Here is a 72,089-nt window from a genome sequence, read left to right on the forward strand (position 1 = left end):
AACGGAGGTGGTTCTTCCCCATGCATGCTGAATCCTTTCTTGCTACACAGCTGGTAGGATACTGCCAAGAAAAGTCAGCAAGTACCGGTAGCTACAAGACACAAGAAGTCGTGTTGCCTTTATGACATCTGAACAAGTTCGATATTCTTAGCTCTGTGGATCAGGTTGCCAGTTGCAGATAAGTAAACCTGAGACAGCCGCTGGGCAGGGAGAGAAGTTCTTTCTTTGGAGGACAAAGTAAGGCTTTCTACCGGAGCTGAGATGAAAAGTAACATGAAGAAGGTTGGCTGGTCTGCCCAGGTTAGTTAAAGAAGGGGGAAACCCAAGGAGGAAGAAATCAACTGCCAAGCTGCCTGGGAAAGAACCTAGAAGCTTTTTAACACTAGAGTCCAAAGCGCAGACTAATACAACACAACTAATACAATTGAGCCTTTGATAAACCCATGGCCTTGCACTGATTAAAGACCTGCAAAATGCGGAAGAGCAATTCTGCAGTGGGAAGAAGCAGGACTAGGCAGAAATCTGACCTGAAGCTCTGAAGTAAGGGACAAAAACAGAAGCAAAACCTTTTAGTGTTCTTCCTGTTCTTTAATACGCACTCAGTCCAAGTATTCATTTGGAGTCTTTATATCCCGCCATTCTGCTAATGAGAGCCAGCGTGGTGTAGTGGTTAAGAGTGGTGGACTCTAATCTGGAGAAGTGGGTTTGTTTCCCCACTCCTCCACATGAAGCCTGCTGGGTGACCTTGGGCTAGTCACAGTTCTTCAGAACTCTCTCAGCCCTACCTACCTCACAAGGTGCCTGTTGTGGGGGAAGGGAAGGTGATTGTAACTTTGAGACTCACACAAACACATGAAGCTGCCTTATACTGAATCAGACCCTTGGTCAATCAAAGTCAGTATTGTCTATTCAGACTGGCAGCAGCTCTCCAAGGTCTCAGGTAGAGGTCCTTCACATCATGTAATTGCCTAGTCTCTTTCACTGGAGATGCCAGCTTTTGGTAGAGAAAAGTGGGGTATAAAAGCCTCTCTCACACACAAAGAACAAAACATCACAACCTCAGAGGCAGCATAGCAGGCGACAAGTTGCAAAGTATAGTGTTCATGTTCAATTCATGTTCGTGTACAAAGTATAACAAATTATTTGGCAACAATCCAGGATTTCAAAGTAGATGTTGTAGCTGGTTTATGAACCACAGTTGTGGTCTACTGTGATAGCCTGCTGAGTAGAACCCACCCAGCTACCTGACCACAGAGATGGCAGTCCAGGGAGGATACCCTCCATTCCGGGAGGCAGAGGAGAGTCAATTATCAAGAATTATGCACAAACTGGGATTTGTTACTTACATCTGGTAGACTAACCAGAGTTTATCGCACAAACCACATAGCCAACCATGGTTTATCCTGATGTTGGAGGGCCAAACTAGATGTAATGTCATCTTCGAGGCCACTATGAAGATGTCACCACCATTTTACGCTGGGCTGTATTGGTCTCCCATACAGAATGTGTATGCAAGTATCAACCTGGTAAAACCTGGTAGAACAACTTGCAGACACTCCAACTAGAGGGCTTTATAATTTGAAATTTATTTAATAGTCTACATGCAAACCTGGGCTGGTATATGTTGAGATATTTGTAAATATCTTGTGTATGCATTATATGGGTTTTATTTGACCATTGATGAAGGCCTGCTGGCTGAAACGCGCCTGGCATGTGGCTTAGGTCTGTCAACCTTATAAGATGCCATTGTGCCATGTTTTATCATTTTTAATGTTTCTAATTCTTATATAGTGCCTTAAAATAAAATATATTTCTCTATTATTATTTCATCTTTTCTACCCAACCTTGGGTACCCAGACTTTTGGTTTTTTTAGGTTGGGTTTCTCCCCCCCCTCCTCCCCTGTTTTAAGAAGTCACCATTTCTGCACAACTTTAAGGCAAGTCTGAGCCATTAATTTTAGAGAGCAAGGACAGACTGTGCTAAATTCTTCACCCCCAAAGCCCATCATTCAATGAATACAGAATTGAGATCACAGAGCATAGAATAAGCCCCTCTGGGGACCTCCATGCTAGCTACTGGTGTGAAAAGCTGTTCGATTCCCCAACTGCCTCACTTCCAGCCATCTCAAAATTCTCTTCCTGAGCTTAGAAAACTACTACAGCTCTCAAGGACCTTTGTCCATATCTGCTATTGGACTCCTCAGGGGCTTACTTCACTCCAGGCTCTGGTCCAAGAGAGGCTTCGGGTCATCTCTTTTCATCTTTAGCCCAGATCAGATCCCTGGCACTGCCTTGTTTGAGCGGAAAATGTTTCAGTCACAGTGCAAAATGCAGGAACAAATAGAATCCTTACCCAGGATGCAAAAACGCAGAGAGTTCAGATGTTTACCAGAGGTGCTTTCCTGCAGACCCAAGGCAGGAAACCTTTCAAGATTCCACTTGCAGTGGCATAAGGTTGGATTGCCTTATCTGATCCTCAAAGCTAAACAGAGATTAAGCAGATAATGTAATGGGAAGACTGTCTGGCTACAGTGCAAGTTGCTGCCTCATACAGAAAAAGATTACAAGGCCCATACAGGATCTCTCTACATCGATGTGTGTACACATCCAACCTATTAACGAAATGGATCTGACCACTATTTCTGCAGCAATTCTTTGAAGAGTTCTGTCCTATCTGATATCCAGATGGTTTCTGTGATGGTACAGAGTCCACTGCTCTGTTTCTGTGATGGTGGTCATAACCAGACACTATGGACACAATCCAGTAACACTTAGTCACAAGTAGAACCCTTGAAAATCAGTAGGCTTCAGCACATCTACTCTTGCATGGCGTTGGGGGGTTGGTTCAGTCATAGCGATTTGTCCGCTGTATGAGATGCAGGGCATTTGGGGAAAGATATCTTACAGTTTAATTGTTTAGTTTCTGGTCATAAGACACCCAGGATAAGAAAGCACATGATTCTCTTGCTTCCTTCATTAGGAATATATCCATCTCCTTTTAGAGAACCAAATTGTTTTATAGGAACGTATTCATCTCCTTTTAGAGAACCAAATTGTAATGTTTGATTATCAATCCAAAAGAAAAAAGGGACCACACCCAAACAAAACAGAGACGTATACACAACACTGGTAATTTGCTTGCATTGCTGGGCTCATCTGGAAGTAAATAAACAGAAGCTCATTGATCTACTTTTGGAGAGGAAAAGAGTGACCTAGAGCAGTAGCATTAAGGAGCACTAGCTGCTCCGGTTCATCACTTAACATCCCCCTTTTAACTTATTTTCATTTTAAAAGCACTCCTGGGGAGGGATGTTTGGTTATGTAATAGCTTTGCTTGAATGGTTTTTTAAAACTATTCTCATGCCAATACTTTTTTTTTTTTACTTGATGAGAGCCAGCATGGTGTAGTGGTTAAGAGCAGTGGTTTGGAGTGGTGATCTGGAGAACCGGGTTTTATTCCCCACTCCTCCACATGAGTGGCAGAGGCTAATCAGGTGAACTGGGTTGGTTTCCCCACTCCTACACATAAAGCCAGCTGGGTGACCTTGGGCTAGTCATACTCTCTCAGCCCCACCTACCTCACAGGGTATCTGTTGTGGGGAAGGGAAGGTGATTGTAAGTCGGTTTGATTCTTCCTTAAGAGATAGATAAAGTTGGCATATAAAAACCAACTCTTCTTCTTCTTCTTCGTCTTCTTCCATCACTTGGGAGTGCTCTGTGTTAGCTAACAGAAGATGAAGTCGTTTTTAAAAAAATGGTGCAAATACATTCCAGAGGATCATTGTCTTTTTTAAAACCATCATCCTAAAAACCCTTGTTCATGAGGACAGTGCCTCTTCCATTTTGTATGTGAAGAGTACCTTATGAGAACATTTCACCAGAAGACACTCTAGCAGCCTCAGCAGGAAACTATACTCTGTGGAGAAGCTGAGCTATCCTCAAGTATCACAGTACAGAGAGATGGAAGACAGTATACCTGTCATTGCTGGCTCTACCATGGCTCATGTCCCTATGTCATCAGCATGATTTTAGGGATAGCACTGAATTTTACAACCTCGCCATTTCAGTTCAATATTCCCTGTTTCAGTCTTATTTGCTTCTCCTTTTTGTGAACTGTTTTACTGTTCCCCCACATCAGTTTTTTCCTGTTAAATGCATGCATTTTCGTGTTATTTTTTTCTTTGCTTGCGTCTAAATAGGCATAAAAATAGCCTAGAACAAGCAAAGGAATGAGGAACACTAGCAACCAAAATGGGCAAAATAGGAAAGCTGACAATCTGCTGATGAAAATAAAAAACTCTGAAAGAGGCATATTTGCATCTTAAACTATAAGACTGTAAGACTGGCAGCCCTACTCTTTGCCATTGGCGGGAGGTTTTGGGGGCAGAGCCTGAGGAGGGTGGGGTTTGTGAAGGGGAGGGACTTCAACGCCATAGAGTCCAATGGCCAAAGTGGCCATTTTCTCCAGGTGAACTGATTTCTATCGGCTGGAGATCAGTTGTAATAGCAGGACTTCTCCAGCTAGTACCTTGAGGTTGGCAACACTACTCACAATATATTGGGTGAATGCTTTAGCTCCATCCTTCCAGGATGACGGGGCTGTAATGTCCTGAGAGCCAAGCAAGGAGAAGCCAAATCCTTCTCTGCTACTTCTAAACCTTCTTTTAAAGCCATATGCTGACATGCTATCTGTTCTCCTGGAACAGGGTTGCCAACCTTGAGGCGGGGCCTGGGATTCTCATGGAATTGCAAGTGACCTCCAAAACACAGAGATCAGTTCCTCTGGAGAAAATAGAAGCTTTGGATGGTGGTCTCTATGGCATCACATCTCTGCTGAGCTCCCCCCCCTCCCCCCCAACACTGCCCTCCCCTCCCCCCCAACACTGCCCTCCCCAGGCTCCCTCCCCCCAAATCTCCACGGATTACAAAACTGTTGGCAACCCTACTTCGGTTACTGTGGCCAGGCTTATCAAGAAGAAAGAAAGGACAAAGATCACCCCAAGGACTGTGTATCCTGGGAATTAATGCAATTGGCTTTCATATGATGTTTGGAGCCTGAGGAGGGCGGAGTTTGGGGAGGGGCTTCATTGCCATACAGTCCAATTGCCAAAGGGGCCATTTTCTCCAGGGGAACTGATCCTTATCAGCTGGAGATCAGTTGTAATAGCAGGAGATCTCCAGCTGGAGGTTGGCAACTAGGGTTGCCAGGTCCCCCCTCTCCTCCGGGGGGAGGCTTTTGGGGCAGAGCTGTGGAAAACATGTGTGCAACCGCACCGACACGTGTGCGCGTCACTTCTGGTTTACACCCGGAAGTGCTGCATTGCAAGGGCCTTTTACCACTCAAACTCCTGGTTTTAAACCAGGTTTAAACCGGAAGTGCCATGCCACGGTGTGTACGTGTGCCCGCCGACCCTCAGCTGGTCGGCAGGCAGGGGGAGGGTGGATTGGCGGGGGTTTGCCCGCCACCACCGGGCACCTGGCAGCCCTATTGGCAACCCTAGTCTGGATGGTGTGAAAGGGAAGGGTATTCATGTCTCAGCTCAGACGATGAGCTTCTGAAAACTTACACAGAGATCAACCAGCCACCACTGTGAGTACAAAACGGCAGAGTCTTCTGGGCTCATTTCTGTTTGGTAGGCCTTGTCCTTGACTAAAGCCTCTGTGGTTCTTGTGTATCAAGAAAGTTGCTCCTTTTGTTACTTAGAGAAAGAAAACTGAATTCCTTTAAGGGATAAATCAGCTTTCCTTGGAGAAACAAACCAGTTTGCTTTGGCATTAAGATGCCGTGCTTGCCTTAGCTTCCTAAAAACCACAGAAAAGACGTATGTGTTGACAAGGAACTGATTTTGTGCTCAGCCTGGGATAGAACAAGCCAATAGGTTTGGTTTCCACCACAGCCACCACAATGTTTTTTCTTAAAAAACAAAACAAAAATCTTTCCTTTGAGAATGTCAATAGCAGGGAGGCGTTAGCTATTAGACAGGGGAACTTGAAATCACTTCCTTAAAGGAAGAAAAAACACCACCGTGGTTACTGTATTGGTTCAGCCACGGGAACAACAAGTCTTCCTGGACAGGAGTAAGCATCAGCTACTAATCAAAGATATTTCAAGGCAGTTTTTTTTTAAGACCCCCAAACAAGTAAACTATTTGAAATGGCTGCAGTAACAACAGTACAACACGGTAACCCATGCTGGACTGAGATGACACAAGACATTTCGGTGCTTGAGGCAAAAAAAAAAAAAAATCTAAATGGTGCAAAAACAGCAGCAACAACATGCTCAATAACTGCCAGATTGTTGTCAATTCATTACGTTTGCCAACCTCCAGGTGCTGCCTGGAGATCTCCTGCTGTTACAACTGATCCCCAGGCAGAAGAGATCCCTAGGCTGCTTTGGTGGACTCTATGGCATTATATAAACATACGAACATAAGAAAGGCCCTGCTGGATCAGACCAAGGCCCATCAAGTCCAGCAGTTTGTTCACACAGTGGCCAACCAGGTGCCTCTAGGAAGCCCCCAAACAAGACGACTGCAGCAGCATTATCCAGCCTGTGTTCCACCGCACCTGAGGTAACAGGCCTGCTCCTCTCATCCTGGAGAGAATAGGTCTGCATCATGACTAGTATCCATTTTTACTAGTAGCCATGAATACCCCTCTCCTCCATATACCAGTGAGATCCCTGCCTTCCCCAAACCCCACCTTCCCCAGGCTCCACCCCCAACATCTCCGGGTATTTCCTAGCCCCCAACCATTCATGTCACCTCTCAGACTACCTTGTGAGGCACATCATCTTATTCCACTTTAAAAATCTGGGTCTTGTTTCTGCCTCCCTCCCTAACATTATCTCTACTTTTCCTTTTTACCTGTTTTTCAGGTGCATGTCAGGCAGCACGCCTGCTTCATCACTCTGTATTTGCAGATACCTTTGCCCCTCTTGAAACAGTTTTCCATGAGGTAATATACGGTAAGCAGGCTAGCCTGATCTCATCAGATCTCAGAAGCTAAGCAGGGTCAGCCCTGGTTAGTATTTGGATGGGAGACCACCGAGGAAGTCCAGGGTTACTATACAGAGGAAGGCACTGGCAAACCACCTCTGTTAGCCTCTTGCCTTGAAAACCCCATAAGGCGTCACCATAAGTTGGCTGCGACTTGACGGCACTTTACACACACAATATAAGCACAGATGACATCTTTTTTTCTTCTTCCAGTTATTGTGCAAATAGCCAGGACCATGGAGGGCCACTCCCATAGGCTGGCTACACCACTGGAATCTACAGTAGAAAACATGCAGTGCAGACATGATCTCGGAGCCTTACAACAGTGGGAAATTTAGATATAACTATTTGACCAAAGTGGGCACTTCGCATCTATAGTGGGGAGGGGAGGGGGGAGCCGGGTGGCAACGTTTGACTGACTAATCAGTTCAGAGCCAGTGAGGTGTAGTGGTTACAATGCTAGCCAAGTTTGGGAAGAATCCGGTTCAACTCCCTACCATGCTAAGAAGTGCAGTCGGAAAGCTTTGGGCCAGTCACTTTCAGCCAAATCTACCTCACAGGGTTGTTGTAGTGATAACATGGGGGAGGAAAACCATGTAAACCTAGAGCTTCCTTGGAGGAAGGACAGGAAACAAATGAAATAATTGATTCAGCCATGAAGTGACCCTTCACCAAACCATGATTTTTCAACCTCAGCTTTCCATCTACAACATTGGCTTATACTGCAAGTCCGTTATAAGGGTTACTGAGGGTAATGTGAGACACTATGTTGTTATATAAATGGCAAGCGTGTTAAGTCCGCGTGGGGAGGACACACGAGGTCGAGACGGAGTTCCAACAAAACGTAGCTTTATTGATTTCAGCAATGAACAGTAAGGAACTGGGGAACTGTACAACCTGGCCCTGCTTATATGCACCCCTGGCCCCCGGTGGCCGCTCCCCCCCTGATCTGTGATAGGGGGAAAACAACCCCCAGGTCACCAATGGCATGACCTGGCTTAGGGCCAATGGGATGAGTTGGCTGTAGCCAATCACGCGAGCAGGGCTTAGGAGCCTTTGCCCAGGACTCAAGCTCCTGGGCGTTCTTCGCTATGGTCTTAACTGATGCACATACATTACAATTATGTCATTGGTTATGGGAACTCACTTCCTCTACAGATTTGACAAACCTCACACATTTTCGAAAACTGAAGCAAAGATGCCTTATTTGGTGAAGATTTAGTGTTCAGGAACAAGCAGGAGCTCTTTTAATGGCAGATTCAGCAGTTTTTCAAATGTAGGGGTCAGGGTGAATTGTTGAAGTAGGGCATGACAGAACTTTTCAAAATAAAAAAAAATAGTAATTGGTTTAAAACAGTGGCTTAGTTCAGGCATAAAGTAAACACACCATGCTTATGTTTTAACTATAGATTCATCTCACAGACAATCACTCACATCCTGGTCTACCTCAGCAAATGCTGGTATCAGCGCTTTCATTATGCCTGGACATTTCTGTAGCCAAGGAGTTTAGACATTACATGAAACCATGGTTTAAATAAATCATAGTTAGCATGGTTACCTGAGGCAGATCACTCCAATAACTATAGTCTGTCAAACCAAAATCTGAAACCAGTTTATTCATGATAGTTAGTTTTAGCTTTTGTTTCACATGTTGTATGATCACAGACGTCTTAGCTGTCTACACAAAAATGTAGACCCCAGCAATGCCCTAAAAGGGTCTACAAAAATGTAGGTCTACAAAAATGTAGACCCCAGCAATGCCCTAAAAGGTAGAGAGAAAAAGCAGCAAAACAAACATTTGTCAAGGCAAACCAGATTTTATGCAGTTGTCTCTGAGATGAATCCTGGTTTCACTAAATAACTAGTTAAAATAAACCATGGTTTTTTGTGATGTCTGAACAAAGTCAGTATGGGGAGGACAAGCCGTTATTAAGCTACATTCATATGTCAGGGAACACCAAAGTGCAGTTAATAAGCCAACATTAAAGCATCGTGGTTTAAGATCCTGGCTTGGTGGTCCCTAATTAACCAAAGTTAGAGAAATGGTCAGTGCTCAGACTAACCGTAGTTAGTTACATTAAACCATGATTTTGCACTAAATCTGAACTGAGCCCATATTATCCTACAAGCTTTTTGGCAATAGGTGTTCTGTTTTCTTTTAAATTCACCTGTAATCTACTAAAGTCTCATGACAAAGTAGCATCTCCTTATTACTGGAGAGTATGAGGCATTACAAAAGCCTTTTAAGGCCCTTAATCATTGATGAATGTAGCAGAAATGCAAATAATTTACAAGTTTGCAGAATTTGCAGCAGCTATGGCCAAAGTTCATCTTCATTTTTGTGTAGAGAAAAACAGTCTGTTCTTTGCAAGGGTATGTATATATGTGTGGAGAAGATAATTCTTCAGTGATGCCAGCTATTATTTTCTGATTAAAAATCCACACTGTGGTTATTATTTGCTTTGGTACTTTAGTGTTGAAGTATAAACTTGTTCAAGGCCAGAAATACACCAGTAATCATCTTTCCACCTACCCCAATATCTTTTCTTTAAAAAATATTTTGGATCTAGCTGCACTGTGATAGCTAAAGGAAAGAATAACAGGATATACTTTGTGAGCAGATAGCTGTATTAATTAATAGGAGAAGAAATCCAGTACAGTTGCTAATACTGTATTGGGACCAACTAAAACCTCACAAAGTAATTCACAAGCTTTTGCATTCACCAGAAATCTTTTTCAGGGCTAGGGTTGCCAACCTCCAGGTACTAGCTGGAGATCTCCTGCTATTACAACTGATCTCCAGCTGATAGAGATCAGTTCACCTGGAGAAAATGGCCGCTATATCAATTGGACTCTATGGCATTGACGTCCCTCCCCTCCCCAAACCTCACCCTCCTCAGGCTCCACCCCAAAAACCTCCCGCTGGTGGTGGAGAGGGACCTGGCAATCCTATTTGGGGCAGATGCAGGGGAAGAAGCGAAAGGAACGAGGTGTCCACTTTGAGACCTACATGAATTTCTTCTGGTCCTATTTGAGACTGTGTTTTTTCCTTGCACTTTATTGATACATATAGCTGATGAAGCCATGAGCGAAACGTGATTTGGATCTAGACAACACGTCCTGACATCTTCCCTCCGTGGCTCTTGCCTGGGACATCGCTTTCCAGCAGTCTACAAACATCGAGAAGTCTATATTTGATTATTAAGACTGACTTACCTGTCACACAGGATATTCAGGAATAGACACTCACTTACCTGATTTTCAGGATGTTTATATATTGAATCTGTTCTTCTGCTGGACTGTTATTTATATATTCATATGTGTATCTTATTGTTATCTTGTTGTATATATTGTTCACTTTTGCACCTACTTTCACTTTTTATAAATTAGCACTTTAATATATTGTGTGAGTGCTGTCTGGATTCCTTCCAACCTCCAGGTGGTGGCTGGAGATCTCCTGCTATTACAGCTGATCTCCAGCTGATAAGGATCAATTCACCTGGAGAAAATGGCCGCTTTGGCAATTGGAGTTTATGGCACTGAAGTCCCTCCCCTCCCCAAACCCCCTCCCTCCTCAGGCTCCACCCCATAAACCTTCAACCGGTGGCGAAGAGGGACCAAACATTTTTTGGCTCAGGAATTCTGCAACACACACCCCTAGAAACCAGTTCTCCTAGAGAAAATGGCTGCTTTGGAGAGTGAACTCTATAGTATTATCCTCCCCTAACACCTAATCCAGGCACCACCCCCAGTCTCCAGGAATTTTCCAGTCCAGAGCTGGCAACCCCACATGCAAGTCTTGCAAGAAGTGAAAGTCTCCCAAGGCTGGGGAGAAGAAGGAAAAGTTTGTCCCAGGGCCCAGACTCGACTACAAATGGTCACCCTTCATATGAGGAAATAGGATTGCCAAACTCCAGGTAGGGCCTGGAGATCTTCTGGAATTACAACTGATCTTCAGGCTATGGAGGTTAATTCCCCTGGATAAAATGGTAACTTTGGAGAGAGGGCTGTATGGCATTATACCCTGCTGAGCTCCCTCCCCAGGCTCTATCCCCAAATCTCCATGAATTTCCCAATCCAGAGCTGGCAACCCTATGAAAGGAGCTGTCTTTTAAAATAAATAAAATAAGAGAAGTCACATTGTATGAAAATGCTGCTTTATTTCAAAAAACACTTACAGTTAATTTAATTTTCTTATATTTTACAAAAGTAAGACACAGGCATTTATACAGTTGGTTATGTACAACTTAATTCTGCCAGGCAGCCCTTGCATTGGTTAAGAGACGCTCAGACACGCAAAGTTTCTCAGTTGCAATTGGAACCTTTTCGCATGGGGTCAGAAGTACACATAGTCAAAAGTCTGCTAACAGCAGCTACTTAAAACCACAACGGCCCCTATGCAAGAGGCTTTGCACCCCGGGTGTATCAGTTCCAAGGGGAGTCTTGAGATAGCAAGATGTGAGTTTGACTCTAACCAGAGGCAAACAGCTCTTTTTGCCAAGTAAAAAAGTCTGTAGGGCAGGGGTGTCAAACGTAAAGAAGGCCGATCCGGTCCCCTTCAAAGCTCTTATCCGGCCCATGAGCCAGCGGAGGCAGCCACCCCACCCCCAACTCTCAATCTGGGCTGGCGAGGCATGGCTGGGCCCGAGACATTTATGTCATATCTGGCCCTTGTAAGAATTGAGTTTGACTCCCCTGCTGTAGGGTTTTTCTTCTGTACAGAAAATGCAGCACTGTTGGATCACTATTTTATGGTATCCCGTGCCAATGGTATGAAATTCAGACCTCCCTGGTGATTTTCCAGGGAGAATTTGGTTTTGTTCCCCAGTTCCCTCATAACTGAGCTGGGTGATCTTCTTAGTACTTCTTAGTATCGTCTTAGCAATACATCCAACTCCCCACTTCCTGCCCCAGATCTTCCTAAAACTTTTGAAATTTCCCTTTGCCCTTCAAAAGGAACAGGTTCTATTACCCGAGTAAAAGGAATGTATGTGCTTTCTCACCAAGTTAACCATCTGTAGAAAAAGCCATGAAAACATGATGTAAACGAGAAGTTTTTTTTTATATGGGGGGGTGTCTTTTGTTCCCTCGGCACAGACCCTTCCCAACCAGACGTTCACTTACAAGTTCAACTTAGCCTCTCAGTCACCCCCACCTACCCTTATACGTTTGTTTGTTTTTATTTTTTTAAAAAGGAAGATAAGTACAGTATAGGCGACTAGGGGAAAGGTGCCCTTGAAATTTATTCAAGTAAGGCTGCGATTTTTAAAAGATCTCAGCATTAGTCACATTCTCATTTCAGTAGGATTTCGGTTCTTCCAGAATAATGTCGGCGCCATACCTGTCCCTGTGAAACTAAATATAACTTATTGGGAGGATGACAGTTTTCACCAGGAAACCAGCATAGGAAGAAAGGGTTAAACATGCCTTGCTCTTCATATCACCATTCCCCAATTAAATAACAACCACACTGCAGATGCCAATAATGAACCTTGAACTCTAAGTCTCATTTGGCCTGAACTATGGAGCAGAAGGAACTGTAAAGATAGTCTACGCAGCTCTGCACTGTGGCTGCATTATCCAATACCTGCAACCGCTATTCCTTCCCAAATGCTGATTGTCTCACTTGCTATGGCTCTATCTGTGCTGTGCTGTTCTATCACGCAACCGCCGAGTGTCTGCAACACACATTTCCCAATGCTAACATGACCCCAGTGACTTCTGCAGCCATAAGAAGAACCACTTAAGGAAGAATCACCTTCCCTTCCCCACAACAGACACCCTGTGAGGTAGGTGGGGCTGAGAGAGCTATGACTAGCCCAAGGCCACCCAGCTGGCTTCACGTAGAGGAGTGGGGGAAACAAATCCAGTTCGCCAGATTAGCCTCCGCCACTCGTGTGGAGGAGAGGGGAATCGAACCTGGTTCTCCAGATCAGAGTCCACCGCTCTTAACCACTACACTACGCTGGCTGTTGGTATGCACCAAGCAATACAACCACAGAAAAACCACAGAGCAATACAACCGTAGAAAAATGGTGCCCTGAGTGCACTGTCATCAGTCCTATGGCTGCTAAATTTGGCCAGCATTTGCCCCTTTCCAGCAGATGTGAAGCTCGCTTGTCCCTTAGAGGCTGCTAGCCAGGCCTAGGTTACACCTAGGCAATAGAAGGAGCTGCAAGGTTTGTTTGTTTATCCGTTTTTCTCCACAATGCAAAGTGCTAGATTTGCCTGGACCCAAAGCAAGAGTGCATCCTGTCTTCTTCTGGTCATGACAACTTAACAACGCCGGGTAAACAACTTCACAATGAAAGTACCTGCAGCCATGAACCAATCAGAGCCAACCAATATTGTGAAACCCAGAAGCAGAGAATGTGCTACTATGCATATAAAGGGACTATGTATATAAAGATATACTATGTGTATACCTGCGTCCAGAGGATGCATACAGCAATAGTGTTTTCCATTCCTGCCTTTTCTATACAGAGAAGCATTTTGGTTAATTTTTAACGTACATATGTATGCTATCTCATGAAGATCATTTAGCTACTCATCATTCCTTGCTCCCAAATTGCCCTTCAGTCCAGTTCAGTGCAGGTCGGCAGGTAACTGGTAAGAAGCATGGAGCCGTACATTCTGCTTCCAAATTCTGCTTCCTGAGCCTTGGGTCATCAAGAGATTTTACCTGAGTCAAACCCAGGATACAAAAGGCACCACCAATTGCAGAGAAAGCATAGGCACAAAATTCCTATTCAGCTCTTACAGTCTTAAAACGCAGTCCCCATTATTCACATTGGCCCGTTTGCTGGTTGATGAATAACACACAGGGCCAAGCCAGATGTGATCCTGGGAGATAAATAATAGTACAGTAAATTCAAGTTGAGGTCTTGGGGAGGTGGGCCGGGTTGCCAACCTCCAGGTAGTAGCTGGAGATCTCCTGCTATTACAACTGATCTCCAGCCAATTGAGATCAGTTCACCTGGAAAAAATGGCCGGTTGGGCAATTGGACTCTATGGCATTGAAGTCCCTCCCCAAACACCACCCTCCTCAGGCTCCACTCCCAGAACCTCCCACTGGTGAAGAGGGACCTGGCAACCCACCCCCCTTCCTTAATTTAAATGGCTCTCCAGGCTGATATTTGCTCCACTGGGGGAACATACAGATAACGTTTCGGCAACCTGCATGCTTTCCCCAAATAGGACAAATAGCAGCTCTAGGGGTTAGTGATCTGAGATGGGAAATAGTGCTGGAGGAGGAGAGGATTAGACACCCTTATTTGATTTCCTCTCCCCCCCCCCCCCCCGTAGCTGCTGCTTACCAAAAAGTGTCCCAGGCATCCAACCCGTCTCGTCTAGTTTAGCCCTTGGAGCAAGCATGCCTTATTAAAATGGGAGGAGATCCCTGCCAGTTCTTTCAGCCCACAAAGTAAATTCCTCGACACGTACACACACAATGGTCACTCATGCTCCCCACAATCTCTTTTCTGTGCCGCCACCTATTCAATCCAGTATCACCAAATTCCTTTCAAGCAGTACACCTGGGGAGCTGAAGATCATTGTCTCAACATAAGAAAAGCTCTTCTGGGCCAGGAGCTCAAGTGCTTCTTTCCCAAATCTAGGGGGTTTATGCTGCCATGTGCCTGCTGCAGCCAAATCATTCGGCCTGGGAAATGCCACCGTGTTTTCCCCCGTGCGTACAATGCTTGGCAACTACTCCTGGTTCGTGGGGTGCCTGGCAGAAACATCAAAGAGCACTCAGAGCTGGAAGCGGGTCATTTGCTTCGTCCTCGCTGCCTTCCCTAGGGTAGCGCCCCACTGAAAGTGGCAACAGGCAGGCACAGAAGAGAGCATAAATCCGAGGGATCCTGGGAAGGGAGAAGAGAAGCGGGCTTCCCTCCAGAGCAGGGCTCATTGATCTTGGGTTTGTAGCACGCTGAGATTTCGCACCTGCAAAAACAGCCAAACAAGAGATCACGGCAATATCACTGGCTGATCTGGAGAGGAGAATGGACCAAAAAGTGCAGATATTACATTCTTGAGGACCTTCAGACATTGGATTACTAGACAACAACACATTGTTCTGGCAACGGCCGGGTATCTTGGTGCAGTGATCCACAGGGACGGCGCAAGGCAGATTTTCCTCTGTCCCAGTACCAGCAGAGTGGTTGCAGGGACATGGGCTCTTCTTGGGACATCTAGGTCTGGGGTGTCAAACATGCTGCCTGGGGGCCGCATGTCTGAGCTCTTATCCAGCCTGTGAGCAAGCTGAGGTAGCCACCCTTCCTACTTTTGATCTGGGCTGGTGAGGCCTGACCCGGCCTGACCAAGAGACATTTATGTTATATCTATGGCCCTCATAACAATTGAGTTCGACACCCTGATCTAGGTTCAGTAGTTATACACTGACTACACACTAGGAAGGGGCTCAACGAGGTGGTTCTTACATTTGCATCAGGAGTCCTGACCACACCCACAACCTATATTTTGGTCATCTCTAGTTCAAAAGGCTAATAGGGGCCTGTCTGGACCTTGCAGTTCCTCTCGGGAGAGTCCTGGAAGACACTTTCCTTGGGATATTTCTTATGTTTCTTGTGATGGCCCTGTAGCTTGTCAGGGATACAGGAAGTCAACCCTGTAAGACTGAGAGAGGAGGCTGATCCACAGCTGAGGTTGCCAACTTCCCGATGGGGCCTGGGGATCTCCCACATTTACGACTGCTCTCCAGACTACAGGGGTCAGTCCCATGGAGAAAAATGGCTGCTTTGGAGAGTGAACTCTAGGGCATTATACTCTGCTGAGGTCCCTCCCCTCCCCAAACCCTCCCCTCTCCAGGCTCTACCCCCAAATCTCCAGGAATTTCCCAGCATGGAGTTGGCAACCTTATCCACAGTGTTACCTATATCTTCTGGCCTCATTCAATCGCCATTATATACCTCCTTGGACTCACTGAAGTTGCCTCAAGTGAGATGATCATGCTCTGCATATGCTTATGTAGATTACATGACAGAATGCCCTGCCTGCTTTGGAAATATATGTATTTATTTATTTGTTTACTTCATTTATGACCTGCTTTCCAAGCTAATGGGGACCCAGAGAGTCTTACATTGGTCTCCTCTACTCCATTTTATCCTCACAACAACCCTATGAGGTAGGTTAGGCCGAGAGTGTGAGATCGGCCTAAGGTCACCCAGAAGCCTTCCATGGCAAAGTGGAACTCCCAGGTCCTAATCAGATACTCTAACCACTACACCCACTGGCTCTTGCCATCACAGAGCCACGTATGTGACTGGATCTAAAGGCACTCGAGTCACCTCAATCTCAATAATTTAGGAATTCACAAAAGAACTCCCAACCCAACTGAAACTCCTTGCAGTATGAACTTCTGTCTGGTTGGGAATGAAGAACTTGTTGTAGCCCCAGTGCTATTCTCTTGACCTATCCAAAAGTTTCATACAAAACCTTCCGCAAATGACTTTCAGGTGACAGCTGGTGTAGACAGCAGCGGTAGTTTGAAATAAGGTTGCCAACCTCCAGGTACTAGCTGGAGATCTCCAGCTATTACAACTGATCTCCAGCCGATAGAGATCAGTTCACCTAGAGAAAATGGCCACTTTGGCAATTGGAGTCTATGGCACTGAAGTCCCTCCCCTCCCCAAACCCCACCCTCCTCAGGCTCCGCCCCAAAAATCTCCAGGTATTTCCCAAACCAGAGCTGGCAACCCTAGTTTCAAAACATTTTTCCTGCTGGGCCTAGAGCCCCAAATATATTCAGGCTGCCTCTCCAAGTGAATCCTTGTTTGAGCTACCCTGTGGTAATTTAGTCCAGATTCCCTAGAACTCCAGTTAGTGTCTTAGGCTCCATCAGATCAACCTTAATCCCTGGTTGGATCCAAAGTAGCCCAGAGACCGATCCTACTACCCACGCTGTCAAAGAGCCTAATTATTGTTGCAGGAGAGGTCTCTCTCTCTCTCTCTCTCTCTCTCTCTCTCTCTCTGCCCCTACCTGGTGACACTCTGCAGAATTTTCCGCTCATCCTGGTCCAGGCACACCGCAAAGGAACAGTTGACCCCCGTGATCTGGACTTTGTCCACTTTTATCTGGGACACACTGATCTGTTTCAAGAAGGAAAAAAAATCCCACATCACATATTGGTGTTAGTTGTGGGGAAATGCATAGGCCCTGAAACGATTTCTCCTCCCAACAAGAGGAAAGGATAGATTCAGAAGGCAAAGCTGTGGGCCAGCCAGGGTACCTGATTGAAGCTCTTCTTGGACTTGGAACTTTGCCTTTTGATTACTTCTGTCGCAGTGAGCGTCAAGCATTCCGTTTTTGAATCTGGAACACAAAGGAAAGGGTCACTGTAACGCGAGAGGCCAATACAGGAAGGTGTAGTGGTTGAAGAGTTAAATTAGGATCTGGGAGACTTGGATTCAGACCTCCCCCACAACCATGAATCTAAGTGGGTTAAATTGTACATGTCAAATGTATCAATTTTTGCTTCCCCTAAGTTCATTGAATGGTCTAGGAACCTACAGGGCCTTAGGTACATAATCTGCCCATTAATGTGGGCCTGGTCACTTATGCAGAATCTTGAGATTCAAAACTTTCATTAAAAAGTCAGGTGGGGGGGACGATAGGTGGATAGACAACAAGATTCTAGTTTTCATGACAATGTTGGTAGCTTCAGATGGTGTGGGAGAGCAGAAAGGAGGTAGGGGAGCTTTCAGTGGTGAACAGAGCTAATGGGATTTCTTCACTCAACATAGCCTTTAACTGTTGCTTCCCACCCCACCCATCCTTCCAACTAATTTTTCTTATGATCCTTAGTTTTTTTTTCTTTCCAACATGCCTGTTGCCATGCTGGACAACAAATAAACGAATGCTGCATTTTCATTTTGTTTGCCACACGCAATCTAGGTCACAGAGCTACAGTCAGTCTAAAAGGGCAATTAAAAAGAAGCTACATGAAAAGCACAGCGCTTGAAGAATGCTAAAAATAGGACTTCCTTAAGGAATGGGATCAGAGCCAATTCTGAGCCTTGTAACAATGCATGCAAGAGCAGACAAGTGTCCCTGAAGCTGTAAATGTCACCGAGTTTGCAACAGTAACACCTAGTGGTCAGCAGTATTATTGCAGGAACCTGGGAAGGAGCTGCAAAGCCTGGGAAATTAGGACGGGGCGGGGGAGTTGATTTTGCAGAATTCAAATAATGCAGCTGCTGGTGGTGCCCTTGTATAGCCCTTGCAAGGAACTGATATTTGGGACTAGGTGCCTCGCCCAGACATAGCAACCGATTTTCCTGGAGTGTGGGGTGGAAAGTATCCATCCTGGGGTGCGCTGTTTGCACTGCTGTTGGATGCCCGGCCCCTTGTTTTGAATGGGCCAATCAGGGCCCTCATTACATGTAGGCGACCTGAAGGGCAGACAAACCAGGAGGTTTTCACTGAGGTCCATCTCCCCAGCATAAAAGAAGTCTCGCCTGGCTCCACTCCTCAGTCGGCTTTGAGTTGTCCCACCCACCCTCCACTACATTCAATGGTTTTGTTATTGTTTAATTTGTCACAGTGTTGGCAGTTTGGCATGGAGGCTGGACCCTGTCTGGGGAGAAAGGCGGCCTGCGTGCCCCCTTTTCCCCACATGGAGGATCCCAATAAGGGATTTTGGGGGGAGGCCTGATGTGGACAAGCCCATCACGGGGGCTGTCAGAATGGCCCCCCACCACGTGGCAGGGGATCCACACAGTTGGCTTCCCTCCACGTGGGTCCCAGTTACTGCCATCTCATTTCCGTCCCAGCAGGCGGGCTGGGAGTTAAAACACATTGGCCTGCAAGTGGGATGGTCAATGCTATGGATTATGCCCCTGTGCCATGCCAATAGGGTCGCCAACCTCCAGGTACTAGCTGGAGATCTCCTGCTATTACAACTGATCTCCAGCCGGTAGAGATCAGGTCCCCTGGAGAAAATGGCCACTTTGGCAATTGGACCCTATGGCATTGAAGTCCCTCCCCTCCCCAAACTTCGTCCTCCTCAGGCTCCGCCCCCCAAAAAACTCTCGCCGGTAGAGAAGAGGGTCCTAGCAACCCTTATTCCTTAACTGAAACCCTGTTAGAAATCACTGCCCTCTAGGGGGTCTTTCTACCAGACAGTGGAATGCCAACCTACATTTTTATCTTTAATACACAAGACTCTCAAACGTTGGGCTGGTACCAATTTGTTTAGTACATTTTTATCCCACCCTTCCTCTAAGGAGCTCAAGGTGGCATATATGGTTGTCACCTCCTTCATTTTATCCTCACAACAACCCTGGAAGGTAGGGCTAAGAGGGAATGATTGCCCCAAGGTCACCCAGTGAATTTAAATCACATGCTATTCCATCCCACTCCCATGGACTATGGGGAAGAAGCTGCGGTTTTCTAGGACTGCTTATGATAAATTTCTCCCTAGAGCTTGGAGTTTTAAATTACTAGAAATGTTTACTGGAGCAGCAGCACTGACTCAGAATCAACAGCTCTTCCAGATTTGGAGTTTGCATTGTAAGCATGAATCAATAAGCTCAGGCAGAAAGGGACAGAAGAATGACATTCAGCCTAAGTTCTGGGCTTCAGCACAAAGGGCAAGAACATTCAAAAGGAAAACCATTATTTTTTGTGTGCTATAGAACTAAGGACTTCATTGTTATTTCTTTTTGTGTGCTAATGCACAAAAGCAAACTAAGGGGAAAATGCCTTCTAGGGCAATAGAGACTTTTGCTCACATTCTGTGTGTTTACTTCATGCAGAAGCACTGATGCTTTTTTGCAGAAAGACAGTTTTTAAAAATATAATCGGGAGAAATTATATGATGAACAAATCTTGGTTCTCTCTTATGTAGCATCTATTTTGACCCTAAAGGTCCAGAAAATGGCAGCGCAGGGCTGCCGTTTTTATAAGCTTGCCTTTGCTTTAGTAGACAGGCACACAGCCCGACCAAATGATGTTAAGGAGATAAAAAGGAAAAGTCTCTGGTCAGCCGGACATCAGTGTGGAAGTGGGAAAAGACAGTAGCCCTTCTGCTTTTTAGGCACTGACAGAGTACACAGCAATTTGAAAAGGTTAAATAAGGTTATACATTAAACAGAGATTCACAAAACGGCATAAACACATAGGAGGTCAAGCTGTCGCTTGTGGGGAAGGGCCGTAGCTCAGAGGTAGAGCATCTGCTTGGCATGCAGAAGGTCCCAGGCATCTCCAGTTAAAGGGACTAGGCAAGTAGGTGATGTGAAAGACCCCTGCCTGATACCCTGGAGAACCACTGCCAGTCTGGGTAGATAATAGAGACCTTGAGGGGCCAATGGCCTGATTCAATAGAAGGCAGTTTCATGTGTTCATGTGTCCCTGTCTCACCCTTCCATGTGCACTAGTGACGGATGAGACTGTTGGGGAATAGATGGCAAGCTTTGTTATATGTCAGACAGACAAGGGTTAAACTGATTGTATTGATGCTGATCAGTTCAAGAAGGTGATGTAATCCCCAATGTGTCAATTAGCTATTGGTCAGTGAGGATAAGTTGTAAACATGTTGTTGGCCACGTATCAGAATCTGCATATTACTGCTTTCTTCCTTTGTCTAAGAGAGAAAGCAGTAACCAGAACCTTTCTGGATCCCAAGCAGGGAGGATGGGGTACTTCTGTACTTTAGAGATGCCATGTGCTTAAGAGTAGATTCCTGCCAGCAGCTTGCTGGCAAGTTTAGGGAACTAGAGATGTAGAAAGGATTTATTGTTTTAAACTCAAGTTTACCCTACCCTATTTTATAGTGAGTAAAGTTTGTTTTTACTAAGACAAAGGACTTTGTCTATTCATTGTGTGTGTGTGCTTTAATTGACTTTCACCAGCCATAATCAAACGATTCATAACCTCTGATAAAAGGGAATTTTCCTAACAGAGACTAGCAGATCATGTGGTTGCAACTTTGGGGTGCAGCTGTCTTCTATTGCTTAGCTAGCTAGTTGGGGGAAGATGCTGAGAGTGAAGGCACAGCCCTTGCCCCCAAGAGTCCTCACATCTGGGGAGAAGCATGGTATCGCCCTGTTTGTCAATGGGGCCTCTGTGCTCAGTAATCCTCAGCTGTACTAGGAACCATCTGTCAGAGTACACATGCAAGATGACAGCTTGCGCACACCTCACACAGCAGAAGTTGAATGGGAAAAAAAACCTCAGGAGTGTGTTAACCTTTGTGTCCTTTTATCAGTAGGTGCTTTTGGTCCCACGGATGAGGGCTCTCCCATCTCATTGCCCAGCCTGTTCCACTCTCCCCACAGGCAAAGCCAGGATCCCTTCTCTTCCCCTGATTTTTGTTTGTGCAGAGAAGGCAAAATCGCTGCCGGCACTTACCAAGCTCTTCTTGCCTGTTACAGGCCTTGAAGACGTTGACGGATGTGCAGACTTTCTCGGTGTCGTTCCAGCGGTTCCTTCCACTGACTGCTCTCTAATGGGGCCAGAAACGAGTTACTCTCCAGGTGATGATGGGGTGTGTGTGAACATAAGAAAGGCAATGCTGGATCAGACCAAGGCCCATCAGGTCCAGCAATCTGTTCACACAGTGGCCAACCACTGTGAATTTCCTGCATTGAGCAAGGGGTTGGACTAGATGACCCTGGTAGTCCCTTCCAACTCTATGATTCTACGAAACAGGTGCCTCTAGGAAGCAGCAGCATTGTCCTGCCTGTGTTCCACGGCACCTAATATAATAGGCATGCTCCTCTGATCCTGGTGAGAATAGATGTGTATCATGACTAGTATCCATTTTTACTAGTAGCCATGTGTGCTCTTTTCCCTCCCCCTTCATGAAACAGAGCTTGGAGCAACAATGCTGCTATAACCCCTGGTTTCCAAGAGTGCCCCCAAAGCAAGAGAGATGGACTCTGTGCTTCTCTCGCGCAGTCTCCCTTTCCAGAACGCAAAAGCCTTGGGCCAAGACACTGTGAATTTCAGTAACCTTGCTATAGGCGATCTGTAGTGTTAGCGGGATTGCTTCTCTGTCTCCGTCAATGCCCAGCCGTTTGCTACCTGGACCTGCACAAAAAGGAGGAGGAGGAGATGCCCTTAGGCTGCTAGGTTCATATTTCAAGCCCCTATAAAGTGAGGCTTCTTTTATTGTACTTGATCTCCCAGGGCTTGAGCAAGAGCTCCCGGGGCAAAAAGAACACAGATCTTCATTCACCTCCCAAAAGCAAACTCATATCAGGGCCATGTAAGGAAGGGAGGGAGAATTTAACCCTTCATCCCTCACTTACTTCGCTCATCAGGTTTTTTTCAGGGGGATGAGTGGTTTTGATTAGTGAAACCAAGACAGTGCCAAAGGGTTAAATGACCTCTTTATTCTTAGCATAGCCCCAATGTTAACACTTAACACAGTTCTCCCACCCCAAGTGGGATGCATTTCCTGGGAATACCCATCCATCCATTGACATGACTGCCATTGCTACTTCCTCTGCAAGAAAGAAAGAAAAAACATAACAAAGTCCTCCACAGGGATGCAAACTATGGTCTTTTATGCATGGCTGTTTCACTCGCCGTCACCCCTCCGATGACTTCAGTTCTTTGTGTTGATATGCATGCTGTTTCCGGCTGTCAGAGGTCTCCTCACTCTCCTCCTGCGTTTCCCTGCATTTTGTCCGCGCTTTCAGGGACCTGTTTTATCTCAAATGTGAAAATGTGGGCAAAACACGTGGAAATGCAGGGGGAGAACGAGGTGACTTCTGACGGTCGGAAACAGCATGCATAATCCAAACAAAGACCCGAAGTCATCGGAGAGAGGAAGGTGAGTGAAACAGCCATGCATATAAAAGACCTATGCATACCTGAGAGAAGGTGCATCCCCCCCCCCCCCGGTCTGCAGCACTGAGAGAAGTGAAAAAGTTTGTCACACATCTATTTCACTCCTGCCGTCCGTTGCACATTGTGGAGGAGGGGGCACGCAGAACAGGGGGTCTTTCTGAAGTTGGGGTTGGAGGCAAGACTAATGTTTTCATGAGGCGGTGTGACTGCCGGTTCACTTGCAAAGCAGGAAACTGCCACAAGCCCTCTGGTTATCTTCACCATAAGATAGATCACGATTGGTGGCCATGTTAGTCTGTCTGTAGCAGCAGAAAAACAGCAAGAGTCCAGTAGCACCTTAAAGACTAACAAAACTTCTGGCGGGGTGTGAGCTTTCGTGAGTCACAGCTCACTTCTTCTAGCTGGATCTGAAGAAGTGAGTTGTGGCTCATGAAAGCTCACAACCTGCCAGAAATTTTTGTTATTCTTTAAGGTGCTGCTGGACTCTTGCTCTTCACCATAAGAGAATTTTTAAAGTACAAATTTCTCAGCAGTTTATTAATGGAACACTTCCAAATAGGTAACAGTGCCATCTTAGCCCTGAGATACCGCAGTGGCACTTTATCGATCCACACTAGAAAGCGTGAAGCTGCAACTGTATTTTACATTTTTTTAAAAATGTCCACCAATCAGGTCTGATAAAAGATGGCAGGACGACACAGAAAACGGTGGAAAGCCAAAAGGATGCTAACAATATTTCCTGGATTCTCTACTAAAACTGTGTGGATGAATGATGGTAAGGCAAGAGGGAATGCATTCCATTCGCTGTAATGAACATAAAATGAATGCAGAGCAAATCTCCTTCACAATGAATCGGGCACCTACCTGAAGCCTTGATGGCCCGTGTGGCTGCTGAGTGACCCAGCTCTAGTGAGTGGATTAAGATCTCCGTCCTCGTCTCTCCTCCAATGAAAGTGAGCTGAGAGGTTCAAGGAAAGAAAGGGTCATTATAGCGTCTCCCTGGGGTGTGGGACATGCAAAACCTCATAAGGACCAACATTTCATAAGAAAATAATAAAACTAGTAGTTTCAGGGGGCTAAAAATGTGTACGGTTTACGGAGGTTTAAGCACACAAATGCTTTTCAGGGATCTCTAGCTGCAAATAGAATTAGCCTAGATTCATCAACTGGTAAGGGAGACCTCAACACTACATATAGACCAGGAAGGAAGATGCCAGCTGCCACGTTGTGTGTGAATTGCATTTTCTTTGCTTGTATAGGAGCCTGGAAGAGAAGATTGTACTACCTAGTTATCTTCACAAGCCTCAAGTGCACCTCCACCAATACACACAGGCAAGGGATAACAAGAAATGGAGCAATAGTGTGGTATAGTGGTTAGAGCATCCTTACAAAGATCTGGGAAACCTAGATTTCAATCCCCACTCAGCCATGGAAGCTTGGTGGGAGACTTTGGGCCAGCCATTCTCTCTCAGCCTAGCTTACCTCAGAGGGCGAGGATAAAACAAGGAAGGGGGAAGCAAGTTAGCCACTCTGAACTCCTTAGAGCAGAGGTGTCGAACTCAATTGTTACAACAGCTGTGACATAAATGTCACTTGGTCAGGCGAGGCCATGCCTCGCCAGCCCAGATCGAGAGGTGGCTGGTGGCTGCCTTGGCTGGCTCATGGGCCAGATAAGAGCTCTCAAGGGGCCGGATCTGGCCCTCGGGCCTTATGTTTGACACCCCTGCCTTGGAGCAAGGGCAGATACAATGTGTTAAGAGTCTCAACCCTTTAAGCTGCTTGGTCAGGCCCATGAAGGTCATGGCAGGAAGTCAAAGACATTACCTGGATCTGGTAGACTTGTAGCAGCACAGGGTGGGTAGCGAAGCGACAGTAGTAGAGTATCATGTCTGCAAGGATGGGGAGATGCTCTGCTGCTTCCTCTAGGGATTCACCCTCAGGCTTGATGGACTGCTACAGAAAGAGCAAAGGGTAAACAGTAGCATCAACTCATGAACACATTGGTAGCACAGGACAGGCACCCACTGCTGCCGAGTCAGAGGCCCGGGGACTCAACCACTTCTACCGCCCAGTCCAGAAGCCCTTCTCATCCCCAGCCCAAAAGGGCATCCTCTAAGTGCAAGACAGTCCCCCTCCTCCAGTGCGACATTCCTGCCTGCCGTATGTATGGCATTCCCAGAGTGGTGTAGTGGTTGAGAGCAGTGGTTTGGAGCGGTGGACTCCGATCTGGAGAACCGGGTTTGATTCCCCATTCCTCCACATGAGCGGTGGAGGCTAATCTGGTGAACTGGATTTATTTCCCCACTCCTGCACAAGAAGCCAGCTGGGTGACTTTGGGCTAGTCCCAGTTCTCAGCCCCACCTACCTCACAGGGTGTCTGTTGTGGGGAGGGGGAGGAAAGGTGATTGTAAGCCGGTTTGGTCTTCCTTAAGTGGTAGAGAAAGTCGGCATATAAAAACCAACTCTTCTTCTTCCCCATGAAAGCAAAGACACATGGAACTGCCTTATCCTCAATCAGATGGGCAGCGGCTCTCCAGGGTCTCAGTTGAGAGGTCTTTCACATCACCTAGCTCCTGATCCCTTTAGCTGGAAATGCCGAGGATTAAACCTGGGGCCTTCTGCATGCCAAGCAGATGCTCTGCCCCTGAGCCACGGCCCCTCCAGTTTCCCTTGATATGCCCTTTGGCCTGAATGCACACTACAGCGATGTTTGGTTGGCTAGTAATCCACCGGCTACGGAGGACAGAGAATGGAAACAGTCTCTGTGCGAGCACATTGAACCAGGAGGCCTAGACCTTACACAGAGAGAGCACGCGCACTGCACAACAGAAAAGAGGCAGTACAGAATCCAGGATGTACCTCACATAGGACATCTGGGGGAAGGTTCATTAGTCCAAGAATGTTGCGCCCGTACCACGGATCCAGTATACCTATATACTGGGAGATATTGTTTGTGCTGCTCTCCATCCTCGCCAAACCAGGATCCTAAAGTTAAAAGAAATACATGATAATCAAATTTGCCGATGACACCAAGTTGGGAGGGGTAGTTAATACCCCAGTGGACAGGGTCAGAGTTCAGAATGACCTCGATAGACTAGAGAGCTGGGCCATAAGCAGTAAAATGGATTTCAATAGGGAGAAGTGTAAGGTACTTCACCTAGGCAGAAACAACATAAGGCACAGGTACAGGATGGAAGATAGTTGGCTTGACAACAGTACATGTGAAAGAGATCTGGGAGTCTTAGTGGACCACAAACTGAACATGAGTCAACAGTGTGATATGGCAGCTAAGAAGGCCAATGCAGTTCTGGGCTGCATCAATAGGAGTATTGTGTCTAGATCAAGGGAAGTAATACTACCACTGTATTCTGCATTGGTCAGACCTCACTTGGAATACTGTGTCCATTTTTGGGCTCCACAATTTAAGAAGGATGTTGACAAGTTGGAGCGTGTCCAGAGGAGGGCGACCAGAATGGTCAAAGGTCTGGAATCTATGCCCTATGAGGAGAGACTTAAGGAGCTGGGTTTGTTTAGTCTGGAGAAGAGAAGGTTAAGGGGTGACATGATAGCCATGTTTAAATATTTGAAGGGATACCATGTTAATGAGGGAACTAGCTTGTTCTCTGTTGCTTCAGAGACTAGGACACGGAGTAATGGATTTAAACTAAGAGAAAAATGATTCCACCTAAACATTAGGAAGAACTTTCTGACGGTGAGGGCGGTTTGACGGTGGAATGCGCTGCCTGGGGGTGGGGGGGTGGAGTCCCCGTCTTTGGAGGTCTTTAAGCAGAGATTGGTTGGCCATCTGTCGGGAGCGCTTTGATTGTGGGATCCTGCATGGCAGGGGGTTGGACTGGATGGCCCTTGTGGTCTCTTCCAACCTTGTGTGATTTTGTGATTTGTGATTTTGTGATTACGCTCCATTAACAGCAGATTTGTGGATGCTGGAGACACGCCTACTGCATGGTAAACAGTGCAGGAAAACCATATGCCAAGGTTAATATTGGGAGATGGAGGCTGTCTCATGATGAGCAGGAGAAGGAGAATTAGCAGGAGGTAAAATGGCTGCTGGAGTCACTACTTAGTGCCTCTGGACCTAGGTTATGAGGCATTTAAACAAAACCACTCAGTTTTCTTCACAAGAGGCTAGAGTCAGTGGTTTGAAGGATCTCTCTAAACTCCATTAGAACAAGGAGGAAGGGGACCCAATTGCTCCATTCCTGCCCTATTGTGAAACTGGCACATATTGCCTAGGTGCCTGGCACTTTTACGCAGGACTGGCAGTGGGCTTGGGGCAGTGACCACACGGCCGCGTCCAGCGTGCAGCACCCTTGTAATGCAAATGGCTCATCATGAGACAGGAGCAGCTGCATAAAGCAAGTAGCTGCCAAGCATCCAAACTTTTCTCAAATGTTGCCACTCTGCCTCCATTCCCCATCTATAAGTCGGAATCTTAATGACCCAGGCACTTGTGAAACTTACCGAATACAGGACAGCAATGCATGTTGCGTATATTAAAAAGATGTTACGGTACTCGTTTAATGAAATGAGCCCACATTGAGCTGCTCCTTGTTTTCTACATCATTCTCCCTTTTGTATTTTATTCCCGCCCCCCACCATGGAAAGTTGGGGATTCAAAGAAATAGGCATGGCTGGAAGAAGTTTCAGCAGGACTATTGCCACATCTGTGCTGTCCTTACGGTTGCCAACCTCCAGGTGGTGGCTGGAGATTTGCTGCTATTACAGCTGATCTCCAGGTGACACAGGTAAGTTCGCCTGGAGAAAATGGTCACTTTGGCAATTGGACTCTATGGCATTATACCCTGTGGAGGTCCCCGACCTCCCCAAATTCCGTCCTCCTCAGGCTCCACCCCACAAATCACCAGGTATTTCTCAACCCAGAGCTGGCAATCCTAGCTGTCCCCCTAACTTTTGACTTTCAGCCACAAAGCAAGAGCAGGCATGCTCCATTATTCAAAAGAATATCTACATAAGCTGTGTTTTTGTCTCTGTAAGGACAATGGTTGCCTCCCCACCATCTAAACAGCAGTCCATGTCATACCCACAAAGTGCTCTGCCGTGGCTACGCTTCAAGCAAGGAGGTTCGCCTCACCTGGTCTCTGAAGGGAGTAGCCAGCAAAAACTCAACCCGCAGAGACTGTGCCGCTCAGAAAAGCAAATAATGCCTCTCGGCCACCCTGCCTGCCCAAAATGCATACCGCAGATCCTAAAGCGTGGCCCTGAGGGTCTCCGGGAGAAGGAGGAAGGCAGGTCAGTGGAGATGAGGTAGGACCACTCCTCTTTACAGGGACGTAGAAAAACTGCAGTTTGAAGTACCGAGTCAGCCATGGGCAGCTTCTTTCTTGGGATCTGCAATGAAGGAGTAAGAAGGGATTAGGTAAGGCAAAGGTCAACTGAACCCCTGCTGCTGCAGACTGCTAGCAACAAAACAAGGAGCATAGAAAAGGGGCACAAGAAGGCACAATACTGTAGCCAGACATCCCGCACACTCAGTGGTACTGCTGCACACCCTTTCAGAGATTGCTTTTTGTTACACCTTGGCAGAAAAAGGTAACTGAACATTAGAGAGAGAAGTCTGGAGAAGAGGAAGTTGAGGGGGGATATGATTGCTCTCTTTAAGTATTTGAAGGGCTGTCACTTAGAGCAGGCCAGGGAGCTGTTCCTGTTGGCAGCAGAGGATAGGACTTGCAACAATGGGTTTAAATTGCAGGCGGAAAGGTATATTAGGGAACATTTTTATACAGTAAGAGTTATTCAACAGTGGAATCAGATACCCAGGGAGGTGGTGAGCTCCCCCTCACTGGCAGTCTTTAAGCAAAGGCTGGACAAACACTTGTTAGGGATGCTCTAGGCTGATCCTACATTGTGCAGGGGGTTGGACTAGATGGCCTGTATGGCCCCTTCCAACTCTATGATTCTATGATCAGGATATATGACATGACGAGTCCCAGAGTGAACCTCATCCTTCACCTCCTTTTCCAAAGGAAAGAAAGAGAGCGTCTGAGTGCACTATAGAAACCCTGCGTTTCAGCTGAGTATAGGACCCTAGGGGAGAAGGGATATCAGATGCAAGCAGACGTTCTTCCACTCACTTAAGATTGCTATAAGCCCGAGCGACTTTCCCCAAGATGCGGTCAGAGCCAAACACAACAACACGCAGTGTCGAGATCTTTGTATCCTCATCGCAGCTCAGGAAGGGCCTACGCTGGACGCAGACATTCTCTGGGGCCTGTTGCTGTAAAAGCGCTGATCTCAGTATGTGTTGGGGCAGTGACTTTGCCCGCCGGGAGCGCATAGGGATGTGGTGCTTGGCCACTGGGTTGCAGAGGCTCTCTGCTCGGCGAAGGGGCAGCGACAGGGAGGCCACCTCCGAAATGTCTCTCAGCTCTTTGCCTCCCAGGATCAGCTGGCTTTTGCTCTTGAACAACTTGTAGATCTTGTTGGTCAACCGCTGCCGCCGCCTGGGCGACACCTTCTCCTCCCTCGGATCCAAGCGCCCTGTTGACTCCAGAGAGTTCTCGTCGCTGTCCTCCACATAACCACTGTCCATGCAGTCCGTCAGACTGGAGACAAAAGATGTGAAGGACTTTGTCGAGGCCAATGAGAGCTCAGAGTCGGGGTCCTTGGAAACGGCTGAGATAGACACCCGTGAGTTACATGAGCAGTCCTCTGACAAGGCTGAATATACAGAATCTTTGGAGATTGATTCCAGGGAAGACAACAAAGAACCATTTGGTGGAAAGCAGCAGTCAGTTTCCTCTTCTTCGTCGTCTTCCAGAACTGCTGGCTTGGGGTAGTCGCACTCCTTCTCTAGTACCTCGTTCAAGATGTCTGCAACAGGAGTAGAAACACAAGGTACAAAATTAGGGATGCACAGGGTAAGACACCATCAAATCTGAGATTGCTTTTACATGCTGTACCATCACAGCACTGTACCATTGCAAGATCAGTTTCAAGTCGGAAGAAGAAGGACCATTTTCTAGGTCACAACTAGGGTTGCCAGCTCTGGGTTGGGAAATACCTGGAGATTTTGGGGGCAGAGCCTGAGGAGGGTGGGGTTTGGGGAGGGACTTCAATGCCATAGAGTTCAATTGCCAAAGCAGCCATTTTCTCCAGGTGAACTGATCTCTTTCAACTGGAGATCAATTGTAACAGCAGGAGATCTCCAGCTAGTACCTGGAGGTTGGCAACCCTAAGGAAGAGGCATGAAACAGATCAATCATTACAAGCTTGGGAGAATGAAAATGTCTTAATCCAGTGTCTCAGTGTTGCTAGAGTAGGCACAAGGTGAGTATATCTCTGGAGGAAGGTGTACCACAATTGGGGTAAACCACAGGAAAGGCCTTTCCTTGGGTCATGATCTGCATATCCAACAGGAGAAGACAGCTCTAGACATTGCCACATGCTCAGAGGAGCCACAGAGTCCAACTGCCAAAGTGGCCATTTTCTCCAGGTGAACTGATCGCCATCAGCTGGAGATCAGTTGTAATAGCGGGAGATCTCCGGCTAGTACCTGGAGGTTGGCTACCTTAGTCACAACAACCAATAGTGCAGGCTTATCAGGACACCCTCTAAAAAAGGTAATAAACTGCATTCCATGAGGACTAAGAAATTTCTCTCAGGCTCAAAGCTTGTTTCCATGCATTTAGCTTACCAAAATTATCCTGATCCCAAATGTAGGCATGACAGCGGGCAGCAGGAACAGGGATGAGGTGGGGCTTATGTGTCTGGGCTTCTCCTGGGGAGACAAATGAATTCCATGAGGGTTCTATGCAGCAGACCATATCAGAACAACAAACCCAGTGCAGGAACCGCCCAAGCTTCCCCACCTATGATTCCAGGCAGACCCGCTGCCTTTGCTATCTCCTGCAAAGCCAATTGCAGCTGCTTCCTAGCTGCGGCAGGGTCATCGCTGGTCGCAGCCGCCAATTCCTGGGCTCCTGTGGTGCTGACAAATATCTCCATGAGCTCTTCCACAGGCTTCAGCTAAAAGAGAGAACACACACTCAGCAGATGTGCTAGTTGGCATTGCAGGATGCAATCCCTGCCCCCCTCATCTTAGCTAGACACTACACAACAGAACAAGTAAGCAGAGACACCAGCCACATGGGGTTAGCAAGAATGTTCTGGGACCTTAAAGTCATTGAGTGCTTGCTCAGTGTTGTGTAGTGGTTAGTGTTGGTCTAGAATTGGGGATAGGCAGCTGATAGGAAGAAAGTAGATTCCTTTGAAATGTGGTGTTGGAGGAAATGTGCTGTTGGAGGAGAGTGGGTTATAGATCAAATCAAGCCTGAACTGACCATAGAAGCTAAAATGATTAAACTGAGGCTACTGTACTTTGGTCACAATATGAGAAGACAAGAGTCACTGGAAAAGACAACCATGCTAGGAAAAGTTGAAGGCAGCAGGAAAAGAGGAAGACTCAATAAGAAATGGATTGACTCTATAAAGGAAGCCATGGCCCTCAATTTCCAAGACCTGAGCAAGGCTGTTAAAGTCAGGATGTTTCGGAGGACACTGATTCATATGGTCGCCGAGAGTCAGATGCGACTTCAACAAAGATAATAATTGTATTAATACCATTCTAAAGCAATGGGATGCACTAAGAGGGAAAATAGCCCCAGATATTTCCCCACTGTCCTCCTTTTTATAGAATACCTTTGCAGAGAACCCAGAATTCCAACTACCTCATAGAATAAAGACAGATAAACAGAATGAACATAATTATTGGATTAAAAATAATAATCTAGAACCTTTATGTAAAATTTTGGATAAAAAAGAAATTAATATTACATTTTTAGAATATTTACAAATGAAAAAGTATTGGAATAACCTAAAAGAAAAAGATATAACCGAACTTAGAGATAAATCAGAGTTTGAGAAACTGATGCTACAAGACAAAACTCCAACTTCAAAAATGTATACAATTCTATTGAAAGATACCGTATATACTCGTGTATAAGCCGAGTTTTTCAGCCCAAAAAAAGGGCTGAAAAAGCCGGCCTCGGCTTATACACGGGTCAATACGGTAGAGGGGGGAAGGAGGGAGGAGGGAGGGGGGAACTTACCGACGCCGCCGAGCCCGCGCCGCTTCCCACCGCCCGGAGCAGCCTGGGGAAGCCTCCTGCAGCCGCAGGAAGGCTGCCCCGCCCCCCGCCGGGCCGCGCCAGGCCGCACCGCCGCCCGGAGCGGCCTGGGGCAGCCGCAGGAAGGCTGCCCCGCCCCCCGCCGCGTCGTGCCGCCGCTGTCTCCAGACCCTTGCCTTGCTGCCGGAGCCGTCAGGTAAGCCTGTGTGTGTGTGTGTGGGGGGGGTTATAAGCCGACCCTCGGCTTATACGCGGGTGCCTAATTTTTCCCCATTTTTGGGGAGAAATTAGGCACCTCGGCTTATACGAGGGTCGGCTTATACACGGGTATATACGGTAAACTAAACCTAACAACGGGATTGGTTCTTGTAGGTTATCCGGGCTGTGTGACCGTGGTCTTGGTATTTTCTTTGATGACGTTTCGCCAGCAGCGGTGACAGGCATCTTCAGAGGAGTAACACTGAAGGACAGTGTCTCTTCAGTGTTACTCCTCTGAAGATGCCTGCCACCGCTGCTGGCGAAACGTCATCAAAGAAAATAGCAAGACCACGGTCACACAGCCCGGATAACCTACAAGAACCAATGAACTCTGACCGTGAAAGCCTTCGACAATATTTCTAACAACGGAATATCGAGAAAAATGGAGTACTTATTTGGATAGAGAATTGAGTGACCAAGAATGAGAATACATTTTCACAAAGGGATTAGATTTTACAGTTAGTATGCAAATGAGAGAAAATCTAATAAAGATGGTATACATGTGGTATATAACCCCACTTAGACTAAGTAAAATCCATAAATCAGAAAATGACAGCTGTTGGTACTGTGATTAAAAAAACAAGCAGATTTTATACACATGTGGTGGAAACATGAGATAGCTATATCATTTTGGTCTGAAATAGTGAAATGCTTAGCTGTTGGAATGGAGATGGATATTCCATGTAAACCCGAGATATTCCTATTAAATCTGGTACCTAATCTAACTAAAGACCAACTTTGTAAGGGGTTACATACGATAACTACTGCTAGAACAACCTTTGCCAGACATTGGAAACTACCGGTAAATTGATTCCAAAGATAGAGGAATGGCTGGTTAAAGTTAAAGAAATATATGTTTTAATTAAGCTAACAACATATCAGAAAAATAGAGATACAATAAGTTATGGTCACAAACTATAAATAAAATAGATAATTTTATAAATAAGGGCGAGAAAGGGGAATGTGTTGTGCTTAGTCGGGACGGAACGGTGAATATGAAGAAATAAGCTGTAACATAGGAATCTTGTTGTTATCTTATACTGTATATAGATATATTGTATTTTAAATCATGAAGATTGTCATTTTTTCTGATTCTTTCAGTTGTTATTATCATTTATTGTTATTGGGTCTTGGTCTGATCCAGCATGCCTTTTATTATGTTCTTATGTGCTTTTATTAAAGCAATATCTGCACTCCCACGCAACAGGTACAGTACATCTATTACATTTATACATAAAAGCCTTCTGAACTTAGCATACGAAAAAACGAGCAAAGAAATAAAGAGGATATCAGAGGTCACAGGAAATATTGCAGTAACTTAGTCTGTGACATTTACCCAACCGCAGTCCAAACACCACGCGCAACTGATACACCAAATGGGCAGGGGGAAGCAGGTTTTGTGCTAACTAGTCAAACTTGCTTAAAAATTGGATGAACTGATATTCTGTTTCAGCACATGTCAGGAGACCTAACCACCACCAGGCATTAATAGCAAAGAAAATGCATAAGCCCTATGAACCAAATAGTAATTTATTTACATAGTTAAAGCATTTTGGACCACTTTTCTCCAAAACCAGATTCCAAGCAGGTTACAACAATAATAAAAGCAATATTCAATTAAAATCCATAAAAGCTAACAGCCATATATAATTAAAAATTAGGTTGGCAATGTTACAAGTATTCCTGAATAATTCCAGTTGGCAGAACTTGCGGAATCTAAACGAAGTGGAAGCCCTCCTAACAACTTCAGGAAGGCTATTTCATAAAATAGGAACAGCCATTGAAAAAGGTATGGATTCCGAATCTACTCTAGTTCTTAGCTTGGTGTACATAACAGCCCCAGTAGTTCACTGAATACATGGGGAGGGAGAGCAGCAGAAACCAAAGGGGTTGAGCTAAACACAATTACTATAGCAACCAATAAATCTATTTTTATTATATATTGTGCACAATTTGTATTTAAAAACACAAGGCCTAAAATACAGGCTTCCTAAAAAGCACAAACAGGGTTACAAATATTACCAACACATAACAATTGATGTTAGTACATAAAAATGACCAAATACTGACCAGATGCATTTAGGCCTTTTACAGACCTTCCTCAGTGGTCCTACATACACAATTTTACAATGCACATCCTGACATATACACAAGCGTTGTAATATATATAAAAGCCTTTTATTCTGTTTGGCTTTATGTTAAAATAGTTAGTCCATGAGATTTAAAACATGGCTCATGGCTCACACCTTGTATATGGTGTCTAGCGTTTCAGGATGCGTATAACATCAACAAATGTAAAGAAAACACACTGCACACACACAGACATACACACTTCCACACGATAGCCAGGTTGTCTGCAGGGGTGACTGCATGGGGGAAGTGGCTGTGTGAACTCTCCTTCCCCATTACCAGCAAAGCTTATGTTTAAGGTGATGGACAAACAGTGCATGTAATAAATGCAAAGGGCTCCAGCATACTGAACTGAGAGATCTTAGGTAGCAAGTAAGGGAAAGGGCTCTGCTTGAGACTTCAAATGGAGAGCTGGCTTTGAGGCCCACTGCTATTCTGGGTTGACAATACTGATCTGACTCATTGCTCAATAGAGTTGCTAGGTTTCCCACTATGGTGGGAGACCTCCAGCTGCCAAACTCCACTTCCTGCTGCTGATCTGTTGACCAGCAGAAGAAGCGTTTATTTAAAAAATCACCATAAGGGTGATGCCGTAGCATCGCTACTGGTGGAAACCCAGAAATGACATCATATTGCTCTAGGAATCACTGAAAATTGTGGTTTTTACCATGGAGTTTCTGGTGATTCCTAGAGAGGTGTGATATCTCTTCCAGGATTTCCCCAGAAGTGATGTTACACCATCACACCAACACCACCCCGCCCCCTGTCCCCACCCCCGACTCCCACTGGGTGCCAGCCATTGGCTGAGAATCCTACTACCCATATAAAGCATAAACAATCCCTCCATTCCATGACAAGGCATGTGGTGGGACTGAGAGAGTTCTGAGAGAACTGTGACTAGCCCAAGGTCACCCAGCAGGCTTCATGTGGAGGAGTGGGGAATCAAACCCAGTTCTTCAGACTAGAGTTGGCCGCTCCTAACCATTATCTCACAAAGACCTATGCATGTTAGTTTGCAGCAGAGGAGAATTCATGGCTTTGTGGGTTGCAGGGTCTCTTCCTACCTTCAGAGCTTGACGGAGTCTCCCCAGATCACAACTGGTCCCAAAGTTAGCTTGGTAGACGTGTTCAAGGAGGGTAACCGCTAGCATGTGCTGGGAGCACTCCAGAGCACTAAGCCTTTCAGCAACGGAGAGAAACTCACTGTGAACCTCCGAAGGGTTCAGTAGCAGGACTGTTCTGGGGAAAGAAAAACAAGACAACAAACAGTGAACAGCCTGATTCGGGAATGGAGAGAGACTATCTGCTGAACGTCTGGCATGGGGTCATTGCTGTCGATCGCTGGGCCACTATCAAAGCACGCTTTCAATTACGGGGGGGGGGGAATGAGATTAAAAATGCCAGCAGATGGCACTGTCCTTCCATTTTGCTGAGGTGCTTGCTCCTGTGACTTCCCATGCTTTGAAAACATCGGCATTAATGCAGACACTTGTTTTGAGTAGTCGTCAAACAACAGGAGAGCAACAACGCCAGCTACTCCCATCAGCCATTCCTCCACCCTCTCCTCCTGCTGTCCACAGTTAACGGATTGCTTTCAGTGACTGGTCAGAGTCCAAGATTAGAGGGGGGGGAGATTTCAAGGGCCCAAACTAGGGTTGCCAGGTCCCTCTTCACCACCGGCAGGAGGATTTTGGGGAGGAGCCTGAGGTGGGCGGGGTACGGGGAGGGACTTCAATGCCACAGAGTCCAATTGCCAAAGCGGCCATTTTCTCCAGGGGAACTGATCTCTATCGGCTGGAGATCAGTTGTAATAGCAGGAGATCTCCAGCTAGTACCTGGAGGTTGGCAACCCTAGCCCAAACACCCATCCACCCCGATCCATTAAAGTTCAGGCCCACTTGTCTGTGTTGATCACTCTAGAACTGTTTCATGGGCCTCTATTAGATGCTCGCCTGAGCAATGTCTAGAGCTGTTCTTTCCTGTTGAAGATATGCAGGTTATGACCCAGGCAGGGCCTTTCCTGTGGTCTACCCCAATTGCCGCACACCTTCCCCCAGAGGTATACTCACCTTGTGCCAACTCTAGCAGCACTGAGACACTGGATTAAGACATTTTTATTCTCCCAAGCTTTTAACGATTGATCTGTTTCATGCATCTTCCTTAGGGTGGCCAACCTCCAGGTACTAGCTGGAGATGTCCTGCTATTACAACTGACCTCCAGCTGATAGAGATCAGTTCACCTGGAGATAGGGTTGCCAGGTCCCTCTCTGTCACCGGCGGGAGGTTTTTGGGGTGGAGCCTGAGGAGGGCAGGGTTTGGGAGGGGAGGGACTAGATTGCCATAGAGTCCAATTGCCAAAGCAGTCATTTTCCCCAGGTGAGCTTAGCTCTGTCGGCTGGATATCAGCTGTAACAGCAGGACATCTCCAGCTACTACCTGGAGGTTGGCAACCCTACCTGGAGAAAATGGTTGCTCTGGCAACTGGTTTCTATGGCATTGAAGTCCCTTCCCTCCCCAAACTCCGCCCTCCTCAGGCTCCATCCCAAAGATCTCCAGGTATTTCCCAACCCAGAGCTGGCCACCCTACTCTTCCTGCTTGGTCTTATGCTGATGCACTCACACGCCCTCTCTCTTTACTGTCCCTCACCCCCTTTCTGGTTACTGCTACTGGATTGAATTTGTTTCTTGATTGTAAATTGCCTTGGAATACTGTGAACTGACAAGCAAGGATTTTAAAATAAAACAATATACACAATTAAGCAAAATAAATTATCGCCCACCAAATCAAGATCTTGTGTCATTCCTGATTGTGCGTGTAAAGTGCCGTCAAGTCGCAGCCAACTTATGGCGACCCCTTCTAGGGTTTTCAAGGCAAGAGACTAACAGAGGTGGTTTGCCAGTGCCTTCCTCTGTATAGCAACCCTGGACTTCCTTGGTGGTCTCCCATCCAAATACTAACCAGGGCGGACCCTGCTTAGCTTCCGAGATCTGATGAGATCAGGCTACAAACCATGCTGCCTTCCCTCCTGCGTTCCTGATTACAGGATGGCAAAATAGCAGAGCTGGGGGAGAAAAATAAAAGGCTGAGGTTCATGCCTTCCTAGAAACCCCATCCTCTGGTCTGGAGGTTGTTCCCCCTAAGCACAGTGTATGCAGGGGGACTCTAACTTTCTCGGTGTTAAGGGAAGTGTTCTCTGCATCTGCTCAGAGGCCTAGGGCTGAACCCTACCACAAAGAAACCCCCACGTAGCCAGGCCCATGGGAAAATTCAGAGAACATCCCATAATGCTCCATTCTTAGGGTTGCCAGGTCCCTCTTCGCCACCAGCGGGAGGTTTTGGGGGCGGAGCCTGATGAGGGCGGGGTTTGGGGAGGGGAGGGACTTCAATGCCATAGAGTCCATTTGCCAAAGCAGCCATTTCCTCCAGGGGAACTGATCTTGATCAGCTGGAGATCAGTTGTCATAGCAGGAGATCTCCACCTGGTACCTGGAGGTTGGCAACCCTATCCAATCATGAGATAATTAATCGATGGCCTGGTGGAACTCCCCACTAATGAGACCAGGGCCCTGCGGGATTTGACAAAGTTCCACAGGGCCTGTAAGATCAAAATGTTCAGCCAGGACTATGGTTGAGGACAGCAACGGTTTCCATCTGGCCTCCCTTCCCGCCACCCTTTCTTTTCATTGGAGCTCTAGGGGACTCGGATTGATTCCTTCTCGCTGGCTCCTGGTTCTGTGGGCAGACACTGAACACCCAATGTTTTAAATTGAATCTGTATTTTAATAAAATTGAATTTTCGTGATTTTTATTGAATGTATTATTGCTTTAATTGATGTAACCTGCTCTGAGCCCGGCTTTGGCCGGGGATGCAGGGCGGGCTAGAAGTCTAAATATAAATTTTAAAAATATATATTGACGTTCGATACTTACATAATGGACCTCTCTGAGCTCTTGGCAGACAGACCGTGCTCTGCCCTCACCAGCCTTTGAAAGCAAATCCCTGTAAGGAAAACAGATCAGTGGAGCCTCACAGAATTGGACAGTTATTTTATCCTACTTCTTGACATGCGCTCCCGAAACAATTTGCCATAGCATAACAATAATATTTTTAAAGTGAGGGAGGGAAATCTTTTTTAAAAAATAGTGCACACAAAACACAAAAACCAGGTAGCCAGCAATATAAAAACAAAAAGTAACAAAAGAGCATCACCCAGCACTGAAGTCTAGGTATCACTCCTCAACAAGCCAACTTTAAGTTAATCCAGATGGTTGTCAGAAGAAAAAAGTTTCTTGTTAAGAAATCTAATCTAGTTTACTAATGCAAATATATTGCTTAAGAAATGTTACTGAATAAGTCAAAGGAGCTAAGATATATATATAGACAGTGGACAGAACAAACAATTTATTCATAGTTGATAATTTACATAATTATATAAGAAATAGTAAGGGCGAATCATCATTCCATCTTTCTTCTTTGCTTTTTCATTTTTTCCCTTATATAGAAGATAAAAGGCTGATAAAGAAAGACGACAGAACACTGTACTAAGTAAAACAGATTAAGATAGATGATGTAAAATAGATATGTAAGATCAAGATTAAGGAGTAATAGTCTGTATTGTGTTTGTATGGTGTTTATGTTTATGGTTTATAATGTCTAGAAACATTAAAATTAAATAAAAGAAGAAGAAAAAGTTTCTTCTACCCTCTTAAAAGCCAGGAGGGAAAATGCCAGCCATTCTTTATTGGGGCGGGTGTGTGTGTGTGTGTGAAGGCATCACACAATTTCAGTACCACCACCACCAAGGCCTTCTCAGACATTGCTATTCTGCCCAAAGTTGAACAGTTGTAGCACAAAGCAAGGCTTCCTGTGGTAAGTGACTGCTATATACAGAAAGACAGGGACTTCAGCTTGACCACTGCAAAGGTCTTTCCCACCATCAGGACCAGGTGTTGAGAAAAGCCTTTCCCCACCCAAGAATCACTGATAGATAATACTGAGCTAAGCGGATCAGTGTCTGACTTGATACAGTTGTATATGTTCCATGCCCCCTGATGATTATCTTGTAATTCCACATAATGCTTAAATAGAAACAGTTTCATACCCTGCCCTCCTCAGACTTCACCCCCCAAAATCCAGGAATTACCCAACCTGGAGCTGGCAACTCTAGCCAGGCCTGGACTCAATGAGTTCTCCCTCAAAGGCCAAAACAGCCCTGGAAATGACCTTGCCCCCTCCCCCTGCCTTTTACACACTGAAACTAAGCCTGGAATGCTGTGGTTGCCTAGCAACAGCCACTGATGGAATCTGTTTGTTAAAGCTACAGGCACTTTTTATCATTTGGGTTTGTTTGTTTGTTTTTAAAAAAAACATTTTTAAAAAAAGATTTCAGATTTCTCTAGAAACCTGAGGAGTCTTTCAGGTTTTGTCTTGCCAGTTTACAGCTCCAATCACTGGATTTAAGTATCCTCAAATTTGGCCAACTTCCCTATTAGAATATAAAATGATTATTTGTGTACCTTCTTTACGCTTTGCAAGCCCGAAAAGGTGATTGTCATTCATAAAACTGAACTTCGTTGGTGGCCACGTGTATGATGTTTGATTGGGAGAGGGAGCCACTATAATTTACCAGGAGTCAGACTAGAGAGGAAAAGAGCTGAGCATTCCAGTTACAGAAGGGATCTCATTGGTGCATTCTGGTCTGTTTCTCCCTCCTTGTCAGCCTTTCTTTCAGGCTCTATTTAACAGACGGGAGTCAAGGCTCAAGTCCACCTGCAAATTTATTACTTCTGACTTGAAAGATCTCACTCACTGGTGAGGGAAAGGCACTCTGTGCATTCTCATAATCACTCTTGTTATCACTCCTGTCACCACCCAGCTCCTGGCCTTTCTATATGTGCTGCCACTGTTGATAACCAACTGGACTAGGAGAGACTTAGAGGAAAACATGGTGGCGGTGGTAGAGGTCAGGCTGTTCACCCACAAGCCAAGCTGTGCTCAGAATGCAGATGAAACCGCTGGGAAAATAATGAAAAGTAGCTCTCGGAGGAAGGAGAAACCTGCTTCCTGCCTTCTTCAGCAAACTGTGTATGTGGTGCCAGACCCAACTTCCCATCCTTTACATCCTCAGATATTTGAGGGAGGAGTGAAATTAATGATCACAAACACTGAAGAATGAAATAAAGAAGGCTGAATTCCCAGCCTTCACCTTTAATCAAACTCAAATTCGGTGTGTTGATTTTCAATTGAATTCAAACTCAGGTAGCAGAAACTAGAGTCAGCAACGTGACTAGGAAACCAGAAAAGCCATACTATGTTTCTTCCTTAATTGCACAAATAGCCCCTGTGCCAAGATAGACACGAAATTAAATCTGTTACTGCTTGAACACAGTTCTGGGCATCTTGGCACTTTAAGAAGCCTTCTTCCTTTAATTGAGGAAACAGCTTAATAAGGAGCCACAAAAGGAGCCCCCCCCAGCACAGCCTAATTAAGCAGCTGCCGCTACATAAAACAGAAGAAGTCTTAGGGGAGGTGATCATCAATGGTAACCAATCCCATGCTCATTAAGCAGAGAATGCACTACAGCTCGCAAGGCGAGACTGCACGTTCCAGTGTATCCTATGGAAATTATCTGACACAGTTACTCGTTCAAAGACCAAAGCTGTCTTAATGGGTCTGAATGGATCCTCTGTTGCTACGGAGTTATTCATTCCGTCAAGTGAAGGATGACGATGGGAAAGCAACAGAGAAGTAACCGCATCCACTTTTGTCAGGCAAATGGACTTTACACAAGAAAATTTTCTACCCTGGAATGGAAACTCATTAGCTCACAACAAAACAATGGCGTGTAGCGGCTAGGCGTGTCAGGGCTCAGCCGTCTGATTCAAACCTTGCCTCAGTCATTAATTTACCAGGCGGCCTCAGATAACCAATATTCTCTCCGCTTCATAATCACACCCCATCTAAAGTATGGTAATAATGCTGTCCAACCTTAAAAAGGTCAAGGTCAAGGTCCCCTGTGCAAGCACCAGGTCATTCCCATTCCTGACCCATGGGGTGACGTCACATCCCGATGTTTACTAGGCAGACTTTTGTTTACAGGGTGGTTTGCCAGCGCCTTCACCAGTCATCTTCTATCCAACCTTACATACCTGTTATAAGGAGTACTAAAACTGTGTGTCAAGTGCTTTGAACATACAAAAAGCATCATGTAAGTGCTAAACGACTTTAACTGTTTAAATATTGTAGCATGAAAATGGAGGCCATCTGTGCCAGGACTCTGCATATTTAATGTTTAGAAGACCCTAACCCACTTGCTTGCAGTGTCTGCCTACCTGTGGGGTCGCGCAAAGGTGGCGCACAGATTAATGTAGGCTGTGATTGAACCATCTTTTAAATGTAATGCCTGCCACCTAGAAAGGTGACACAGGCAAGCCGTTTTGCGGCAGCCTCCACATGCGTACAATAATGTTTAGAAACAGTTGTCAACGTGAATGTCTGCCAATTATTACTTTTCTGGCAATGTCCCTTGCATGTCACACACGGCCTGGTATGTGTCATCATGCAGTGTGAACTTTATGACTGATCATACAATCCAGTAAAGGTATCAGAGCAGTTTTAGGCATCTCTGTCGTCTCTCACAAGGGAGGACGATCACGATGGGTAGCCGTGTTAGTCTGTCTGTAGCAGTAGAAAAGAGCAAGAGTCCAGCAGCGCCCTAAAGACTAACACAATTTCTGGCAGGGTATGAGCTTTCGTGAGTCACAGCTCACTTCTTCAGGAGGAAGGTTGGAAACAGTTTTGGGCCAGTTGTATGAGTTCTGGGCTGAGCTTCTACCCGTCGGTTGCAGATATATAGCCTGGCTGAGGCTAGAGGCACCAAAGCTTTGGTGCAGACTGAATGGCAAAGGTCTTTGGCTCTTAGCTCACGGCTCAGAGTGGATGTTTTAGTCTGAACTGTATTGGAGGAAGGGTTGAACACATGACGCTGCCTTATAGTGAACCAAACCCTTGGTCCATCAAAGTCAGTATTGTCTTTCACCTCACCTGCTTGCCTAGTCTCTTTAACTGGAGATGCCGGGGATTGAACCTGGGACCTTCTGCATGCCGAGCAGAGGCTCTGCCACTGAGCCACAGCCCCTCCCCTTGTACGGTATTTTGATTCCCCGGCAGGATAAAAAAAAGGACACAAATAATACCAGTACAACACATCTCCAATTAAGAAGTCAACTAATCAGCATTGCAAAGAACCAGGGAACCCCATCTGCGACAGAGAACCTGGCTTCCTACCTGGGGCTTTGAGCTCATTGTCAATAAAAGTCAGCAATTCCTGGCAGATATTGCAGTATGGCACAGGCCAAGTGAGGAAATCACGGTAGGTCCTCCTGGCTCTCCAAAGCAAGTCAGAATTGGAAGGGAAGTGTGAGGTCTGTCAAAAGAATAGAAATGGCCTTTAAAAAAATCACACTTGGCAATATGGTGAGCATTCACAACAGTCCTCTATCACGTTCTTTCAGATGTAGAGATGCATAGGCTACAGCCATACACTCCATGTGTCAGGTGACACCACTGAGCCCAAATAACTAACACATGAGCATCATGAGTAAACAACTGAAGATAAGCTATAGGATGACATGTCTGCTTTACGCAACAGTTGCTGATATTGTTTGGGACATAACTGGATGCACTGGAAAAACCCAGCAGTGAGGATTGGGCCCAGTAGAACAGGACAAGTGAGTGGTTAGCAGCAAAGGGAGGCCATTTATGGCATCTTGTGCAAGAGCTCCCCAAAGCCTGGAGCCATTATTGGACCCATATTGCTCTTCTCCGTGTACTTCCTCTGTAACACTGGGTAAAAGAAATGTGCAACGTAGTGCCACTGCATGCAGGATTTGCCTTCCTTGGTTCAGGGTTCCCCTGCAAGCTGCAGCCAATGAATGTACTAATGTTACACAACGTTAATTTTTTTAAACCAAATATCATTAGGGAGAGCTTGGGAAAGTATGTGGGCTGGTGATACCCGTGCATCACCTGTAAGTGATAATAATGCCCTGAGCCCCACTGAGTGTTTTTTTAAACCCTGCAGCAAAGCAAAGGAAGTGCCTGCCTGGAGGCTGAACATACCAAATGCAACACCAGAACTTACACACAGCACAGCTGAACTGAAGAGCAAGGCCAGTGGAATAAACAGATCATAGTCGCTTTTCTTTTGGACCTGCAGAAAGGCACAGGAGGGAAATGAGAATTGATAAGCAGAATGAAGAGACCTCCAAAGCCACATGGATCCAAACGTTCTAGAAGATGATAGGGATGGGGGCTGGGCATGGCAGCCGTTCCCTTGTAACACCCTCTGGGTCTACCACATGTGAATTATAAGTGACAGGAGGATTCTAATGGGGGAGAACCGGAAGAAGGAAAACAGAAAATACTGCGGGGGGAGGAGAGGAAGAGGAAAAAGTAGGATTGGAATAGAAAATAGAAGGGTGAGGGGGAAAGCAACAGTTTGGTTATATTTTGTTACAGCATTAGTAGAACCATAGAATCATAGAGTTGGAAGGAACCACCAGGGTCATCTAGTCCAACCCCCTGCACAATGCAGGAAATTCACAACTACCCACACACACACACCCAGTGACCCCTACTCCATGCCCAGAAGTAAATAACTGTGTTCAGAGTTTTGTAAGTTCTTAATCATTTAATACCTTTTTTTAGTGTTGTATAAAAGTATAGAAATATCTAAATTAACCAAACAGTGCCTCTGCGTCTTTCACATACATAAGAAGTTTTAAGACCCCGTGGGCTCTGACCCTCATGCTTCTCTGCTGCTTTACATATTTCCTGGATCCAGTGGAACTCCCACATGGTGACTTTTTGAACCTAACCCCACCACCTTGGGTTGTTTGCCCGGTTAATCCTCCTGAGCATGTGGGATGATTCTGGAGTCCATTGACAGCAAGGACACCCTCCGCAGGGCAAGTTAGATAAGAAGAGTCATGATACAGAGAGTCACAAGGCTGCCATAATAATAAAAATAACAACATGTAGCCTGACTCAGTTCTTACAGCAGTGGCTTTTGCTTTCAGGTCAACTGCACAGGAAATCTCATCCCACCCCATCTTTTCCAGCTATAGTAACTCTGGGTTGGAAAATTCTTAGAGATTTGGAGGGTTGAGCCCTGGGAGGGTGGGGATTGTCTATGTGTGTGTTAAGTGCTGTCAAGTTGCTTCCGATTCATGGTGACCCTATGAATCAAAGTCCTCCAAAATGTCCTATCTTTGACAGCCTTGCTCAGATCTTGAAATCTGGGGGCTGTGGCTTCCTTTATTGAGTCAATCCATCTCTTGTTTGGTCTTCCTCTTTTCCTGCTGCCCTCAGCTTTTCCTAGCATGACTGTCTTTTCCAGTGACGCCATACAGTCTACCCTCCAAAGCTGCCCTTTTCTCCAAGGGAAATTATCTTTGTCATCTGGAGATCAGTTGCAATTCCAGGAGATCTCCAGGCCTCACCCACAATGTCTACTTAATGCAGCACATGAACACATGAAGCTGCCTTATACTGAATCAGACCCTTGGTCCATCAAAGTCAGTATTGTCTACTCAGACCAGCAGTGGCTCTCCAGGGTCTCAGGTAGAGGTCTTTCACATTACTTACTTGCCTAGTCCCTTTAACTGGAGATGCTGTGGATTGAACCTGGGACCTTCTGCACGTCAAGCAGATGCTCTACCACTGAGCCACAGCCCCTCCGCTAGATGCTGAACTTATTATTTTGCGGATGGTCCCTTAAGACTGAACACTCCCATTGACCCTCTCAACCAGACAAAGAAGATACTTGATAGTGCAGAGATAGAAGATAGCCGATCTGACCCCAGAGAAAGAATTTGGCTGAGGGAACCATAAGGGACAATACATCATTAGCATATATGACCAGCAAATTATTCACATTATTAGCACCCATCCAAATGAAAGATGCTGGAGCTAAAGAGGGTTTTAGGGAGGCATATCTGGAACAAGAGTCATTGGAAAAGACAGTCATGCTAGGAAAAGTTGAGGGCAGCAGGAAAAGAGGAAGACCCAACAAGAGATGGATTGACTCAATAAAGGAAGCCACAGCCTTCAATTTGCAAGATCTGAGCAAGGCTGTCAAATATAGGACATTTTGGAGGACTCTCATTCATAGGGTCGCCATGAGTCGGGAGCGACTTGACAGCACTTAACACACACACACATCTGGAACAAGAAAAGATCCAGCTCAGCAAGTTAAATCAAATATGTAGCCCATGGTAAACTGCACACTGAATGATCTTGGGGAGAAAGAGGGGAAGGCCCTCAAACAATTCCTCTTTGCTAGCATTTGCATTTCAAGTAGGAGAGCTGTACACAGGATGAAGACACTCGAAGTAGTCTACCACTTGTCTTTTTTATAGGAAGTTACCAGATCTTGCTTTAACCATTGCTAAGTAACAACCACGGTGGTCAGTAGCAGAATCAGCTACTAATGAAATGCAGCACTAAACTTTACAATTATTATACAGCATATTGGTTCACAGGAGGAGGGGGAATCACTCTATATCATATAAGCATGGATGTGATTTCCCTGCTCTTGCAAGACCCCATGACATTTTAGCACACATTGGCTCTGCGGCAGGTGGCTCCGTTCTCTTCTCCATGCAGACTCTCCCTCCTGTTGCTTGCTGCAGATATCTGCACTTTCTGAGCCATAGTTCTATTTTTAGGACACAAAAGATCAGAATAGCTAGGGCAAATACCAGGAAGTCATACTGCCTGGCAGGAATTTTAAAAAAAGAAAAACACAGGGTCTATCTACCAGAGTCAGAGGAAGAACATGGATATAGTAACCCCCACACAGCAGCCTGGCTGTGACCCCATTTCAGACAGAAACACGGCCAGTCACAAAGCTGGGATTTCCCTTCCTGGTTTTCTTCACCTCACAACGGTGAGCAGACAATGGAAGTGGTGGCCAGATCTGTTCAGCTGCTGCCAGTATCGGGTGGGAGACAATTGCTCAATGGCAGGGAGGCTGTGCTCAAGTCAGGAAGTCGGAAACCTCCACTTGACTTATCAGGCTGCTGACCCAGGTGCCAAGAACTCATTGTCTTCCGTCGTAGCTCCAACCTGCAGCCCCAACACAGCACAGCTGGAGCCAGCTGACTCCAAAATACTCTGCTACTGCAAGCTCTTGCCCAGCATCTGCATTGATAAGCAAGGAGCAAACTGCCTTGCAAGAGTGGGAGGAACCTACTTTTTCTACAATGAAAATGTGTGTGTGTTAAGTGCCGTCAAGTCGCTTCCGACTCATGGCGACCCTATGAATGAGAGTCCTCCAAAATGTCCTATCTTTGACAGCCTTGCTCAGATCTTGCAAAATGAAGGCTGTGGCTTCCTTTATTGAGTCAATCCATCTTGGGTCTTCCTCTTTTCCTGCTGCCCTCAACTTTTCCTAGCATGACTGTCTTTTCCAGTGACTCTTGTCGTCACTGTGAAAATATCACAATACTATCCAATCTAATAACTGACAATTTGAAACACGTGAACACATGAAGCTGCCTGATACTGAATCAGACCCATGGTCCATCAAAGTCAGTGCTGTCTACTCAGACCAGCAGCGGCTCTCCAGGGTCTCAGGCAGAGGTCTTTCACATCACCTACTTGCCTAGTCCCTTTACCTGGAGATGAACCTGGGACCTTCTGCATGCCAAGCAGATGCTCTACCACTGAGCCACAGCCCCTCTGCTAGATGCTGAACTTATTATCTTGAGGATGGTTCCTGAAGATTGAGCACTCCCATTGACCCTCTCAACCAGACAAAGAAGATACTTGACTGTGCAGAGATAGAAGATAGCCAGTCTGGCCCCAGAGAAAGAATTTGGCTGAGGGAACCATAAGGGACATAAGCATCATTAGCATATATGACCAGTAAATTATTCACATTATTAGCACCCATCCAAATGAAAGACGCTGGAGCTAAAGAGGGTTTTAGGGAGGCACATCTGGAACAAGGAAAGATCCAGCTCAGCAAGTTAAATCAAATACGTACCCCATGGTAAACTGAATGATCTTGGGGAGAAAGAGGGGAAATCCTCTTTGCTGGCATCTTGTCAGTAGACAGAGTTGAACAAATTAAGCTGCCTTATACTGAATCAGACCCTTGGTCCATCAAAGTCAGTGCTGTCTGCTCAGACAGGCAGCGGCTCTCCAGGGTCTCGGGCAGGGGTTTTTCACATCACCTAACAGCCTAGTCCTTTTAACTGGAGAAGTCGCAGATTGAACCTGGGACCTTCTGCATGCCAAGCAGATGTTCTACCACTGAGCCACAGCCTCTCCCCTCCTGCTTCCTAAAGGAAAAGCCGTCTCCAAACAAGATTCAACCCACACAGGGACAAGTTAGTTGGCTAAAGGCATTCAAAACTGTGTGTTGGATTTGCTTGTGTGTTGGATTCACAGAATACAAAATGGAATATGGCCCAAACAAATAAATTTGTCTGAATTCCCAATTCACTTTTCTTACAAAAGGGTCTGAAACTTAGTGGTTTCCTCCATGACATGGTGGACACCATACAGGAATGAAACATACTTGAGGTAAGAACTGTGTTTCCACTCCAGTGCTACAAAGAACTCAAGAAGAAGGTGAAACCAGAGCACCTTAAAGAGCAAAAGATCCAAATAAAAACAAAGCTGAACGTCGACACGTGGCTTGAATTCAGCATGAGACACAATGCAATCAGCCACTCTCCTCATGCATACGAAAGACATTCCAGGTTCCATACGTGCTCCGATGCCAGGCAGGCTGAGAACTACCACCATGCATGCACCCCTCGTCCCAACTCTCTCACCTCTTCAGTCTTTTGCAGAATTTGCTCCAGAAGGATGAGGTAGTTCCCTGCATCACGACTAACCAGCTCCTGGAGGCTCCAGCAATTCAGACAAAGCCCGGCTAAGAAAGACAACAAATAAAACAGAGTCATCGAATGACATGGCTGGCCTTTTGTTGCAAGGGTTTGTCGTCCTCACTGCAGAAGAGGCCCAAGTGCCTACACCAGGGAGCGAAACGTGATCGTCACCTACACTTACACTGCACCTACGCTTACACTGGGCATACTCCATACCAAGATGGCTGTTATATAGTCCCCTACTGTTTGGAGGAGGCTGTGTGAGGGTGACCCACAAGATGACAAGCTGTCAAGGCATTGGGGAAAGGCAGGAGGAGCCCCCTGTATTTCTGTATGGAGCAGCATGTCATGGAAGGGTAGCAAGACTGCATGGAGGGGGGTCAGGGAGATGCTGATGGTTCATTCTTGCTGTTCACACCTAACTTGTGGGAAAACATCTTTGAAGGGAAAGCAGGTTCTCTCTGTTCTGTTAACGGAGCAAATAATTTCTGCTCATCTTCACCACTGAACCACACCTTTTCGGTGACCTCTTTGGGTGTGACTGCACCAAAGCATGAAGTTGTTTCCATGATGCACCATGTCGGCATGATACAGCACATAATTGTGCATGGATGCTTTGCTTAAGGTCCCATCATCCACAGGTCCCAGTGCTAGAAAAAGATATTCTGAGGCCATGGAGAGATGCTGCCAGTCAGCATTGCTATTATTAATTTATTTATTACCTAAAATTTCCATCCTCCCCTCTCACAGCTAAAGTCGGGCTCCGGGCGGGTAACAACTAGGGTGGCCGGGTCCCTCTTTGCCATTGGTGGGAGGTTTTTGGGATGGAGCCTGAGGACACCGGGGTTTGGGGAGAGGAGGGACTTCAGTGCCATAGAGTCCAATGGCCAAAGCAGCATTTTCTCCAGGTGAACTGACCGCTATCGGCTGGAGATCAGTTGTAACAGCAGGAGATCTCCAGCTAGTACCTGGAGGTTGGCAACCCTAGTAACAATGTTAAAACCATAATACAAAGGCCATAATACATATATATTAAAACCAATAAATATAAACCATATTAAACAGCATAAGCCATAAAACAACAGATGCCACTCGATTAGAGTAGTAACCACTGAGAAGCACTGCAGACAGTCGCCCCTGTAGTTCGTGAAGGGAACAGGAGAGGGGGGACGTAGGGAGGCCAGTTACTCCATCTTACCAGCCCTGTGAAACTCTTTAAGGTCCCACAGAGCCCTGATGTTGCTGGGAAGGGAGTTCCACCAGGCCAGAGCCATAGAACGTAATGTCCTTCAGGGGATGTACCACAGCTGGCTATTACTGGCTAGATGGACCAGGGTTCTGACCCAGCATATGGCATCTTTCATTGCCGCTTCACATACAGGTAGGGTTGCCAGGTTCCTTTTCGCCACCGGCGGGATGTTTTTGGGGTGGAGCCTGAAGAGGACGGGGTTTGGGAGGGGAGGGATTTGATTGCCATAGAGTCCAATTGCCAAAGCAGCTATTTTCTCCAGGTGAGCTGAGCTCTTATCGGCTGGAGATCAGCTGTAATAGCAGGAGATCTCCAGCTAGTGCCTGGAGGTTGGCAACCCTACATACAGCCCTGCTCAGGAAACTGTAAATATGGCTCGAGGGCGGTGCCAAGATCGTTACTGTCTCCCTGCAATGGTTTTAGAAGTTGTTGATTGCAAGCCTGATCCCGACACTATGAAATGCCTTTTATTTTACAGAGGAATCGAGAAAGGAAATGCTAACCACAGAAGCTAGCTTAAGAAGGCAGCACCTACTGGAGAAGCAAGCAGTTCTTTGTAAGGAATGAAATGTGATTCTGAGAAAAACACCCAGAGCCACATGTGTTCTGAGCGGTTTGCAACAATGCGGGTAGTTGTCACCCAGCTATAGATGTGATATTGCAGGGTTTGTTGACACTCTAAGGCTGCATCCAGGCAACAAACTTCCTCTACAACTGATTTAGCATTAAAAGTACCTCAAGGAACAGGTGCCAGCTAGCTTAGGGGCTCTGTGCTACAGTCCCTGTTCTGGGTTGTACTATTCAGCTGATCCTGCCAGTTTCTGGGCTAGGGTTGCCAGCTTCGGGTTGGGAAATACCTGGAGATTTTGGGGGCGAAGCCTGAGGACGGCGGGGTTTGGGGAGGGACTTCAATGCTATAGAGTCCAGTTGCCAGAGCAGCCATTTTCTCCAGGGGAACTGATTTCTATCGCCTGGAGATCAGTTGTAATAGCAGGAGATCTCCAGCCACCACTTGGAGGTTGGCAATCCTACTGGGTAACAACTTGGCTGGCCGAGTTGTTTCTATTAGGAGGCTAGGGGTCAGTTCCACTATAACATTTTCTACATGTGATGTGTTAGAAAAATGTGTAACCTAATGGATTCCCTAAGTGCAGCTGGCCATTTTCTCTCTCATATGTCATCAGGAACACTCTCACAGCTGTTCCTCTCCAATGCCAGAAGAAAGGAGCCCTTGGCCCAGGCCAGTTGGCACAGGCCTTCTGGACTGTAATGGAGCCAAAGAGGTAACCAAGATCATGGGGTGATGTTTTTTCTTACCTTGGGGGAAAAGAGGGTGGTGGGAAGGGAAGGGTCAGGCAGAGCTGATGGGAGGGACATAGGTGGATTTTAAAGCCACTCCTCTTTTCTGTGCTGTTACTTAGTGGTACTGTTGCCAGACGAGACAGAATACTCACACCTGCGTGAAAATTAAGGGTGTTTGAATGGTATACAAGAACCTTAATGGTCTCATATGTAGGGCTGCCAAACTCCAGGTAGTAGCTGGAGATCTCCTGCTATTACAGCTGATCTCCAGCTGATAGAGATCAGTTCTCCTGGAGAAAATGATTGCTTTGGCAATTGGACTCTATGGCACTGAAGTCTCTCCCCTCCCCAAGCCCCGCCCTCCTCAGGCTCCGCCCCAAACACCTCCAGGTATTTCCCAACCCGGAGCTGGCAACCCTACTCATATGCAACTGTGCAAAAATTCAGTAGTTCCTGGTATGGCCAGCAAGGCTCCAGCAACGACGTGAATGAGGAAACATGCTGAAGAGGGGGACTTTTCCTGTTTTACTGGTGGCGCAGCTCCTGCTCACGTATCTCCGCCATCCCCGGATGGCTGCATAGCAGTGTTGCAAGATATGCAAGAAATCTCACGTGTGTTCAAAGGCCACTGTGCAAGGAGCTTGCTCTCTAGCGTATACAAATATGAGAACTGAGAGATACACTGTAGGGGTGTGCAGCCTGAAAGTCCCAAACTGAAACTACACACGAAAAGTGCTGTTTTGGATTGTTCCTGTGATTTTTGGAAGGGGCAACATAAATCAGCCCCATTGCTGCTGCTCTGAGCCAGATGACTTCTTCAGAAGGATGAGATACCTCACCCATCAGGAACTCCATAAATAGCAGTAGTAATTAAGGTACCCCTACAGCGAACACCCGGCATAAAGCAATTAAGTGATCGATTCATCACAGGTAGTCACGCACGCACTCTGTTTTTTAAAACTTTGAACTATTTTCAAAGATTGTGATGACAGGACAGTGAGGGAAGTTTTATGCAAAGGAAGGCTTCCTTACTTTGAATAAGGAGACTACAGACCACAACAAGGATTGGGCAGCAATGACAGAGCTTTCAGCAGAAAGGCTGAAAAAAAATTGTCAGCCAGTCACTGTAAGATTACACATAGACCTATATATATTTTCTTTTCACCCAACCTTGGGTACCCAGTTTCCGTTTTTAGGTTGGGTTTTATTCCCCTTTTTCTTCCATTAGATTATACAAAGAAACCAGATGCAGCCAGTGGCCAGCGCTCTCCTGCCAGGGCACTACCCTTCCCCCCCCATATGAAACAGTGGAGAGCAGTGCGCTGAGGGGCATCTCAGCATGGTGCAGTGGTTAAGAGCGGTGTAGTGTTTTGGAGCGGTGGCTTGGAGCAGTGGACTCTGATCTAGAGAACTGGGTTTGATTCCCCACTCCTCCCCAGGAGCAGTGGAGGCTAATTTAATAAACTGGATTTTTTTCCCCACTCCTACACATGAAGCCAGTTGGGTGACCTTGGGTTAGTCACACTCTCCTAGCCCCAACTACTTCACAGGGTGTTTGTTGCGGGGAGGGGAAGGGAAAGTGATTGTAAGCCGGTTTGATTCTTCCTTAAGTGGTAGAGAAAGTCAGCATATAAAAACCAACTCTTCTTTTTTTCTGAGGTCTGTAAAATTGAACCCGTTTGTCCATTCCACTTGAATGGTCTGGGACCTTCATATCTGCTGTACTGCCTCTCCAAGTATGCCCTGCAGAGAACACTACATTCCTCAAATAACAATCTGCTGGTGGTGCACAGCCCAAAGAGTGTCCAGCTGTCCTCGACCAGGGACAGGGCCTTTTTCTGCCCTGGCCCCTGTCTGGTGGAAGAATCTTTCTAATGAGACCAGGGCCCTGTGGGACCTCAAGGAATTCCACAGAGCCTGAAAGACGGAGTTATTCCACTAGGCCTATGGTTGAGGACAGCTATGGTATTCCATCAGTGCTGGCCTCCCTCCCCCCCTTTTCCACCTCCATCTTTTCTGTTGAATTTATTACTGACCATTGTGTGGGGGGATCTGGTGCAGCACATCATTGCTGATGCCATTTTATTGATGATATTTATTGATGATATTTATGGGGCTTGGGTTGTAGTGATTATAGGAACTGTTTTAGTGTGATTTCATTGTAATTTTATGATATATATTATGCAATTTGTTGTAAGCTGCCCTGAGTAAATAAATAAATAATAAACCTTAGAAGAGCTTTCTATTAGAGAGTGGACAAAATTCTGTGCAAATTCATTGCCGTTACCTTTAAAAACAGCTGCACCGTACCCTCAAATTGGCTCACCCATTGAAAATAATTTTCCTGAAATTCCAGAACCTAAAAAATCACAAACCAGTACTGTCCTACCCAAAAATCAGGAATAAGCAGTCAAGATGTCCTCCTTGAATTCCAGATTCAAATTTATAATGTTTCCAAGCTGAAAGGGGTTTGAAGGTTAACTAATGTCAGCTCCGCCCCGAGGAATGCTTCCTTGGATGCCAGTGTGGCCTCTTAAGCCGGAACAATGCTTCCAGGTAGACAGCACCAATGTCCGAGGCCTGCGCCACTGTGCCATTCCTGGGGGCCGGTGTAAGTTGCCCGGCGCTGGCGTCCATGCCATTTTGCATGGTGTAAGTGACACCGATGCCGGCATAGGGGTCACGCCGGCTCCCATGCAGCTCTGCCCCCCCATTCAGAATTGAACGGTTAGTTACTTACCTGTCCAAGTACTAGCAGAGATGGTGTTTCTGCTGAGGCCATGGAGGCACCTTTCCAATGCATGGTGGATCCTATCTTCCGTGCACGTTGTGTGCTGCATCTTAGATCATCTCCTGGACATAAAATGTTTAGCAAAGAAACAATGGCATTAGCCACAGGAAAACCTAAAACAAACCCAGATAAAGAGGTAATCTCCACCTGCCTGTTTACCTGCACGTCCTGCCTGTTTTTCTATGACATCTATCATTCAAGAATCCAAAAAAGGAACCAATAGGGAAACTGCACTGCCACTTTGTTCAGTTTGATTTTTCATATAACCTAGTACAAGGTGGCAGCAACAAGACATGGATCCCCAGCAACTAGATCCTTAATAAACCCACAAAAGTGTTGAGGGGAGGAGGGTCTATTAGCTAAGCTTCCTTGTTCCGTCCTTTTGACCATCAATGCACCCTGTCCACCCAGGAATCTCTGTTAAATCAGAAACTGCTTGGGAAACAGTTTTTGCTCCATTATACCATTGCAATCCAATTCAACACATACCCATCAGGACCTTTAAAAAAATCTTAATTTTACAAACAGTATAAACAGCCCTTGTAAAAATATCCATTCCCTTCCAACATGTTGCTTGCTCACACCATTCATGATTGAAATAATATGCCTGTTATAATATCAATAGACATATTCATTTGTTTGTTTTCCTAATTTAGTGGCTTCCCTTTAAAAACAACACGCCACCACTTCCCCATAAATATTAGTCTCCTTCACGTCTTCCTTGTTTAGAGCTAATGTATTGTGACAGGTTGCTGATAATTATAAGGTCCCAAACTTTCCAAACCGGGATTCTGGTTTCCTCCACTTTTATGTTATGACAAAGCAAGCAGGTATTCATACATTTTAAATTACATTTTATGAAAATGTGGTCATCTCCATAATGCAACTCTCCACCTTTTGATGCTTTGCGACACACTCTGTGTCAGAATGACTGATTCTAGAATCTTGTCAGTAGACAGAGTTGAACAAATGAACCTACCTTATACTGAATCAGTCCCTTGGTCCATCAAAGTCAGTATTGTCTACTCAGACCAGCAGCGGCTCTCCAGGGTCTCAGGCAGAGGTCTTTCACATCACCTACTTGCCTAGTCCCTTTAACTGGAGATGCCGGGGATTGAACCTGGGACCTTCTGCATGCCAAGCAGATGCTCTACCCCTGAGCCACAGCCCCTCCCCACGGAATCAAACTGCAGGGTTGCATTCAAGTGCTAAAAGTTCATTCCTCTGTATGATAGCAGGTCCACCCCACCCAAGCAGTCTTGGCAGCTTGCGTTAGGCAAAGACCACCATCACAGGAGGTTTAGCAAGTGATACAACCCAGATGGCTCAAGAAGGCTACAAACACACAACAGGGCCACCGTCTGTCTGTAAAACAAAGTCACCACTCTATGATAGGGACAATACAAGTGAGGTTTATGTGCACCCAAAATGAAATCAGTACAAGATATATGCTCAGCCTCTACTCCCGCAATCCATTTGCGTCTTATGTTAAAACTTACTGGGCAAATGTCGCAAGGAAAGTGGTGACTGAACAAGGGGCATGAGTCATACCCTCAACGTGGCCCAGAAATAGTCTTCTCTTATGTCAGCTCATCACAGGATGCCACAAAGTGTGATCAGCGGGAAAGGGAGGTTTTCCTTCCCCAATTGGCCTGTGCAGGCAGGAAGTCTGATCAGCCCTCAATGCAAGTTCTGCCCTTTACAATTTAATTTTGTAATCATGAGCTGACAGCAGACTTAGGATGTGGAGGAAAGCCATTCCAGTAACTTATAGAAAACCACAGGGTACAGATTCTGCTCATGTAACCACTTCCTAATAGGACCCTGGAGAGCACGCAAGATGGTCTTTACACAAACTGAGTACATCTTGTCTAAGTCCATTAGCTGCATGGCACATATTGAACCTACAAGACCTGCCCTGGGCCATCGCCACTGTAAATAGGATCAGTCCTTGATCAGATGTCATAATAACTACCAAGTATAGGTACACTTGGGACATGGCTTCCTTGGTGGTGGTGGGGTCTCGTACCCCATTCCTGGATTTAAAAAAAAATAACCATTCGCTGAACTCCCATTTCTAATCATTTCAGGAGGAAAAACAGGAATGTCATCAACGGTCAGTATAGGGAAGACTTAGGGCTGGCTCTTACATTACCTGTGCGGTGGTGGTATTATTTATTGTCATTGTTATTAACATATATATCCCGCCTTTCTGCCCTCACAAGGGCCAACAAGGTGGCTAAAAAGTTAAAAGTATACACAATAAGATCAGATTTTAAAGTAATTACAATCAACCTTCCCCTTAAAAAACAAAACTGGGTCAGCACAGGATATCACCACGCACAACCTACAGTCACATCACTTGGGTAACCGCAGGCCATACTGTGTCAGCACCGAGGATTAGAAAGCCAATGAGACCTGGTGCCATCATGTCATATTGACTCAGGGTCTTAAACGCTTCGCATGGCGCTGCCTGTGACATCACAGGTGGCTTTTGATCGGAACCACATAGGAAAATGTTGGGCTCCGACAAGTCCTGGTCCAGTTTTGGACATTCCTGCCATCAGTGCAGCAGCAGTTCTGCTGCCAGATTTTAGCTAATGCAGAATTTGCCCGTATCCAGCTGCAGTTAATGATGCAACATGCTGATTTCTCCCAGAACCTAACCAGGGAGGACTGAGCACTCAAACAGAAAAGGAAGCCAGCAAGTTACTACACTGGAGCTAAATGGAAGGGAACAGCTACCAATCCATTATCTCTTAACCCCAAGGACAGATCAAGGTGGCAGGGGACCAGATATTCATAACTGATCACATATTCATAAAGGATAGGGTTGCCAGGTCCCTCTTTGCCACCGGCGGGAGGTTTTCGGGGCGTAGCCTGGGGAGAGCGGGGTTTGGGGAGGGACTTCAATGCCATAGAGTCCAATCGCCAAAGCGGCCATTTTCTCCAGGTGAACTAATCTCTGTTGGCTGGAGATCAATTGTAATAGCAGAAGATCTTCAGCTACTACCTGAACGTTCTCAATGAACTAGAAAACCCTAATAACAGATGTAAGTCTACACACATCTTAATTATTAAAATCAGATCATTGAGAACTCCACTGCAGTTGTTCAGAAACGTCCTCAAACTTTTGACAACAATGCTACCATAATAAATTTTAACTAGTTTTTCTGTTGCTTCAGGTGATTCTAAGGGGAAGATAAATTTAGGAATATAAAGTAAGTGATCCATAGAACTGCTTAATGTAGCCTTCAAGGTAATTTCACACATTTTCACTCATCTATGAGTGTGACATCAAAGACTTGCATTTTGAAACTGCCTAATACCTCAGGCAACAGCACTTTCTTAATGGATGGGTGCTCGGTCGGAGTTGATATGAAATCTCATCAAGAGTGCCCATCAAATGAAAGCCAGCGTGGTACAGCAGTTAGCATGTGGCACTAAAACCCCAGAAAAATTTTGGTTCATCAGTTGCTACGCCACGAAGCAACCTGGGATCAGTCTCTCAGTCCCATCTACCTCACGGTTGTTGTAAAGTGAGGGAGGGGAGAGAAGGAGTCATGTCACTGTGAATTTCTAGGAGAAAGGGCACGATTTCAACAACCTCAAATAAATAGATATGGAGAGATGGACAAATCAGCATTAAGTAGAGATGCAACACTTGTTATGAGGACGCAGAGAAATAAATACAACTTCAAACAACCACAGAGCAGGATCTTGGAGATAAGGGACCTATTTAGAGCTCACATACATATGATGTTCATAGATGAACAGGAAGACCAAGTAGGTTTGAAACCAACCACCATCCTCAGAAAACAGTTTATCAGAAGATCCAAAAAAGACACCAAGTTTGACAAACATCCTTTTGGCAGTGCTCACATGAGACTAACCAACGTATTAAAACTTTCAGTTGTGCAGCTATTGTCTAAAGGGGACAGCCTTTTTTTAAAAAGCAATATGGAACAGGAAGTGATAAGACCAAGCTGCCTATTTCTTGAAAACCTGTGGTAGCAACTACATACAAACTACTACCACGTACACAGGTAGGAACAAGCTGCCCTATTCAGGTTGCAGGGCTGTCAGGTATCCTGCTTCCTGGGAACGTGGTTTGTTGTTCACCAGTGCCTGAAGTACAAATAATAGAAAATTGCTGAAGAGCCAGCGTGGTGTTGTGGTTAAGAGCAGTGGACTCTAATCTGACGATTGGGTTTGATTTCCTTACTCACTCCACACTAGCGCCAGACTCTAATCTGGTGAACTGGGTTGGTTTCCCCACCCCTACACATGAAGCCAGCTGGGTGACCTTGGGCTAGTCACAGTTCTCTTAGACCTCTCTCAGCCCCACCTACCTCACAAGGTGTCTGTTGTGGGGAAAAGAAGGGAAGGAGATTGTAAACCAGTTTGATTCTCCTTAAAAGGTAGAGAAAATCGGCATATAAAAACCAACTCTTCTTCTAGAAAATGGGGGACTCTATCATTTTACCATAGAGGTTGCAGTGGTTCCCAACCTTTTTCGAGTCGCGACCCCGTTACAATTGCCAAGTAACCTGTGACCCCCGCCACATTTGCATAAAGCCATGGGGGGGAGCATCTGCTTGGCATGCAGGAGGTCCCAGGTTCAGTCCCCGGCATCTCCAGTTAAACTTTAAGGGACCAGGCAGGGCCAGTGCTACCAGGCGAACTAGGCGACAGCATAGGGCGCAGACCTCAGAGGGGCGCAGATCTGACCTGAGGAGCACCGTTTTCAACAGATTAGTTTCTTGAAAAGATGCAGCTGACAACTTATATATTTTTTATTTTAAGATAAGTGCCACAACGGTGCGATGGAATAGAATGAATTATAACGCCTTATAAAAATGTTTTGTAGGAATGCATCAGGCTTGTATTTTTTTCTACAAGAAATGTTTTTGAAAATTGGTTAGCAATTGGGGGGGGCACAAGTAGTTAGCGTTGCCTAGGGCGCAAAGAAGACTGGCCCTGGGGACTGGGCAAGTAGGTGATGTGAAAAGACCTCTGCCTGAGACCCTGGAGAGCCGCTGCCGGTCTGAGTAGGCAATACTGACTTTGATGGACCGAGGGTCTGATTCAGTAGAACTCGTAGTTTGGGATGTCAGAGGGGAGGAACACACATGAAGCTGCCTTCTCCGCCTGTTGCTCCCCCCCGACAGATCGGCTTCTCTCGTTTCTCCTCCTCCTTTCTGGAATTTTCCTTTTTTTGTCCGGTTCTTATTCGAGCATAAAGCCGGCTGGGAGACTCAGGGCACCAGTTGATTCTGGCGGTGACCCCCTTGGGGGTCGCAACCCACAGGTTGGGAACCAGTGCACTAGAGCATCCCATGATGTCACTTCAAGTTTTCACCGAAAGGGGTGTCACAGCACCAGCATGATGCCAGCACTGAAGCCCCGACTCCCCAAAAGCTCCCAGGGGTTGCCACATGTGGCCTGGCAACCCTATCAGGTTGTCATGAGCAGCTTGTAGGAGAGACAACAAGGCAAGTCAGTAGATCTGGGCAGAAACAACAAAAACAAAGCCTTTTGTTATGCTGGGCATATTCCATTGTATGGAGTTAAGTTCATATTGCTTTAATTCTGGGGAGTGGTTATAACGCTGAGGTTGAACCCTGATTTGCATGTACAATGTGAAGATTTGTCCCAAAGAGCACAAAGACTTTCAAGCGGTTCAGATCTTGAGAGCCGATAAGGCCGGAACATCTTGTGTTTGGTTCTGTAGGGTATTCATAATTTGCAGTCAATTTTGGGCCAACGTACATTTTTCATAGGGCTAGTTCCTCAAAGCATATTGCCATTGAGTAGTTTTGATCTACAAATCTCTCTTGAGGGGCTCTTTCTGTACTGAAGGGGACTCTTCCCATAATGCTCATCCCACAGACATGTTGCTGATCCTCTTTTCAAAACATGTAACCCTCTTAGTGTAGACTTGGTTTTATGTAGATTTTATTTTTCTGTTTTCTCTTACCAAGCTGCTGACATTTCCTTCGGCAGTTACTGCCCAAAGACATGCAAAATGATTGTAACATATGTCCTTAAAATCATCCCAGGACTGCAATATCTATGTGCCCCACTGGTGGCAGTTTGCAAGACTGCAAATTTGCAAGTATCTGATCACAACCTTTGAGCAGATCAGTTAATCTCCAGCAAGGAACCCTGTTTGTTTTGCCTCAAGTAGGCTGAATACATGTGATGATGACACTTTTCTTAACACCACTGTTCTGCTTTCTATTTTGTTTCCCTTTGATTCACTTAATGAAAGTGAATAACTGTGATCCCTTCATACAGGGGGGAGGAGGAGGAGGTTAGAGTGCAATAATCATGCACAGATTTAAAAGTTCAATGCTATGGGATTTAAAATGAAGAAGAAGAAGAGTTGGTTTTTATATGCTGACTTTCTCTACCACTTAAGGGAGACTCAAACCGGCTTACAATCTCCTTCCCTCCCCCTCCCCACAACAGACACCCTGTGAGGTAGGTGAGGCTGAGAGAGCTGTGACTAGCCCAAGGTCACCCAGCTGGCTTCATGTGGAGGAGTGGGGAATCAAACCCAGTTCTCCAGATCAGACTCCACTGCTCCAAACCACTGCTCTTAACCACTACACCATGCTGGCTCTGCCGAGTAGCTGTTAAATATTGATTTCCAGCAACAGGGGTAAATTCAGAGATTTTGTCGGTTGCTGAATTCTTCCAAGTAGACCTCTGAAGGGAAGGCGGGATTTCAAGTGCAGCAGCTAAGCAATAATACCACATTCTCTAAAACGGGAGTTGCACAACACCACACCCCCCCCAAGATAATTCTGGTGATTTATGTGTGAAATCCATTGACTTCAATGGGTATTATTCCCAAGTAAGCGTGTATCAAATTCTGGCTCCAATCCTAAATGCAGCATATTCGCTAGAGAAGCAGCAGATCTGGGATTGCTTTTAAAAACAATGTAGGCTGGAGCTGCCAGAGTGGAGGAATCTGCTCTGGAAAGACATATAGGGCACACACAGCTTAGGGTTCCCAACTTCCAGGTACTAGCTGGAGATCTCCCGCTATTACAACTGATCTCCAGGCGACAGAGATCACCTGGAAAAATGGCCGATTTGGCAATTTGACTCTATGGCATTGAAGTCCCTCCCCTCCCCAAACCCCGCCCTCCTCAGACTCTGCCCCAAAAATCTCAAGGTATTTCCCAACCCGGAGCTGGCAACCCTAGCACAGCCACCTCCCCCAGCCCATCCCTTTGGCTGGCCTCTTTTTTCCCTCTCCTGATGGCCAGTTGAGCAGGGCAAAGGCCCACTGGGAATTGGCTCAGTGAGATTAGTGGCCAATCTGCCCTGCTGTATGGCATCACATCCCCACTGAGCTCCCAACCCTTCCCAAACTTCATTCTCCCTGGTGCCGTCCCAAAATTTCCCAAGCCAAAATTGGTAACCCTAACTCCAGCCTACACATATATTAGTCCTTTATTCCACATCAGTGTCTTGAAAAGTGATGAAAGGAATAAGAAATAATTTTAAAGGCTTCCTTGCCAAGCTGCCTGAAGATACCGTATTTTTCGCTTCATAGGACGCACCTGACCATAAGACGCACCTAGTTTTTAGAGGAGGAAAACAAGAAAAAATCTTGTTTTCCTCCTCTAAAAACTTGTCTTATGGAGTGAATGCCGGCTGGGCGCGTGCGCGTCGGGACGGCGCGAGCCGGCATTCCCCGCCCCGACGGCCAGCTGGGAGGCGGGCGGGGCTGCACAGAGCCAGCTGGGCGCGTGCGCGTCTGGACGGCGCGAGCCAGCGCACGCGCCCAGCCGGCTCTGTGCAGCCCCGCCCGCCTCCCAGCTGGCCGTCGGGGCGGGGAACACCGGCTCGCGCCGTCCCGATGCGCACATGCCCAGCCGGCTCTGTGTGGCCCCGCCCGCCTCCCAGCTGGCCGTCGGGGCAGGGAACGCTGGCTCGCGCCGTCCCGACGCGCACGCGCCCAGCCGGCATTCACTCCATAAGACGCACAGATATTTTCCCTCACTTTTGAGGAGGAAAAAAGTGTGTCTTATGGAGCGAAAAATATGGTAATTATTGCTCAACACGAGGGAGCAGCTGTTTTACAAACTTGACCAAGATACATCATTTGTCTGGGTTCCTAGAGATGTTTCTAACCTCTGCTAACTGTCACCTACTCTGGCAAAGCCAATCTACTAATGATTTAATCATACCTAAGGAAAAACTAAAACCATTGTTTACAAGGACTAGAAGGATACTCAGTTTTTTCTTAAGTTAATCTCACTCTTACTTCAGAAAAAAAAGGCTAAGAAGATATTTCAATCAACACTGGATGCCTCAGAAAACAAATGGTATGAACTCGTGCACATTACGTCGAAAACACTTGGCCTGGAACTTTAACATTCAGGAACATGAATCGCTTGATTCCTAATTTGTAGGCTACAGTAAATCGTTTGGTTGTAACACACCACCTTTCTTCCCCTTACCTGGCAATGTGCGTTCAGATTCAGCCATGCTACCGTGCACACATGAGAAATCAGTTTTCAGCATCAAACAGACCTATTTTCATTCATTCATAACCTTATTTATTGGCATGATAGCTAAAACATCAAATACAAAAATGAGACAAACAAATAGATCTATTGAACTGAGCACACTGACACAAACAAGGCTTTTCTTTATTGCCACGAGAGGCATCCTTTCACTGGGCTCTCTGTTCTGTTCTTAAATACAAAGGATAGATTCATATCAGTAGTTTAATACCAGGATTTACTTTGAACCTAACGATACATAAGTAAAATGTGTACACAGGGAGGATAGTTTCCCCTCTTGCTGGCCTTCAACTTATGTTCCGGTACTTATTGAGAAGCCACCCATACTTTACAAGGTACATTTTGGCTTTGTTGGTAGCAGTGCCATCACCACCTGCTTGCTTCGGTAGCGTGAATTAATTGAACGGGGCCAAGGATAAACAGACTGCAGACACTGTATGCAAACCAGTCCCTGCATCCAATCTGAAAGGGGCTTTTAAAAAAACCAGAACGAGCAATGGCAGAAATCGCAGCTGCTTTGGCAAAGAAGAGTAGCCAGAAGTTACCATCAGAAAGACTCCTGTGTTTCGTTCATGTACCCTGCACCTTGGATTGTATCTTCCACCATGCAGGCAGGCAAGGGCTATTCAGTAGGACAAGGCCATGAAGACAACCCACATAATCTCATAGGAACATAAGAACACAAGAAAAGCTATGCTGGATCAGACCATGGCCCATCAAGTCCAGCAGTCTGTTCCCACAGTGGCCAACCAGGTGCCTCTAGGAAGCCCACAAACAAGATGACTGCAGCAGCATTTCCCCGCCTGTGTTCCACAGCACCTAATGAAATAGGCATGCTTCTCTGATACTAGAGAGAATAGGTATGCATCATGACTAGTATTCATTTTGACTAATACCTTTGGATAGCCCTATCCTCCATGAACATGTCCACTCCCCTCTTAAAGCCTTCCAAGTTGGCAGCCATCACCACATCTGGGTACAGGGAGTTCCACAATTTAACTATGCGTTGAGTGAAGTTTTAGGATGTGTGTCGCAGACCATACCACCAAATGCTGGTGGTGTGTACACAGAATTTTCCAAATGTAGGGGTACCCCATACATACATATTGTGCAGCCTTTCACTTTTTCTACACTCTGTTAACCAATCTCCAGTGTGCCTTTGTTGTTCTCATATGCAGAACAGGAAGGCCTAACTCTCCATGATTCAGAAGGAGCAGTAAGTAGGGTTGCTTGCTTTGTGTTGGGAAATACTTGGAGATTTTGGGGGTGGAGCCTGGGGAGGGTGGGGATTGGGGAGCGGAGGGACCTCAGCAGGGTATAATGCCCTAGAGTCCACTCTCCACAGCAGCTATTTTTTCCAGGATCTTTGTAGTCTGGAGATCAATTGTAATAATGGGAGATCTCCAGGTGCCACTTGGAGGTTGGCAACAATAATCTCAATAGTCATGCTCTTTGTTGCTCTTAATGAAAATATCAGGAGCCTTTGTGAACCATGCAACCTTGTTGAGATGTTTGGAGGTAGAAGTAGGTATCAACGGATGTACTATGGACTGGTTTAAATAATTCTTTATTGACCAGACTCAAAAGGTTGGTGTTGGAGACCAGGACTGACTCCACATTAAGGATTTTTTTCCTTCCATTTCAGCAATTGTAGCTGTGTGTGTGTGAAGTGCCTTCAAGTCGCAGCCGACTTATGGCGACGCCTTTTGGGGTTTTCATGGCAAGAGACTAACAGAGGTGGTTTGCCAGTGCCTTCCTCTGCACAGCAACCCTGGTATTCCTCGGTGGTCTCCTATCCAAATACTATACAGGGCTGACCCTGCTATGCACCTTTTTTTGTTTCTGCACAAAATCTATGTAGATAACTGCAGTGGAGCGTCACATCCAGTTCCTTCCAGCGATTAGTATTACCAAAGGATTTTAAGGATTGCATTGTTCTGGAGCAGCACTATGAAAATGTGTGTTTTTTAAAGTGTGGTAGTGCATTGCTCTTGAGTATGCAGGCATGAAAAAAAAAATGGGCAGAGAATTATGATAGCAGCCTTGTTTGTTGCACCTGGGAAATTTTTCACCAAGTGCCACCTTTATAAAGATTTCAGTTAATGCCATCGGAAGCTGTTTCCAGATAACAGAAAAACAATCTCTTTTAATTTTCATTTTGAATAGGTTTAAATGGCAATACATATGGTATGTGCCAACACACACTTCTTTGTTCTGGTTTCAGAGAGTTCAAAAAACATACTTATTTTACAGCTTCTGGAGGAGTGCACATATTGCTCCATTAAACAAAACTTTCCAGCATTTCATTGTCAGATAGTAACAGTCATGCTAAATGTAGAAAAAGTTGCTTTGGCAACTATCAAAATGATACTAGAATTTTTTTTAGGCACCTGCACAACAGGTAACAAATGTTATATCTTTAGTTAATAGTTATAAAAGTTGCCATTGTTTTCCTTCTATGTAAATTTATGATTCAGTGTGTATGCAAATACGCATGTGTATAATTATATAGCAGTCGTTGTACTGAATATATTTTATGATCCAGAGTTTTGCTGTGACTTATTATGGATTTCCTTTACCAACAGATACCATGCACATCTGAAACTGAACAGGGTGGTGCAAACAGTGTTGTGGTCAGCTTAGGAAGGATGAGGTCTGGAAGTGTTTTTCTTAGAAATGTGCTATGCTGAGGCCTACATAGTTTTGATTCTTACATTTCCTTTGTGTGCTCTTTCTCTCTTTTGAAGAAAAAGACAACTAACCTAATTACTTCAAGAACAATACTTCAGTGATGGGTATTCAGTCAAGAAAGGGCTGCTGAGAAATTAGCTAGGAATAGGGTTGCCAACTCCAACTTGGGAAATTTCTGGAGATTTCAGGGTGGAGCCTGGGGAGTAGGGTTGCCAGGTCTCTCTTTGCAACTGATGGGAGGGTTTGGGGTGGAGCCTGAGGAGGCGGGGCTTAGGGACGGGAGGGACTTCAATACCATAGAGTCCAATTGCCAAAGCGGCCATTTTCTCCAGGGGAATTGATCTCTATCGACTGGAGATCAGTTGTAATAGCAGGAGATCTCCAGCTACTACCTGGAGGTTGGCAACCCTACTGGGGAGGGACCTCAACAGGGTATCATGCCACCCTCCAAAGCAGCCAATTGCTCCAGGGGAACTGATCTCTGTAGTCTGGTGATCACTTGTAATTTCAGAAGATCTCCAGGCTCAACCTGCAGGTTGGCAACCCTAGTTAAGAAGCAGGTATTGTGAACAGTTTGGGTATTGGTAGCGATGTCAGTCCAGGGAGCCAGTGTGGTAAAGTGGTTAAGAGCGGTGGTTTGGAGCGGTGGAGTCTGATCTGGAGAACCAGGTTTGATTCCCCACTCCTCCACATGAAGCCAGCTGGGTGACCTTGGGCAAGTCACATTCTCTCAGCCTCACCTACATCACAGGGTGTCTGTTGTGGGGAAGGGAAGGCAATTGTAAGCCGGTTTGAGTCTCCCTTAACTGGTAGAAAAAGTCGGCATATAAAAACCAGCTCTTCTTCTTCTGACTCTGAACTATCCTAGTTTTCTTCCTCAAAGTTACTTTGGCCATCTGTTTGGTATAAAGAGAGTCCTCCAGTTTGTGAACAGCTTGAAAATCTAATTAGCCTTTTGGACATAACACCAAAACCAAGAGCCTGTCCCTCCCATAATATAAAATCCAACCCCTTGTCAAATAATCTGGCAATAGATACGTTCCATGGAATTTTTATATTTAATTCTGGACCCGGTTCTCGACGTAAGGATCAAAACATCTGCACAGTGAGGCCAGAGGCAGACCCTTCTGTAAATCTAGGAAAACCCCAGGTTTGCAGAAAAATCCAAAAACAGTCAAAAAAATTGGGGGTTCAAATCCCCTCGAACTGAAGAACGTCGACTGAGATAACGGGTGGCATTCTGGAGCTCAGAAGGAAGAGAAGTGGCAACGGGGGGGGGGAAGGGAGGGGGGAAAGAGTGAGGGAATTAAAATCAGCGACCAGGACAGAAACCGAGACCAGAGAGCGCAGGTAGCCTTTCCTTTGCCTGCGAGTCTCATGGTTTCCCATTTGTAATTTTCTAACTCCCGAACCTTACCTGAAGTTGCCTTGAAAAATGATGCAGTACCTAAAATGAGCTGGTTTATTACACCCGTTCAAATTGCTCCATTGAGGTGTACTGATCCTACAATCTGAGGCAAAGTAGCCAAGGAGCTTGAAATGATCCACTGCTGTCCCTGCTTTTAAATATTCAGATTGTGCCCCATCGCTCACATAGGAACTGTTTTGGGAGGTGTTCTGTGTTAGCTGAAGAGTCTTGCTGGAAGGTGATCCCTTACACGATATTCATGGACATGCAAGTGAGCCTTTCAAAGAAAGACTAATTTTGCCTTCTCTGATAACAGCCCTGGTTACTATTTGGATGGGAGACCACCAAGGAAGTCCAGGGTTGTTATACAGAGAAACCACCTCTGTTAGTCTCTTGCCTTGAAAACCCCATAAGGGGTCGCCATAAGTCAGCTGCGACTTGACAGCACTTTACACACACACACACACACACACACACACACACACACACACAACAATATTACTAAACATGTCACTGATGCCACCACCTCTCCAACTGCAGGCTAAAGTAGACGGTCCTTACGTAAGAAAACCAGTAAGAACTTTTCTTTCCAGCCAGGTGATTGTACTGAAAGTACACAGGATCTCTTATTGTTAACTTTCATCCCTCAGTTGGGAAAAGCTGCATTCCTTCCTTCAAAAGAGCATTGTATCAGTAGGGTTGCCAGGTTCCTCTTCGTCACTGGCAGGAGGTTTTTGGGGCGGAGCCTGAGGATGGCAGGGTTTGGGGAGGGGAGGGACTTCAATGCCGTAGAGTCCAATTGTCAAAGTGGCCATTTTCTCCAGATGAACTGATCTCTATCGGCTGGAGATCAGTTGTAATAGCAGACCTACAGCTAGAGCCTGGAGGTTGGCAACCCTATCCCTTAGACTCCAAAATGTAGTATATTTGGGGGCTATTTGGGGGCTCTGGAGACAGAAGAACCCTTAATAATGCTTCCTTCCCAGAAGGTCTAATGAACAGCCCCTTTGTTGGTAAGACTAGACAGCATCTACTTGCAAGCACTATATAGGAAGTGGGGGCAGGGAAAAGAGATGTAGACCCAAATCCTAGTATAGCCACAGACTGCCCATTCAATCACTATCCATCGCCTATCAGCAATAACAGACCATAATATTGACCTACTTCACTGGACTACTAAGGAAAGAAGAAATTCATGTTTGCTGTGAGGCTTCGTACTCTGAATGTGTTAAAGAAATACCAAAAAGATCACCAAGCCTACCTGGATGCAAAGGAGGCAGTGACAGTGCTTAGAAAGAGGGAAATTAAACTATGGGTTAGTTAGTGGCATATCCTTTTTGATGACTCAGTTCTGCTTTAAACAACAAGGAACTGAGATGGTGTGAAGGTAAAATAAGATGGTGTGAAGGTAAGATGAGGGTTCATAGCAACGTGCAAACAAATACAACAGGAGTGTTCAAATCTGAAAAGTAGGTACCAAGAAAAAATGAGACAGATGCCAGCAAACCTTTGTGGCGGATATATTTAACCCACAAGAGCCACCAGCTGTGGGCAGAACAACCTGCCATAGGTACCCCAGGAGTAATACATAAGCAGAAAAATCTTGAAGCTAAGTTACTAAGCAGGACAAACCAACGACATATACAGGGGTGGGAGGGAAGAAAGATACTTCTGAACCTCTGTGCTTAAAGGTTTCTAAAGCTTTGGCTGTTTTTTGTTTTTTTTTAAGGAAGTGACCCAAATGGTTTCTAAGAAAACAGGATGAAAACCTACCTTGAATAAGTGGGGGAGTTCTATATCCTTACTTCTCTTTCAGCCATAAAACTGAATTCTGTTCCCATTTCTGCCCCAAAGGGAACAGAAAGAGCAGGACTTGGTCACAGCACCTTAGTGTTATCTGCTTATTTCTTATGTAAATATGCCAGGAAAGTGGGTTAAGATTATAGCCATGGAACAGAGCTATAAGCATCAAGCCACTTCGAGCTGCTCAATTGTGGGCCAAGAATTTGTGACCCAACAACCATGCAGAGAGCATTTCTGCCAGCTGCAGATTTGTATATGAGGAGGAGGAGAAGAGTTGGTTTTTTTATACCCCCTTTTCCTCTACCTTTAAGGAGTCTCAAACTGGCTTACAATCATCTTCCCTTCCTCTCCCCACAACAGACACCTTGTGAGGCTGGTGGGGCTGAGACAGTTCTGAGAGAACTGTGACTAGCACAAAGTCACCCAGCAGACTTTATATACAGGAGTGGGGAAACAAACCTGGTTCACCAGATTAGTCTTCACTTCTCATGTGGAGGAGTGAGGAATCAAACCTGGTTCTCCAGGTTAGAGTCCACCACTCTTAACCACTAAACCACCGCTCTTAACCACTACACCATGCTGGCTCTCTATGTTTGAGTACTATGAAATGTCGATCAGAAAACTGCAGTGGAAAGACTGTCCAAGTAGTTTTGAAAACCTGGATCGGGTTTTCATGTCATGTATGGAATAATGACAGAATAAAACCATTGTGTTGAGAAAACCGCAAGCAAGAGGTCCATAAGAACAGCCACTCATTTTACAGATATGCAAAGCACTACAATCAAGCTACATCAGGCCCTGGGATGTTGCAAAGGAAGTTAACCTTTAGACAGCAACCAAGCCCACCTAGACGTACTGAATTCAAATGAGCACCGTTGGCTAAAAATGAAAAGAGATTACAAATGTTTGAACACCTGCTGGTTTAATCCACCAGGTATTCTCCAGTCATGAACAGGGAGCCAATTGTCCAGCTATATGTTCACTGTTCATGAACAGTTTGAGCCTGTTTGTCAGGTTACTTACTATACACCACAGAAATCAGAATAGAAAAAGCATTTGTTCTGTTCTCTAGCTCACTTTCTCGAGATCAGTGAGCCCCCAACTGGTGACTGCCAGTGTGTTTCCTAGCACCGACCACCTCCTTCTTCATTAGGATTTCCAGCTCTAGATTGGGAAATACCTGAAGATTTTGGGGGTGGGGCATGAGGAGGATGGTGTTTGGGGAGGGTAGGGGCTTCAACGGGATAGATTGCCATAGACTCCACCTTCCAAAGTGGCCATTTTCTCCAGGTGAAATGACCTCTGTTGCCTGGAGATCAGTTGTAATCCCAGGAGATCTCCAGCCACCAACTTGAGGTTGTCAACCTTATTCTTCACCAAAGCAAAGCACCAATCCTAACCTTCATTCTCCTCAATGGAATAGGAGGTGCTTCAGATTAGCATCACCTTTGGGTCTGCAGGAAGAAGCCACATTAAAACAGTTACCTCCATCACAGGACAACGATTGCTCTAGAATCCCCCAACATTTTGTCATTAGCTCCAGCACCACCACCCCCGGAAGCCATTTTATGGTGACACTCCCTGTCCATCTAAAAGTGACCATGAGCTCAGTTAAATTGGAGATCCCTGTCCTAGAGGTCATTAATACATAATGGAAGACAGATTTATCACTATCATTCAAGTGAACCAAATTACACAATCTAGCAGTGCAATCCTAAAAAATTATACAATTCTAAGTCAATAGAAAGACACAACACTGTTCACTGCAACTCTCCATTTCCTCCCATAATACAGCCATAATAGATCATCCACACTATGGCTTCAGTAAGAAATTATCTATGTCATCAGTAAGGAATTCATCTCCCTTTCTGAGTTTAAATTATTACATTCCAGTAGCTCCCTGCATGTTGCAGAAGAGTAACCAAACCAGAACTTTTTAACGTTTTTATGTTCGCCTTGGGCCCCCTATTTGGGTGGAAAGGTGGTATAAGAATGTTTTAAATTAAAAAAATAACTGCAACAGCAGAACCATGATGGGACACGCTGTACTCCAAACCAAGGCTCCTGCATGTGAAGACCATCACTAGTCACCACTCTAGGAATTGAACTTCCTCATAATACAATCACTAGCCCACCTACTTCCCCTGTTTATGGCTGCAGCTGTGAAAACAGATGTTGCTTGTTTGTTGCTTCTGAATTTAGTCTTTGGCCTCGGCAATCCCTCTTAATTTTTTAACATGTCGGTCTTTAATGAAGGTAGGGTCCCTTTTTGCCACTGACAGGTTTTTGAGGCGGAGCCTGAGGAGGTAGGGTTGCCAACTTCCAGGTACTAAGAATAAACAGCAGCACGAAGGCTCTAAGTTTGAAATACCACGAGTTGAGAAGAAATGTAATCAATATAATAACAACCAAATCTGTTTGTCCAGTTTCAAGTCAAGTTTCCATTTTCTTCAAAGCAACAACAAAACTTCTATCTTATGCGAATATAACAAAAATCAATTGAAACTAGGAGAACCCATTGGGTCGCCTTTCTTTCTACTCGGAGGCTTTTATGCCCATCTACAGGATTTTTGTTATATTCGCATAAGATAGAAGTTAAACATTACATCGAGGCATTGCCCTGAACATAACTGAAGAAGCTGTTCTTGAGCGAAATGTTCACCAATCCGGAGGTGTCGTCTTGTGCTTGATGCTGTGAATGAATTTATGGGCTACCATCTCGAGAGGATCTCGGGTGCTGCCATAAAATTTTTTGTTGTTGCTTTGAAGAAAATGGAAACTTATTTTGTTGTTGCTTTGAAGAAAATGGAAACTTGACTGATTTACAGAACACACTGTTTTCCTTTGGTTTGCATGGAAATGATTTATATTATACTCTGAGGGTGAATTAACCTAGTGTTTTCTGCTGTTATTCATTTGTGGTGAAGCAACCTGTATTATTTTTAGAGACTACTATTGTATCAGTCCCTGAGGTGAAGCAACCTGTATTATTATTTGTGAATGTGTTAATGTTTGCATATGCTTATGAGTCTTGAGTCCTACCTGGTGTATGCTTATAATATACTTACCTTGGACAAACAGATTTGGTTGTTATTATATTGATTACATTTCTTCTCAACTCGTGGTATTTCAAACTTAGAGCCTTCGTGCTGCTGTTTATTCTTAGCATTAACTATTTCAGCATAGGTGATTGTTTGTGTTAGTATAACCTCCAGGTACTAGCTGGAGGTCTCTTGCTATTACAACTGATCTCTAGACGATACAGATCAGTTCACCTGGAGAAAATGGCTGCTTTGGCAATTGGACGCTATGGCATTGAAGTCCCCCCTCAAACCCCGCCCTCCTTAGGCTCCACCCCAAAACCTCCTGCCAGTTGCAAAGAGGGACCTGGCAACCCTATGAGGAGGGCAGGGTTTGAGGAGGGGAGGGACTTCAATGCCATAGAGTCCAATGGCCAAAGCGGCCATTTTCTCCAGGGGAACTGATCTCTATTGGCTGGAGATCAGTTGTAATAGCAGGAGATCTCCACCTAGTATCTGGAAGTTGGCAACTCTAAATGAAGGACAGAAAACCAATACAAGGTGACTGCCAGAGGAATCGGATGTTTTTTAATATGGAAGAATTTTATTTTTAAGTGGCTGGGAGAAAGATAAAGGATGGAGGCAGGCAACTTTGGACTGTGCTTTGACCCTTTAACTCCAGGCAGGCTCATCAACCAGGAGCAGTGGCAGATCTACTATGAAACTAATGAAGCTTAAGCTTCAGGGTCCCTAATCCTGGAGGGACCCTGAAGCAACTTTTTTTGAATGAGTGAATTTTTCAACAAAATCGATGGATTTTTTAAAGTGTTTATTAAAATAAGGCTATTTTAGCAATACAATCATAAGCCAGTGGGTTGAGGTACTTAATATTGACCTTAGAATATGCTCTAATACCCATTTCATGTGGCCTCAAAATGTCCCTGTAATTTGTCAAATTTCAAAATTATCTCAGACGCTTGCAGCACCCAAACCTCCAGCTGTATGGGCTTGCTGAGCTCGCCAGAATCTATTCATAGCCTACATTTTGGCAGCTGGATCTTC

General features: G+C 45.6%; 1 protein-coding gene across 1 annotated transcript; it reads right to left on the minus strand.

Annotated features, from left to right (window-relative positions):
- Nucleotides 1-14,794: 14,794 nt before the first annotated feature.
- PIK3R5 (phosphoinositide-3-kinase regulatory subunit 5) lies at nucleotides 14,795-53,608 on the minus strand. The gene is made up of 19 exons (XM_056854929.1): nucleotides 53,509-53,608; nucleotides 48,161-48,261; nucleotides 43,456-43,524; nucleotides 42,600-42,738; nucleotides 38,242-38,311; nucleotides 35,375-35,549; nucleotides 30,666-30,822; nucleotides 30,491-30,574; nucleotides 29,566-29,667; nucleotides 28,929-29,529; nucleotides 28,035-28,185; nucleotides 25,675-25,800; nucleotides 24,640-24,768; nucleotides 23,680-23,773; nucleotides 21,974-22,050; nucleotides 21,370-21,463; nucleotides 17,249-17,331; nucleotides 16,999-17,108; nucleotides 14,795-14,942 (listed from the first exon to the last, which is right to left on the minus strand). The coding sequence occupies exons 1-19, from the start codon at nucleotides 53,606-53,608 to the stop codon at nucleotides 14,795-14,797; spliced, it is 2,610 nt and encodes an 869-aa protein (XP_056710907.1).
- Between the last annotated feature and the right edge of the window lie 18,481 nt (nucleotides 53,609-72,089).

The sequence above is a fragment of the Euleptes europaea genome, chromosome 1, assembly GCF_029931775.1.
Source record: "Euleptes europaea isolate rEulEur1 chromosome 1, rEulEur1.hap1, whole genome shotgun sequence".
NCBI lineage: Eukaryota > Metazoa > Chordata > Lepidosauria > Squamata > Sphaerodactylidae > Euleptes > Euleptes europaea.

Excerpts from the sequence above, each read along its gene's own strand:
- PIK3R5 (XM_056854929.1), bottom strand. The coding sequence starts at position 53,608 with ATGCAGCACACAACGTGCACGGAAGATAGGATCCACCATGCATTGGAA. Across the intron at positions 30,575-30,665 it reads GGGTCTGCCTGGAATCATAG|GAGAAGCCCAGACACATAAG; the intron begins GTGGGGAAGCTT and ends TTGTCTCCCCAG. Across the intron at positions 14,943-16,998 it reads ATTCTGCAGAGTGTCACCAG|GTGCGAAATCTCAGCGTGCT; the intron begins GTAGGGGCAGAG and ends CTGTTTTTGCAG.